Below are 68,276 nucleotides of genomic sequence, written 5' to 3' on the forward strand. Positions count from 1 at the left end.
AGGAGAAACTAGCTAGGGAAAGAAAGAGAAACTGTTCTCTGTGCTCAGGAGTCCCCATTTTCAGGACTCCTGCAAGCTTAATAAAAGGAAAAAACTGACCTCATCCGTGCATATCTTCTACTGTACCTTCTCCGACATAGACATGATACAAATTAGAGGCATTAAATACTTGTGGGGAGTTTTCTTAATTGATTTGGGTTTCCCCCCACAAAACAGCTAAAATAAGAAAAGACCACTACATTTTTTAATGTAATGATTTCCCTAATTTTTTTAAATTTTATTTTATTTTTTAAATTTTATTTTACTATGTTATGTTAGTCACCATATGGTACATCATTAGCTTTTGATGTAGTGTTCCATGATTCATTGTTTGCGTATAACACCCAGTGCTCCATGCAATACGTGCCCTCCTTAATACCTGTCACCGGGCTAGCCCATCCCNCCCCCCCCCCGAAAGCCTCAGTTTGTTTCCCAGAGTCAGTCGTCTCTCATGGTTTGGAAAAGACCACTACATTTAAAGGAACTCAGTAAGAGGCTGTGACAACTGAGGCAGGGTCTGCTCACTGGGAAACTGCTCAGATAAAGAGAACATCTCTTCCCTGTAAAGGAGCATGGCTTATCAAAGCCATCCCACATGACCAAGGCCACTTGCAGTTTGTCCAGAAGTGACTTCCGAATTATAGATGGGGGATGGTTGTAGGCATCTCTGTGGCTAGAGACCAGTTTGGATTTGCAACACATTTATTCGCAAGGAACAGCACCATCAATCATGAAAGAGCATGTTTTGAATAGTAAAGTTTCTAAACTTGTTTGTGCTGTCCTACACTGGCATTCCTATCTTGGAAATACCCTAACTGCAGTGTGTTGTGTGTCCTGTCTTCCCATCTAGGCTGAAAGTCGGATCACGCCATCCTCAGAAACACCAGGACCTAGCATATCATCTGGAAATGACTAGGCACTGGTTAAACAATTGAGGAATGAATGAATAAACATAGAAACTGCCTGCTTTCTAACGGGTTTAATAATTCAGAAAGACTAGTTGATCCTTCTTTCTAGTTTTACTCTAGTGGTTCCTCGGAGGAAAAAAAAAAAAAGTGTAGGCTTGCTCAAGACTATTTCTGATGAAGGCCATTGTAATTTATGGACTGGGAAAGGCAGGGAGGTGGGATAGGAAATGGACTACACGACCTCTCCGGGGGTTGGGGACTTTTTACAGATTGGTTTCTGCTGGGCACTTAAACCGAGACAGCTTTGGGGTGGGCTACTGAGTAAAGGTCTAGAAAGAAGCTCACGCCATTGTTCAACATGCAGGAGGTGAGGAATACACGGTGCAAAGTCACACCAACGGGAAAACACAAATGAAAACCGTGTTTCCTTGAATGCATCCTATAGCTCTTCATTTCTCTGGCATTTCTCTCTACACTTGTGGCAGTTTTCTCTCTGGACCAATACGTCATTTATTTTGGCTCTACTAAGTCACACACCACTGGAATGCGATTGGTATTCTTACCAACTGAGAACCATCTGCTCTCTTCTAGACAACAGCTATTCTGTTCTGTCTCTCTCCACCTCCTCTTCTTGCAGTTTTCTCATATATTTTCAATCGTATGCATTCTTTTTTCTATGAATAGGAGACAGTAAGCACCCAATGAATTATCTCTTTGGATACATTTTTTTTCTCAGGCATTGGAATTTTAAATTGTTGTTTGTTCCCTTTCAGAGCTTTGATCTTCAATATGTAAAACAAAATGTTTATCTGTAACATTGGCAAAGAGAAATGCAGTCTTCCAGAAAGCTTCTCTATGTTCCTTAGATAAACCGTGAGACTCTTTTTACCTGCTGACCAGTTCACGTCATAACATTTTCCTGTTTCTCAAAAAATCAGGTAAAAAAGGTACATAGAAAGTGACAGGTAACAGATGAAGAAAACAAAGCAACTTTGTTGTAAACTTACTCTGGCCTTTGTTCTGAGAGTGCCTGGAGACAGATTCCTCAGCCGTGTTCAAGGCATTTACAGTTAGAACTTCCAAGGAGGAAACACATTTCTGGGGTCCTGTTGTTCACCTGGAGTTTGTGGCTTTGACACCCACCTTCAAGTTTCATTTCTTATTTATTTGTCCACATGGTTTAGAGGACACTGTGCTCAACTTAACGTGTGGCGGTATGAGTTGAAATCCAACTTCATGGCAAGTTATAAACCTCTCTGAACTTGAGTTCCCTCATCTGTAAGATGCAGTTGACACTTACACTACAAAGGTGTCAGGAAAATGAACTAAGACAGCATATGGAAAACCTTGGGATCAGCTGCTGTTCAATAAACGTCGGTTGACTTTTAATCTGCAATTACTAAAGCAAAGTCCAGAAATGAGATCATAATCTGGAGAATTCATCCTTGCATCAATTATCTGGAGTCTTTGCATAAAGATAAGAGCTCAGGGATTCAATTATCTGCATAATAATTCAATTCTGCTCTGTATCTTCTAAACACGCTTAAAATTTCACAATCATATTCTTTCTGGAGGTAATTACTTGCAGAGAAGAAAGGGTTAAGGAATTGCCTTTCCTATTTTGTCCAAAGATTTTTTTTTAAATGGCACTGTTAAAAGAGAGAATCTAACACGTCAGCCCCATATTAAGCTAACCTGCTCTTATTATCCCAAATTCTCTGGGTTTATTAAGATATTATGAATTTAATTAGTAGGATTTCTACCACCCCTCACTCTATTTGTAGTGACCAAGGCATAAAAACCGTTGTTAAAGCCACCTATTAATCAATTTGCTCTGCTACTTTTCAGTAATTGACTTTCACGGATGAAACAGTATATCAAATTTAACCCTTTTCTATTCAATTAAAGCTTTCCTTTTACTAGCCAGGACCATTTCTGCCATTTTGTATTAAGACTGTTCATACTTATACTGTTAATCATTAAAATAATTAAAAGCATTTTGAATAGGCATCTTTTAGTTTCCAGACTCTGTAAGTCTTTATGGTCTAATAATTCTTGGAGTCATCTAAGGTCCTATGTAATCTTTTAATTGAACATTTTAATTTTGATGTATAGGTTTGCTATTAACTTATTAATGATAAAGGTGAATTATAAAAATATCCGCACCCTCCAGCATCCATCATCCATAATACATCACCAGTCTTTCCAGCCTTCAACCAAGTTCCCCTTTGGCCTAATTTCATTACTTCATCCATTTTAGGTATCATGGGCTATTGAAATTAAATCCATTTGGCTGAAATCAATAAAATACCATATAGTTGCTGTCAAAATTTTCTTTTAAAATGGCATCTTTCATATAAAAAAATTTAGGAGGTGTATTTTATATCTTTGCTTTCCCCCATGTTTATTATAAAAATATCTCTGGAGGTCCAATATTGCATTCTTTTGGAGAACCAGTAGGGGAAAAAGTACACTCAAACGAGGTAATTGAGAGAGTTTTTAATAAATTAACTACACAAAAAGGTGCAGGCGAAATTGAGGGAAACAAAAAGGTATGGGAATGCATTCCAGAGCTAGCCACAATGGGGAGCCATTGCCCATCTCAGACAGGAAGGAACAAGGAGAGGGAGCAATTACTGGAACCTGAAGAGAGTAACTCGGACTGTGGGAGAGGACTGACTAGAGCTATGTCTTTGTTGGGGACATACCTAATCCCAGGTAGCCTTTCAGGGAGGGAGATAAGGGAATAAATACTCGGAGTACGTTCTCCTCCTGCTCTTCCAACTCTTACTGGGAGTCCCCATTGACCAACCCCACCTAGAAGCTATAGGCAAGAGTGCCTTTTGATGCAGTTCATATAGGTCAGCCTTCTGTGCCCTGAAGTGGGACAGAAATGATAGGGCATGACTCTGAAGAGGCGAACGGCAAGTACCAGGTATAGATAACTCAGCAAAATGGGTCTCAAGATCTTTTCATTTGTCATCTTTTAAATTCTATTCATTTTAGCAGAATAAACATTGATGGAACATCTATTAGATGAGAGCCACTTTAATGGTTGTTGAGGATACAAAGATAAATAAACAGGGCTGGGCTAGGGTGAGGCAAGCAAGGCACCGAGGGCACACTTGCATGAACTTGAGAGTGAGTGCCTCTTTAAATTTCCCACCCGAGGTGCTTCGCTTGCATCATCCTAGCCTAAGCCCTGTAAATAAGATTCCATCCTCCCATTCAAGGATTCTTCAATCTAGGCAAACAAACATGAATAAAAAGAACTACATCATAAAACGTTCAATTAGAAGTGTCATGCTATAAGTATAAGTCGTATTATGAAAGCCCAGATGCCTGAACACTCAATCTCAATTCCAGGGGTCTGGTATGGCTCCTCTCAAGGCAATCCTCTAAGCTGGGTTTTGAAGCACAATATTTATTTAGTCAACATGTATTTATTGAGTTTCTACTCTGTGACAAGTGACTTTGGGGAGGGAAGGACCTCAAACTTTTAAACTCTATTGGATAGAGCCAACACATCCTCATCCTACAAAGTTCTGTGTGTTTGGGCAGGGCACACAGTGGGGGAGGGAAGCTAACATGACCTTGTGGATGGGGCCCTTTGGGCGGATTCAATGGACTGTTTTTGTTGCTTCTACATATGAATCTATCTGATAAGTTGATGTTATAATCTTGCACATCCCTGTCCAATAAATGTCAGAGGGGATTCTCCTGATCAGGAAGAGCCTCATATATAGAAGTGCTACTTGGACAAACTACCCTGATATTTGGTGAGTTGAGATTTCGCATGAATGCCCTTTCCCTCTGATGCCCAGAGTTTTCACTATACAGATGATATCCTATTGGTTGTCAAGTCAGAAGCCTAAGTCTCAATGGTCCTGACTGTGATATTATCACATGCCTGCCAGTAGGGGTGGCTGAATAAACCTGACAAAATTCAGGGTCCTGCTCATAGAGTAAGGTTTTTTTTGGCGGGTGGTGGGGCGGGGCGGGGGGTGGTGCATAGGAATGGAGTCACAGTGTTCAATCCTTTCATCAGTCAAAGAAAAATTGCTACACAAAAGTTTTCTTTAGCTACTCACCACCATAATGTAGATCCAGCACCTTATTGTCCTGTTGGGGTATTAGAGACAGTATGTGCCTCATGGGTATTTTAATTGGTCCTTTATGTGGGCTAGTGTACAAATAAGCACCCTTTAAGTGGAATTCAAAAACAACAACAGAAACAACAAAAAAGTCTATGATCCCTTTGAACTACATGTCTTTGTGACTGATTTTGATGCTTGGAACCTCTGGTGAAGAGAGGCAGCCTTCAGTAGATTTCACTTCCCTGACATGGCTACCAGGTACACTCCTTTTGAAAAGCAAATATTAATTTGATGTCTAACTCTCGTCAACACCGAATGCCTGATTCACGGGGATCTTTTGACTCTGACATTCCCATTGTGAGGTGGGTCAACTTAGACTCAAACACTAACAAGTCGGGAAGGGCCCACCAAGCCTTGCTTGTCACATGGAAACGGTATATTCAAGAATGCAGCCTCCTGGCCCTGGCAGCATCTTGGCTTTGCATGAAAAAGTAGTAGCTCTTCCTCTGGGGGAAATATTATCCCCCACTGTAGCACCTGAACAAAAGCCACTGGCTCAATGAGGCCCTTGATTTACTGAGATTCCCTTAGATAAGAGGTTTGCAAACTATAGCCTGCAGACTGGCCACCTATTTTTGTAAATAAAGTTCCACTGGAATATAATCACACCCAAGCATTTATGTACTGTCTACTTTTGCACTATGGGAGAGCTGAGTAGTTTCAACAGAGACCATTCAGCCCACAGGCCTAAAATATTTACTATCTGGTCCTTTAAGGAAAAGTTTGCCTGGACCTGGTTCACTGATGGTTTGGCTGGAACCTAATGATGTCCACTGGGCTGCTGTGGCTGTTCAACTGTGCAAAGGCAAAATGGATGTGATCAGTTGTCTCAGTGGGCAGAACTCTAGGCCTTCTCATAGCTCTGGCTATATTCCTCTTGATGACCTTTGTTACAGTTCTGCTGACTCCTGGGTGTGTCGTCAATGGCCTAGCTCTTTGGTTTGCCGCTTGGAAAACTAGAGATGGCAGGTTAAAGACACCCCTCTTTAAGGCCACCAACTGTGTTACCAGGGTGGCTCCCTCATGTAGATGTCCTTGATAAGGATCAGCTCTTTGATGAGATCAGCTGGAATTCAAACTGCTTATCAAGCTGCGCGACTGGAATTGCCACTGTTGCTGCAGAAATCCGTCATCATATGAGACACGGCAGCACATACACCACCACAGCTTGAGCACAAAGGACTCACTGTTTTCAGGCTGTAGCTGCATGCTAGACTTGTGATTCCTGCCCTAGTTGACCTGTTTGGCAGCGGGGAAGGCCACATTTCATGGGCTTAGCTTGCATGCACTCCTGACAGATGGACCACATGGGATCTCTGACCCTTCTCGGACCTATCAGGGGTGCCTCATTGTCATAGACATTTTTTCAGGTTACAGTGTTGCTGTTCAAGTCTGATCAGCTGATTCTAGCCACACCATTGCTGCTTTTAAAACTAATCTATATAAAGTGTTTGGCTTTCTAGACCATTTGCTGTCACAAAAACCACTCAACATGGACTAAGTCAAATTATTCAGTGCTCCTTTCCCATTCCACACTATTCGCAGGCATTTGATATTGTTGAGCATTGGAACATTCTCCTAAAAAACTGACTCAAGAAATTTCTGACTATACCTCTGTAGCAGGTTGAATGGTGCCTCCCCCCAAATATGTGCATATTCTAATACTCAGACCTTGTGAAAGTGACCATATTTAGAGAAAAGGGGCTTTTACAGATGTAAGTAAGATCTCTTGAGATGAGACCATCCTAATTACCCAGGTAGATTCTAAATTTAATGACAAGTCCCCTTATAACAAAGACAAGAAGAAACATACACAGTATAACCTGCTGAGTTTGCAATATATACCTGAGCCACACTGTTCACCTCTGGGACTTGGACAGCAAGAAGTATTGATATAAACATGAAGTTTATGGCACTTATTGTACTATATGTAATAAGGTCCTCTGTCTCTGACCCAGACATCTCCTGTCTTCTGCCAGAATCTATGAGACTGTGGTAGGCTAACTTAGCTTGCAAGGAGGGTAAAGTCTTAGACCCTTCATGGTTCTTGATACCAGAAAGAAGATTCAGTAAGAAAAAAAATGAGTTAATGAGGAAGAGGCAATCATTTGATAAGGAGGTCAGGGAAAGGTTTTCTGTGAGAGGTGACATTTGAATGCTGGTTAAAATAATAAGGAACCAGAGAGCAAGACAAAGGCAAAAATTAATGCAAAGTCCCAAGGCATGAATGAGCCTGTAATGTCCAAGGAAAAGCAGAAAGATCAGTGACCAGAGAACAGTGCTTAAGAGAGAAGGTGACAGGAAATGAGACTAGGGAGTAGGGTAGTGGTCAGGCCATGTGGAGTATTACAGGCTCTGATAAAGTAAGTTGTTCTTGCTAAGGTCTTTAATAACAGAACTGAGTCCAGTTCTTTAATAAATTAACCATAATGAACCTCATTTCATTGCTTTTGCTAGAATTGCAAATCAGACCCCTCCCTCTTCTGCTTAAAACCCTTCACTGGTTGCCCAGTGCATGTAGGACAACGGTCAAAGGACTCCACATGATACATAGGCCCTTCCTGATGAGGGCACACCCCCATCACTTGCATGAAACTTATGATGCACCCCAAAGCATTACTGTACAAAGCCATTTCTCATCTGTATGCTTTCAATATGCTTCTTTCTGTGTATGGGCATACTGCCTCGCCTGGACTTTTTGGGAAGCGCACGCTCATCCTTCAATGCCCGACTCAAGCACTTTCTTGGTGAAGCTTTTCCTAATGACCTCAAGCCCATGTGGTGGCTTCTTCCTTTGAATACCCACTGTACTATGTACTCACCTCCATTATAGCACCTGTTACCCTGCATGGACTTTACTGGTTTTTAAGCCCAAGTCCTCCATGAGACTGAGCTTGCTAACAGTAATCCTCAACACCTAGAACAATTTTTACCACATAACAGGTGTTTGGTGAATACATGTTTAATGAATAAATGAATCCATGATTTCACACTTACCTGCTTTTTGTCACTATGGAGTAGCTTTATCTATTCTGTAATTGTATAAATGGGATCATCATTATGTATTTTTATGTGTCTGTCTTCTTTCATGGAGTAGACTTTTTTGAGATTCATCTAGGGTGTTCAGTATAGTAGTTTGTCCTTTTTAATGCTGAGTAGAATTCCATTGTAGAAATAAACTACACTTTGATTATTCATTCACCTGTTGGACATTTGGATAGTGTCCAGATGTTTTGAGATTATGAATACAACGGATGTGGATATTCATATTTTTTTGGGAACACATGTTTTCATTTCTCTTGGGTAAATACTTAAGAATAATATTGCAGGGATGCATGTTAACTTCATTAGAAACTGCCAAATTATTCTTCAAAGTGGTTATACTACTTTACATTCCCATCGGCAATGAAAAGTGTTCCATGTTTTTCTACTTGCCAACACTTGGTTGCCTTTTTAACGAGGAGCCATTCTACTGCGTGTATACAGGAATCCCGTTGTGGTTTTAATTGTATTTCCCTGGTGACTAATGACATTGAGCATCCTTTTATGCAGTTATTGCCATTTATATATCTCCTTTTTAGTGTCTGTTAAATCTTTTGCCCATTTTTAAATTGGGTTGTTTGCCTTTTTATTGTTGAGTTCTAAGAGTTCTTTAGATAACCTGCTTACAAATATTTTGTCAGGTATATGTATTGTGAATATTTTCTCCCTGTCCAACACTACTTTTAAATTGTTTTCATTTCAAAGAACTTACCTTTAATATTACTATTGTTCTTTCAAGGTTATTGTCATGTTTTTTTGAATAGCTTGAAAGAGCAGTACATTTTATGCACGTTCATTTCTACTTAATGCCCTAGTGTTTACTAATGTCCATCCATCAAAATACTTTGATCGATCACGTACCTGTGGCTCTGAACGCTTCTTAAATATCCTGTGGTTTCAGATCTCTGGCTTCAGTGAAAAATATTCGATCACCACAATGAGGTGAAAGTCACATTAGCCGTGTATGGCAAGGACTGTCACAGCCTACTCCAACACCATGGCCCCTTTCCTCCTGATTTTATCAGCAAAGCCAATTCACTTATTTTATACCCTTCCCAGCCTCCCTGCAGGTGGGTGTGGTCATGTGACTAGTCTTGGAGCTGTGTTGTATCTCCTTGTAGGAGGAAACGAAGAGAAAGGAAAACTGATGCTTTTGTTGTTGTTGTTCTTGTCACCGTCTTTAGGCTTAAGACAAATGCCAATGGTCATCTTTCTTTGATTTATTGGATGTTATGCTATTGTTCTTCTTTCCTTTCACCTTTCTCTCTCCTCCTTTCCTTTTCCTTCCTACCTTTCTTCCTTTCCCCTCTCTTTTATCTCTTACTCTTTCTCAACATTCTTCCCCTTTTCTCCAGAATCAGAGCTTGATATTTTACGTATAAGTTTATAATTATAATAGGTGGTCAGCTGGTCTGAAGTGATTTTACGTTGGGAGGAGTGATGCAGCAGGGTACAGTTTCATTTTGATATAGGGTCTTCCTTAAACTTCCATTCTAGCTATTTTATACATCTTCTCTGGCACTTAACTTCATTTGCTTTTAATAATCTACTGTTCCATGGTTCTGACTTTCCATTGCCTCCTACACATCTGTTTGGATTGATATTCTGCTGTTCGTCATGCAAGCATGATTTCACTTTGAAAATGATTTCCTTTTGATGGATGCTCTGGTTGCTCAGGCAAGCATGGTCTTGCGTTCCTAACATTAGCTGTTAGCTGGTCTCAGCACTCCAACAGTCATCCCTCAGGGTCTCAGGCATTCACTCATGCTAGCTCCGGACTTCTTTGTAATTAAATGCCAAAAATGTTGTATTCCTTGGATTAATCTATAGCAGGGCTTCTTAAATTACAGCTGGTGGGCCAAATCTGGTCTTTGCTTGTTTTTGTATGGCTTGTGAGCGAAGACTGGTTTTTACACTTTTTAAAAAGATTTTATTTATTTATTTCAGAGAGAGAGCACGAGCAGGGAGAGGGGCAGAGGGAGAGCAAGAAGGAGACTCCTCATTGAGCAGGGAGCCTGATGTGGGCCTTGATCCCACGATGTTGGGATCATGACCTGAGCTGAAGGCAGATGCTTAACCAACTGAGCCATCAGGTGCCCCATGGTTTTTACATTTTTTAAAGTATTATAGAAACAAACAAAAACAGAGAAGAATATGTGATAGAGGTTGCATGTAGCCCCACAGAGCCTAAATATTTACTATTTGGCTCTTTATTGAAAAAGCTTATTAATAAAATTAAGTTTCTATGTGACACCCACCCCATCATGCAGAACAGCAAGCCATATGTCTTCCCAAGGCTCTTTATAGTATGATCTGACTTTCTAGGTAGACTATATAAAATATACTTTAGGGAGATCCCAGAGAAGGTATAAGGAGATAGGTAGTGATCTCCCAAGGCAGCTAAAATGGAGATTCAGTGAGAGGTTGTTTATGATTGAGTGAGACATACCAGACAAATAGTAGTTGCAAATATGAGCCCTAAATTGAAAATAACAAGGGCTGATGCTCCAAATTACATGAAGACTGAGCTGCTCTCATTTGGTCTTCTCTATTGAAAGCGGCATGGACAGTAGCAGCACCAAGGATTTATCTATCTGAAGGTGAGCAATGATTTGTCCGAGAAAACTCAGGGGAAGGTTAGCCAGTGTTAAATAATCCTTTCACTCATTCATATCATTCATTATTCATACTATTCATTATAGAGCAGAAAGAAACAAGCCTTGGTTACTTGCCTTATACATTATGACATATTGAACACAATACTATTTTCATGATGAAAAAACTAAGCATATTGTCTCTAATCTACCCCCATTCAACCTGTTTCCTCACTCTCCCCACTTCACAAACCCTGTTATGGCACATACCCCCTTCTGTGACTGCCCAGGTAGGTCTCCACCTGGAATACTCCTCCCCTAATTGTCTATTGAAATTCTGTTTATCCTCCAAGCTCTGACTTAAATACCACTAGAGGCCTTCCCAGATCTCCACAGTTGGAATTCCTTCCTCTAGGCCCTAGGGTGTCAATAGCTCTGGGACAATTTAAAGGCTTGTTTCTTGGCCTGGGGCTTCCCCACCATGCAAGTAGTATAAATTCAAATTCTACACCCAAGTGTCACAGAACTTGGGTTTTGAGTTTTGGTGACTGTTTTCTAACCCAAGGCCCCAGACTAACGGCAGCCTTCCTCAAGTTTTTTCCAAATTAGTGGGGAGTCTTTCTTGTCACTTTTCCCTAGAGCAGGCAGTGCTTCACAGCTCTGACCTTCACTCCCAGGGTTCAGTTCGGTTGGCAGCCTGATGGGGCCCAGGTTGAACTGCTTGTCCTTGAGTTACCTGTCCCTAGGGCCTCCCCTTCCAGTCCCTTTAGGCTACTTCTAGGGCACACTGCTCTGGCTTTGGCTTCTTGGTGTCTGCTTCCTACATTTTTGCCTTTCTTTTGTGCTAGGCTTGAATTGTGGTGTCCTCTTTTATCCAGCATGTCTATGTTTTGGGAGCTATACGTAAGGATGATGATACAGGGAGGAAGCCTGCTCACACCAGCCCATTCTTTTTTTTTTTTTTTTTAAGATTTTATTTATTTATTTGACAGAGAGAGAGACAGCCAGTGACAGAGGGAACACAAGCAGGGGGAGTGGGAGAGGGAGAAGCAGGCTCCCAGCAGGGAGCCCGATGCGGGACTCGATCCCAGTGATGAAGTCCTGGAATATAGGTGAGGTTCAGTGGGGTGGAGTCCGGAGCCGACAACCAAGAAAGAATTTTTGAGGCGTCTTTGGTGCAAAATCGGTGGTTTATTAAAGCACGGGGACAGGACCCGTGGGCAGAAAGAGCTGCTGCCCCTGGGGTTGTGAGAGGTGGCTGATTATATACCATGGGGTTGGGGGAGGTGAGGAAAAAGGGAGGCTGAGAAAGCACTTGCATATGTCAAAGAAGACTTGCAGGACGCTGGAGGCCCCACCACCGTCACGCCAAGGCTGTCCACACTATCACTGTGTCCTTATCAATGAGCTGCAGTAACTTTCATATGTCAAAGAAGACTCGCAGGATATTGGAGGCCCTGCTATTGTCAAGCCAAGGCTGTTTACACTATCACTGTGTCCCTATCAATAAGCTGCAGGTCCTTTCCTTAGTTTTAGGGCAGCCAGGAGTGCCGTGGAATGTTGCATACATGGGGGGGGGGGGGGGGGGGGGAGTTGCAGGGTGTCAGCTTCTGCTTTGTCTTCAGCCAGCCTTCTATTTCCTCATCACCAGGACTCTGGGATCACACCCTGAGCCGGAGGCAGACGCTGAACGACTGAGCCACCTAGGCGCCCCGACACACCAGCCCATTCTGCCATGTTTCCTGATGTCAAGAATAGTATAAAGCTGTTTAATTATGGAAGTCACAATAATTCTATTTAATTCGAGAGAGATCCTGAATGTGCTTCCTATTTATATCACTACTTCTCTAACATCTAGATATCTAGGGGTCCCACACAATATTGTTTCTGAATTTTTTCCAACTAGAGAAATAGATACTGGTGAGGAAAGGTTTAGTGGCGAGCAATGACTGGGAGAAAAGGAGGAGACCAAGAGAAATTTCTAACTAATGAAAATATAGTCAGTTTTCAATTACTTGGGCAGATGGCACTTTGCCATAATGAAGATAACCAGAACTCACTTAGTGGCACAACCTTATGCCAAATAATGTTTAAATTATAATTTAGCATTCTAAGCCCCACACTTAGAGTACTTTTCATATAACTAAAGTGACTGTTAAAACCAAACAAAGGATAATTTATATTGAAAATAGCTTGCATTTTAAAGGCCAAATATTATTTTACAAATCAATGGACTAACTTCACATAATTTCAATCAAGAGTACAATAGGGGAGTAACATAGGACTGATGGTTAGAAGCCATACATAACAGGGCATTATTTTATATTTCCAAGTTTGGATCTACAGAAAATTAAGGCATCTTGATCAGTTACTTGATAATGCTCACTTTTTAGTTGTCATGGATATATTTTTGAAGTTTGACATAACAAGTATCCTTGAAGCTTTAACTTCCGGAGTGAATCTTTGAATTTATTCCTATACTATGCATGACTGGGAAAACCCTGAATTAAATCTTTTTGACAGTTGTGTTTACCGCCAAGTCTCCATGAGAACAAATACTTAGTAGTACAAAGAATGTTAGCAAGGAATATAAAAATGGAGCAAAAAACCCCAAAGAATGATGAAGGGATCCCAAGCCATGGGGTTTTATAGTCAGAAGGGTATTCAGAGATTGTGAAGAATAGCTTCATCTTTTATACACACGTGAAACCAGGCTCGGGAAAGGTAAAATGACTTGCTCAGGGTCATATGGCTAGTAGCAGGCCTGCAGCTGGGACCCAGGCTTCTTCCTACTCAGCTCCTCAGAGGCACATTCATTATTGGGATAATTTGAGGAGCTTTGTGCAATAGTACTTGAAGATAATGGGCTCTTTTGGAATACATGTCTACATCTTGGCATAATAAGCACCGCCTGTGTATGTGCAGCTTAGTTACAGAAGGAAGTAGACACATAATTGGAGTATTTTTTTCCTTCTAGCTCTTGATTCTAAACCATCTGAATGTTTCTAAACATTCTGTAATATAAGGAATTGAAACTTGTTCCTCATATTTTGTGCAGGGTTTGTGTGGTATTTATGTGGACAAGCTGGGAATTGTGATGGGAAGCTAACAATGAATAGACAGTAGAACAAGAAAGATACTTAATTTTCTTAGGTGAACTGATAAAATGGTAAAAATTACAGTGTGCATTTTAAGGAACAGCTGGGATCTGGCCCCCTGATGCATACAGCAATGTACTTTTTTCCAGATCGGCAGATCCACAGCCTCTGCATTTAACGTTGTTGCTATTTAGCTGCTCACATAGTCCTTTACTTGGGAAGCATTCACAGGACACTTGTTGATGGACTAATTCTTCACATCATAGAAATGACCAGTCATGAGGAGTTGCTAAAATCTTTATTCCACAGTTGAACAAATGAACAAGAGTGAGGGTAAAGTTTTAGACTCCCAAGTTGCTTAGCATATCTAAGATACTTTTCTGCAGTTCTAATATTGATCTAGGAGTGTTTTTAAAAATTACTATGGCAACAATCCCTATTCAGTGGGGGAAAGCAATGCATTATGTATGCAAAGAAAAGTGAGAAGAGTATTTCAGATGCTGCCTTTTTACACCCTGCAGATGTGCCCTGGCCTCTCAGCATTATTTTTGCTGAGGACAGTGTCTGGAAAAAAAAATCCATGAGAGTTACTCACTGACTCTGGAAGATATTAGCAATTCAAGTGCTATGTCATAGAAAACAGCATCTTACTGATTTAAGATTTTCCACAAAATGAATACTTTCATTATACTTGAAGTCTATCAGGTTATCATTTGAGAACACCATGAAAAAAAAGATGTTTTTAGCCAGTAGCTGAAAATTGCTGCATAGGATACATACAAAGATATAGCTGTAGGTGTTCATGTGGCATTCACTGAACAAATGTTAATGGAGCAGAGTCTATGAGAAAGAAGAATGCTAGATGTCAACTCCATCAGCAAGAGTGATAAGAGTCTACTGATGCTTTTTGAACATTTACAACCAAATTTGCTTTTATCATTGAACAAGTCAAACCTCTGCCAAGAATGATCTGACTCAACCACATTTCATTTCTCTTCTCTCCACAGAATTTAGGGATAGTAGGTAACCCACTATTTATTATCTTTGCTTAAAAAATAAGAAAACTAAGGTAACTAAGTTGTCTAGATAGCATTAATTGCAGTGTAAACTGGGCAATTTCCAAAATTTGCTTGATGTTGACGGCCAAACCTACAGAACACTTAAAATATACGTGTATGCATGCATAGGTATACACATATACATAGATACATATATAAACATATATACATACATATATGTATGTATGTAAGTACATGACTTATCTGGATGAACTAGGTAAGTAAATGACTCAAATGCTTTATGATTTGTTACTCAAGAATGGTCCTTGGACCAGCAACATCACCTGGAACTTGTTAGAAAGGAAGACTCTCAGGCCCCTCCCTAAATCTACCAAACCAAAGCACCTTTTAACAAGATCCCCAGGTGATTCACATACAATTAAACTTTGAGAAGCACTGTTGTAACATATTTTAACCAGCAAAGTGAGTTGAGAGTTGAGACAGTTATCTATGGGGGAGAAAGCCTGTTTCAATTATCTGTAATTTTTAAAAAGTGGTGGGAGGGTAGATGAGGGGACGGGCAGGATGTTAAATGATCTGAAAAAGTACCTCAGTTTTCTGGGGGTTTTTTTTGCCAGTGTTGGTATTGCCATGATAACTGTTCAAAGGTGATCATTCAAGTATCTTTAATCGCTAATGGACTGGGAGAGTGCTATGCTAGATAGCACTACTAATCATTTAAAGATAAATTATTTATTATACAAGCAATGATAAAAATTTAAAAATTAAAAAGAAAACCTAAATCTTACCATGTGGCTTTTCAATTTCAAATACTTGTTGGTATTTGTATATTCACATATGATGTTTACATAGTTTTATTGTACACTGATTTGTTTATTCCAAGCTAAGGGGTGAGCGTGGACAAACGCGGAGGTTCAATGAAAAGAATGTGATATTTAAAGTTTTTGTATTTATACTTTTTCATATACTGCTATGTTGAGCTAATTGTAATCATGATTATTAACAATTCCAACTATAATCAAACTTCCTAATCATGATTTGTAATGGCTGTGTCATATTCCATTGTGTTGATGCACAAAGATTATTTAATCACTCTCCTATTATACGGATATTTGGATAGTTTCCATGTTTTGTTATAAATAATGTAGTAACAAACATCTTCATACAATAATTTAGTTCATTAAATTCATTTCCATAGCATAAATTACCAATATTGGAATTACTGGATTCAAGTATATACAATATTATAGGGTTTTAAAAACTTGTGGATTTTAGAAAAGGTCTAAAACATTTTGAAACCTACATTGTTCAAGCATTCCAGATTCACCATATCCTGCCAGCAAGAGAAATAATTGTTTCCAAATTTGCTAATTAATCAGTATGCAGCTAATTTTTCACAATGATAATTAAGACTATCATCAAAATTCACTTTTTCTCTCGTTTTCTTAGAGCAAAATTTCCCAACAGGTGTTCTGCAGCCTAAGCCATAAATGCACTGCAGGTGTGTTGACATATTGTGATCATAATTTTCTGAGTAAGGCTGGAGGTAGCTAAAGCCTCTTGGATAGTCACCCCCTACCATGAACGGGTTGAGAAAAGTTTGGGAAGTATAACCTATGCTCACCGTTTTCCCTACTTTGGCTCTCTTTCTCACTCTTCTTTTTAATAAAAAATTAATGTAATTATCTTTTGAGCACTTTTAGGTTTACAGAAAAATTGAGCAAAAAGTATAGAGAGTTCCCATATGGCAAGGGAAACTCCATCCTTCCGCTCACTCTCTACCTCCACTTTCACCTATTATTAACAGCTTGCATTAGTGTGGTACATTTGTTAAACTGAAGAGCCAATATTGATACATTAGTATTGACCAAAGTCCTTAGTTTACATTAGGGTTTACAGTGTTTGACAAATAATGCCACATATCCACGACTGCGATAGCATACAGAATGGTTTCCCTGACCTAAAAATCACCTGTGCTCCCCCTATTTATCTCTCCCTTCCTCTGAGCCTCTGGCATGATTAACCTTCTTATCTTCATAATGTTATATAGTTGGAATTATACAGTATGCAGCCTTTTCAAACTGGCTTCTTTCATTTAGCCATATGCATTTAAATTTCCTCCTTTTTTTTTTTTGGTGGCTTGATAGCTCATTTCTTTTAATTGTTGAATAATATTTCATTGTATGGATGTACCACAATTTATCTATTCACCTCTTGGTTGCTTCTAAGTTTTAGCAATTATGAATAAAGCTGCCATAAACACATTTTTGTGAAGGTTTTTGTGTGGATGTAGTTTTCAGCTCATTCTGAGAATATACCAAGGAGTTCAATTGCTGTATGATACGCTAAGAGTATGTTAGTTTTGTAAACACTGCCAAACTGTCTTCCAACGTGACCATACCATTTTGCATGTCCACCAGCGATGAATGAGAATTTCTGCCGCTCCACATTCTTGCCAGCATTTGGTGTTTCAGTGTTTTAGATTTTAGGTATGTAGTAATATATCATCGTCATTTTAATTCACAATTCCCTAACAACATGTAGTGTTGAGCATCTTTTCATAGGCTTATTTGCCAACTGTATATCTTCTATGATGAGATGTCTGTTCAGATATTTTGCCCATTTTTAAATCAAGTGGCTTGTTTTATTGTTGAGGTTTAAGAGTTCTTTGTATAATGTGGATCACCAGTCCTTTACCAGATATGTGCTTTGCAAGTATATTCTCTCAGTCTGTGGCTTGTCTTTTCATTCTCTGTTTAACAGTGTCTTTCACAGAACAGAAATTTTGAAATTTCAATTAAGTTCAACTAATTAATTTTATCTTTTATGGATCAAGTTTTTTGTGTTGTATCTAAGAAATTATTTTCAATATTTTCATCCAAGTTCCCCTAGATTTTCTCTTGTTATCTTCTAGTGGTTTTATACTTTGCATTTGACATTTAAGGCTAAGATCCATTTTGACTTAATTTTTTTGCATGTGGATAACCACTTGTTCTAGCACCATTTGTTTAAAAGGTGATCCTTTCTCTATTGGATTACCTTTGCTCCTTTGTCAAAGACCTGTTGACTGTATTTGTTTGGGTGTATTTCTGGGCTCTCTTCTGTTCCAGGAAGGGTGAAGCCAATCAGAGCCTAGTGGACTCCCTGATTTGAGGAGATGGAGTTAACATTACATAATCATTAACAGGTCAATCTACCACAAAGACACTGCAATTCTAAATGGGTACGCACCAAGCAAGAGTTGCAAAATGTGTAAAGCAAAAGCTAACAGAACTGAAAGGAGAAAGAGATGACCCAACATTATAGTTGAAGACTCCAACACCACTTTCTTAGCAATATATACAACAACTAGACAGAAAAATTAGCAAGGATATAGAAGAACTCAACAGCACCATCAACCAACAACATATGATTGACATTTATAGAACATTCCACCCTACAACTGAGTACAGATTCAAGTACCAGTACAACATATACCCAAACAGACCATATCCTGGGCCATAAAACAAAGCTCAAAAAGTTCAAAAAAACTGAAATCATACAGAATGCGTTCTCTAACCACAGGGTAATAAAACTGGGACTCAATAACAGAGAGGTAATAGGAAAATGTCCAAACACAAGGAAACTAAAGAATACATTGATAAATAATCCATGGGTCAAAGAGGAAGTCTCAAAGGAAATAAGAATCTAGAAAAGATAAATAAACCTAAAGCAAGCAGAAGAAAAGAAATACATAGGAGTAAAACTCAATGAAATTAAAAACAGAAAATAAAATTAATGAAACAAACAGCTCATTCTTTGAAACGATCAATAAAATTGACAAACCTCTAGCAAGACTGACAAAGAAAAAAAAGAGAAGGCACAAATTATTGATATCAGGAATAAAACAAGGGATGTCATTACAGACACTGCGGACATCAAAAAGATAATAAGGGAATTCTTCACCCATAAATTTGGCAGCTTAGAGAAAATGGGCCAGTTCCTCAAAAAGCACAAACTACTAAAACTTACCCAACAAAGAATAGATCATTTGAAAAGTCCTACAACTATTAAGAAAATGGATTTCAAAATTTAACAATCCTTCCCCCCAAAGAAATATCAAGGCACAAATGGTTTCATTGAAGAATTCTACCAAATGTTTAAAGAATTAACACCAGTTTTATAAATCTCTTCTAGAAAAAAAATACTTCTCAATTCATTCTGTGAGGACAGCTTTACCCAGATACACCAAAGACAAAGACGGTACAGAAAAAGAAAACTATAGGCCAATATCCCTCAAGGATTTCAATTTTTAAGTCCTTAAAATACTAGCAAGTAGAATTCAGCAACATATTAAAAAAGTATATACATTATGATCAAGTGAGGTTTATTCCAGGAATGCAAACCTAATTCAATTATCAAAAATTGATCAATGTAATCCATCATATTAACAGGCTAAAAAGAAGAAAAATCACATGATAATATCAGTTGATGCAAAAAAAAGCATCTGACAAAATTCAGCACTCATTCATGATAAAAATTCCCAGAGAAAGAGCACTAAGGGAAACTTCCTCAACTTGTTAAAGAACATCTACAAAAACCTATAGCTAACATTATATTTAATGGTGAAAGATTTCATGCTCTCCTCCCAAGTTCGGAACAAGGTAAAGATGTCTGTTCTCATCACTTTTATTCAACCTAGTACTGGAAGTTCTAACCAGTGTAGAAAGGCAAGAAAATAAAAGCGATACGAATTTGAAAGTCAGAAATAAAACTGTCCCTACTTGCATAATAATGTGATTATATAGAAAATTCCAAGAAATTCGCACAAAATTTCTAGAACTAATAAGTGAGTTGGCAAGTTCATAGAATGCAAGATAAATATACAAAAATCAATTGTATTTCTATACGTGAGCAATGGATACACAGAAACTTAAATTGAAAACATAGTACTATTTAAAATCATTTAAAAATAGGTATAAAGCTAACAAAATGTACATATCATTTATGGTAAAAACTACAAAATAAATAAATAGTAATTGGAGATAAATACCATGTTAATGATCAGAAAATCCACATAGTAAAGATGTCAAGCCTCCTCAAATTGATAGGCAGGTTTAACACAATTCCTATCAAAATTTCTTATAGATACAGATTAATCTAGTATTTATATGAAAAGGCAAAGGAACTAGTATAGCTAAAAATAAATTTTGAAAAAGGAAAATAAAGTGGGAGAAAACAATCTATTCTATTTAAAAATTTATTGTGTAGCCACAGTAATCAAGACTGTATTGTTGGCAGAGGGATAGACACATGGATCACTGGAATAAAACAGAGAACCCAGAAATAGACTCGCATAAATTTGGCCAACTGATCTTTGACAAAGGTGCAAACACAATCAATGGAGCAAGAACAGCCTTTTCAACAAACTGTACTGGAGTAATTGGATATCCAAAGGCAAAACAACAACAACAACAACAACAACAACAACAACCTCTAAGTCTCACACCTTACACAAAAATTAATTCAAAATAGATAACAAATGTAAACACAAAACATAAAGCTGTAAAACTTGTAGAAAAAAACATAGAAGAACATCTTCAGGATCTAGAGCTAGACAGTTCTTGATACCAATAGCATGATCCATCAAAAGAAAACTAATACATTGAACTTCATTAAGATTAAAACTTTTGCCCTGTGAAAGACTCTATTAGAGGTTGAGAGGTGCCTGGGTGGCTCAGCCAGTTGAGCATCTGCCTTCCTGAATGGCCAGTGTCAGGCTCCCTGTTCAGTTGGGAGCCTGCCCCTTCCTCTCCCTCTGCTGTCCCCCCTGTTTGTGCTCTCTCTGTCACTCTCCTGCTCTCTCGAATAAATAAATAAAATCTTTTAAAAAAAAAAGTTTAAAAGACAAGCTACAGACTGGGAAAAAATATTTGTAAGCCATATATCTGACAAAGGACTAGCATCTAAACTATATAATACACCAAAGTGTCTAAAATATTTTTTTTAAAGTGAGGTTTAAATGTTGGTGAGGATGCAGAGAAACTGGATCACTCATACATTGCTGGTGGGGAGGTAAAATGGTACAACCACTCTGGAAAATAGTTTGGCAGTTTTTTTAAAACTAAATATGCACTGAGGTGCCTGGGTGGTCCTGTCAGTTGAGCAGCGAACTCTTGATTTCAGCTTAGGGCATGATCTCAGGATCCGGAGATGGAGCCCCACATGAGGCTCTGTGCTCAGGGGGAGTCTGCTTGAGATTTTCTCTATCCCTTTCCCTCTGCTCCTCCCCCACTCACACACATGCTCTCTCTCTCTCTAAAATAAACATTTTTTAAAAATAAAAAAAAGTAAATGAAACATGCACTTCGCATACAACAGCAATTGTGCTCTTGTCATTTATTCCAGAAAAGTGAAAACTTATTTCCACACAAATATCTACACCCAAATATTTATACCAACTTTATTTGTAATAGCTAAAAACTAGAAATAATCCAGATGTCCTTCAATAGGTGAATGTTAAATTAAACTGTGTTATATTCATACCATGGAATACTACTCAACAATAAAAAGGAACATACTTTTGATATACACAGTATACTAAGTAAGAAAAAAGGTTACACACTATATGATTCCATTTATAGAGCATTCTTGAATTGACAAAATCATAGAAATGAACAACAGATAAGTGACTGCCAAGGGTTAAAGGAGCAGTTTGAATAGCGGAGAAGTGGGTGTGCTATAAAAAGGACAACATGAGGGCTTTCTCAGGTGAAGAAAATGTTCTATATTTTGACTGTATAAATACTAAATTATGATTGCTATTTTACTGTAGTTTTACAAGATGTTATCATTGGGGAAAACTGGGTAAAGAGCACATGGAACTTCTCTATATTACTTCTTACAACTACATGTGAATCTACAATTGTCTCAAAGTAAAAAGTTTAATTTAACAAATAGCAACTATGTGTTGCCTATCAAAAACACAACTTAAATATTAAGCCACAATTAGGTTAAAAATGAAAGGATAGATAAAGATATACCATTAGTCTAACGTTAGTCAAAGGAAGCTGGCTTAGCTATTTTAACATAAGAAAAAGTAGATTTCAGAGAAAAGAATACTACCAGGGATTAAAAAGGTTATTTAAGAAAGTAACTGGGACATTAATCATGAAAACATAAAGATCTTAAACATGTATGCTCCTAATACTGGAGCTTCAAAATACACAAAGCAAAAATTGATAGAGCTGAAAGGAACAAAGGGAGAATTCACAATCACAGTTAGAGATGTCAGTAACCCTCTCTCAATAATTGGTAAAACAAGTAAACATAAAATCAGCAAGGATATAGTTGATTTGAGAAACACTATCAACCAATTTGACCTAACATTTATAGGACACACCACCCATCAAGAGTAGAATACACATTCAAGTTCACATGGAAATTTACCAACTTAGACCATATTCTAGACCATAAAACTAATCTCAATAAACTTAACAGCATTCAAGTAACACAAAAAAATATTTTTTCTGACCATTAAACAGTTAAATTAGAAACCAATAATAGAAAAAATATCTGGAAAATTCCCAAATATTTAAAAACTAAATACCAAACTTCTAAGAACAACTCATGGGTCAAAGAAGAAATCAAAATAAAAATTAGAAAGTATTTTGAACTAAATGAAAATGAAACAACAGCATATCAGAAACAGTGAGCTAATGCTAAAGCAGTACTTGGGAAGAAATTTAGCACTGAACACCTATATTAAAAAATTAGGAAGGTCTCAAATCAATGACCTCATCTTTCGTCTTAAGGAACTAAAAAAAGAAGAGCAAATTAAATTCAAAATAGGAACAAGAAAGAAAATAAAGATTAAAGCAGAAACCAATGAAATAGAGTATAAAAATCATAAAGTCATTGTAATCAAAAGCCAATTCTTTGAGAGTATATTAATAAAACTGATAAACTTCCAGCCAGACTGAGAGAAAAGGCATAAATTACTAATATCTGAAATGAGAAAAATGACATCACTATTCTACAGATATTAAATGGATAATAATGAAATATTATGAACACTGTAAGGTCTGTGAAATTGACAACTAAGATGACATGGATTCCTTAGAAGATACAAACTGCCAAAGCTCACTCAAAAAGAAACAGATAACCTGAACGGACCTATATCTATTAAAGAGATGGAATTTGTAGTTAAAAATCTTCCCATGAAGAAATATCCAGGACAATAATTCACAGGTGATTGAACCAAATATTTGATTTGATTTGATTTAAGATTTTATTTATTCGTTTGAGAGAGAGAGAGAGAGGCAGAGAGAGCACAAGCAGAGGGAGAGGCAGAAGCAAACTCCCCGCTGAGCAGGAAGTCCGAATGCAGTGCTGGATCCCAGGACCTGGAGATCATGACCTGAGCTGAAGGCAGATTGCTTAACCGACTGAGCCACCCAGGTGACGCTGAACCAAATAAAAGACAATAATTAAAATTTACCAAATTTTCCAGAACAGTGAAGAGGAAAGAATATTCCCCAACTCACTCTATGAGCCCAGCATTGCACTAAAACTAAAACAAAGATATTACAACAAAAGAAAACTACAGACTAATATCCTTCATGAACATAGACATAAATATTCTAAACAAAATATTAGCCAACTGAATGCAGCAATACATAAAAATGATAATACATTATGATCAAGTAGGTTTCATTCCAGGAATGCAGGGTTGGGTTAACATTAGGTAATCAAACAATATAATTCATCATATTAACAAACTAAAAGCAAATCACCTCAATGACACAGGAAAAAACATTTGACAAAACCCAACATACAGTCCTGATTAAAAAAAAAAAAATTCAGCAAACTAGGAACAGAACCTGATAAAGAGCAACTGTAAAATATGTACAGCTAACATCATATCTAATGGTAAAAGACTGAATACTTTCCCTCTAAGATCAAGAAAAAGACAAGGAGGTCCACTTTCACTACTTCTACTTAACCTTAGAATGGGGGTTATGGCTATTTCAGTTAAGCAAGAAATATATCCAGATGGGAATGGAAAAAGTAAATGTGTCTATTCACAGATGGCATGATTGTCTATATAGAAAAGCCAAAGCCATGTACAAAAAAAATCTATTAGAACTACTAAGTAAGTTTAGGAAGATTGCATGATACGAGATCAATATACAACATTAGGTTTATTTTTATATACTAGCAATGAACAATCAGAAATGAACAAATCAGAAACAATCAAAAATAAAAAGGAATACCATTAACAAAACCATTATATATGAAATTCTTCGGGATAATTCTGACAAAAGATATAAAAGGTCTGTATGCTAAAACTATAAATCACTGCTAAGAAATATTAAAGAATATCTAAAGCAATTTACTATGTTCATGAGTTTGAAGACTCACTAATTGTAAAAGGTATATTATCCATAAATTAACGAATTCAATGCAAGCCCAATCAATATATTAGTAGACTTTTTGTTGGGACAGGTTGACTTTAAAATTCAGATGGAAATGCAAAGACCTAGAATAGTCAAAAAAATTTTGGAACAGGAGAACACAATTGGAGGACTAAAACTACCTGACTTCAAGATTTATTATAAAACCACAGTAATCACAACAGTGTGATATTGGAGTAAACATAGACATTATCAATGGAACAGAATAGAGTGCTGAAATGGACTCACACATATACGGATAACTGATTTATAACAATAGTACAAAGGCAATCCAGTGAAGATTTTTTCCCCCCAACAAATGGTGCTGGGATAACTGAATATCCAAATGTTAAAAAGTGAAATTCAAACCATACCTCTGCTCATAAAAAAACCTAACTCATGATTCCTGTACAAATATTCTTTAGATAGGATGCCCAACAACATCCATAAAAGAACAAACAGATAAAATGGGCTAAATAGAAATTTAAAATTTCTGCTCCTGAAAAGACACACTTAAAAGAATAAAAAGCCAAACTCCAGACCAGAAGAAAACTTGGCAAAACACATAATCTGACAAAAGACTTTTATCCCAGATATATAGAGAACTCTCAAAAGTCAATATTAAGAAATCAATTTAAAAAATGGGCAAGAGACTTGAACAGACACTTCACAAAAGGCCAATTAACACAAAAAAAGATGTCCAACATCATTAGGCATTAAAGCAATGCAAATTAAAACATTAAGATATTTCTTTATAACTATTATAACGGATAAAATTTAAAAGCCTGACCGTACCAAGTTTTGGCATGGATGTGGAGGGATTACAACTCTCCTACACTGCTGGGGGTCATGTAAAATCATACAACTACTTTGAAAAACAGTTTGGCAGTTGCTTACAAAGTTAAACATACATTTACCATACGATTCAACCATTCTACTCTTACTTACCCAAGAGAACAAAGCATATGTCCATGTAGATATATGTACCAGAATGTTCATAGTAAATTTATTTGTAATAGTTCTAAATGAGAAACATCTCCCCAGTGTCCACCAACAGGATTAACAAACGGTGTTAAATCCATACAATGGAATACTATCCAGCAAAGTAAAAGAATAAACTTAGTAACATACATGACAACACAGATGAATCTCAAAATAATATTGCTGAGTGAAGGAAGCCACACAAAAGAATACATACTCTAAGACTCCATTTATATAAAATTCTAAAATAATACAAACTATAGTGACAGAAAGCAAATCAGTGACTACCTGGGGACGAGGATAGGGATACAGGGAAGTGGAGGTGATTACACAGGGGATGAGGAACTTTTTGGAGTAATGACCATGTTCACTGTTTTGATTGTGGTGATAGTTCACAGGTATATACATATATCTCAAAATCTCTCAAAATGTACACTTTTGATATGTGCTGTATTATATGACATATCGCAATAATGCTAATTTTTTAAAATCTCATTTTGGGACAGATTCTTTACTAGCATCTCAAAGCCCTCAGTGTATTTTTAAGGTGAGTATATGTGAACTGCAAAACTTCAATTTTGGTAAGTGTAAAACTTATTTTTACCTGCTTTCTCAAGCTCTCTTCCCCAGAATACCCATCCTCTGTCATTAGCCATGTGAAAGTAAAGTGGAAACCCTAAGATAATATTTTAGGTGCTTAAGATATTTAGTGGTCCCAGGCAAAAATTTCCTACTAAAGACTCTAAAGATACCCAGTTTTATGTTCTTCTCAACTTACATGCAGAAGGGTATAATAGCTCTGGTATGACTGGGCCTGAGTATATCAAAGACTAGTATACGTATTGTTAACATATATCCTGAAACTATGGGATAAAACCATAGTTACAACACCCTGTGGGGTTTGTGCTATGGTAGTGGTAGGGAGTCAACTTAAAGGTAGAACCATAAAGAAAGGAAACTACCGTGGGGGGTAAGCTTTGAGTTCGGAAATTAGGACAGTTTAGACTTGTCACAAAGAAGTCTGTATTCAAAACGCAGGGTGAAAGGCACATCTATTTTGGAAGAATTCGATAAACAAAACAAGAAAGAAGTTGAGTTGGGTTTGGAGTGAGTGTGAGTAAAACAGTACTGAAATGGGATTGTGGGACAGACTTTGTTCCTGAGTAACAAAGGGAAATGAGAGTACTGGTTCTTACCATGGACTCAAAAGTAAAAGAAAGAGGCACTCTACTTACAAAAATTGCAGGGGAAACCCAAATCAGGGCAAATTCTAAAACTGGTTTATGTCTTAATTTGGGGCACATGTAGCTGAGTGGGGCTGTGCATCTACGAGTTGAATAATCACACACAGGGCACCTTTTTTTTAAAAATAATTTTTTATTATGTTAGTCACCAGGGCACCTTATTCAATAATGGAAAATGTGGTGACAAAGCCCTACAAATAGAGGAATTTGAGAGTACCATCTACCTTCTATCAAGACTTATTCACAATGCAACACTTACTTTCACAAAATGAGACTACATTTTTATAGAATATGATTTAATTTTCAATGGCCTTTTCAACCCTTGTTATTAAAATAGAGAAAGAACATCTTTTGGGTTCTCCTCTTTCCCTGACACCTTGTAAGTTCTTATTGCTTTAAGAAGGCCTTTAAAAAGAACGGCCTTTGTGGGCAGCTGCATTAGATGAGAAAATAAAGGGGGAGAGGCTGACGCTGGAATAAGAGCATGAAGCTACTAAAACGAACATGTGATAGTTTGAGACGATGTGACTTTTTGAAACTACTATTCCTACACACAAAAGTCCAGGGGGCTTCCTAGAGTTTCTACCACAAAATCCCTCCACTGTGTAACAATACAGGTCTAACTGATGGACAGAGAATGAGATCACAACAAGGCTAAGGGTGCTGAACAAAAAGGAGAGAAGTTCTGTTCTTAGGAACTTGCTTCAGGAAGAAAAAATTATTCTCTTTTAAAAATGGTAAATAGGATGAAAGTGGTTTGAGGGCCTTCTCTCTGGGGGATTATTATGCGGAATGCTTTTTACCAATTCAAGCATATTAACGCAAAAATAAATTTATCTCCCAGACACCTATTTTCATAAATACAGTAATGTTAGTAACTTTGTAAAGTAATGTAATGTTACAACAATACTTAGAACATTATATTAACTGGAGGTACATATGTATTTTTCATACCCATCTTTTCACTGGCAGTGGTTTTTATCTTCTGGTTGTGTGTGTATGTGTGTGTGTGTGGTTATTTCAAGTTGCCCACTGGACATTTCCACTTGACTTCCTTTTGTACCTCCAACTTAACTTTAACCTTAACCTTTAACCTAACTTAACCTGTCTAAATAAAACATCTACTGATTTTCCTAATTCCCTTTACTTGGCTCCTCTCCCTCATCTCTTTTAGGCAGGTAGTCACTCCATTTTGTGAATCCTTACTTTGTAATTTCATTCATTTCTTTTTTCATTTTTATGGTGATCCTTTATTTAGGGCTTTGTTATCTTGTGTTTATAGCACCACTCTTCAAACTGGTGTTTCTTTTCAGAGCAGAGGTCCTCTAGGGTAGATAAGACTGGAGATCAGATAAAAGAATTTTACTGCCTTGAGGGTATGCCAAGTTTACTCACACAAAGAAAGTTCAAGGCAAAGTCAAACCAATAGAGATGAGATACATTTGTTTGGGTGGAGTAGGGAAGAGGAGTCACAGAAGACTGGCGCAACCTCTGCTCCTTGGAACCTGGAGCTAGGGGTAAAGATGTTTAAAGCCAGGCAGGCTAAGAGGAGCTGAGTGAACTCAAGTGGGGCAGGTCAGAAGACTGAGGATGTAATTCCTGGTCCTTTGTATACAAAGGTTAGAATAGGGTCAACTCCTCTCGATAGTGTGTCCTCAATATTTACCTTTCATTTATTTGTGGCTTCAACGGGAGATGGTGTAAATTTATTGAGGACAGATATACTTTTTCCTGTAATTTAGATGAATAACACGATATTCACAATATTTTATAAGTGACTTGTATTGTTGCTAACAGATAATATTTTAACATTCTTTATTTCAGAGTCAAGTCTTTCAGCTCCTCTTTGAGACCTTTAATTTCCAGTTAGATTGTCTTTGAAACTGTTTATTTGGTCATTAATTTTTCCTTGAGTTAAATTACATACCTTTGAGTTTATGGGACTTCCTTTACCCAAAAAGAATATTTTCAGAAAAATGTGTCCTAAATTGACTTTCGAAGCACTCAACAATGTTGCCTGTGAAATACTATAGACCTTCTTCTCCTCCTCCCCTCCTCCTTCTTTTTTTTTTAACAGAGAGTGCACAGGGGGGAGGGGCAGAGGGAAAAGGAGAGAGAGAGAAAATCTTAAGCAGGCTCCACGCCCAGCGTGGGAGCCAGATGTGGGGCTCAATCATAGGACCCTGAGATCATGACCTGAGCCAAAATCAAGAGTCGGAGACTTAACCAACTGAACCACCGAGGCACCCCACTGTAGATCTTCTTTTTAAAGTTTGACTTGAAAACATTATTTTTCTCAGAATTTAAAAAGGAAAAATTTTGACTTATTAATTTGACCATGACACAAGGATCTTTGTCTCTCAAGATCATTTTTAAATTTCCCATTTTAATTTCCCTCCTAGTCTTGTCAGGCACTATAGTATTTTATGGTATTTTTAGTTAATATAAGATATTACCAGAGACTCCCTCCCAATACCAATTCAAATTTTAATACTGATCATTTTTAGCAGTTCTTGTCTTTTACTTATTTCAACTAGAAGGCTTTGTGAGAAAAATTCAAATAAAAATTCTTGCTTTTGTTTCAAGTAATCAACCCTCCTAACACCTTTCTCAGTTACTTGCTTATCTGTTAGTCTGCCTTGGCTGGCTATACACATGTTCCAAAAGCCAGAGTGTATGCCTTAAGTTCACTTAAGCTCATGTCCCATAGGAATTGATATTAAACCTCAAAGTATGGGATAATATCATCTAGAAACATAGCCAAATGAGCTCTGTTTCAAATTGCACACATAAACCTATTGAACCATCTATTCATCAATATTCTCTTACTACCACATTGTAGCTATTAGATCTAATCAAACTTGGAATAACAAGATAAAAAAATTTCAACCCTAATTTGTTTTTAGTGCTTGAACTCTTGACTCTCAATTACCCCACTGAATGCTTCTTCATTGTTAACTTTAAATTATATGAATCACTAAGCACTGAATGAGCATTCAGGAGATGTGGTTGTGAGAGCCTGCTTTACAAATAATTTGCCGGATGATCTTACCTGAGCCATTTACTGGAGAGTCAGTTCCTAATCTCCTCACTTAAAAATGAAGGGATTGGAGTATTACAGGATTTCTAAACCTCTGACTCAAAAAGTCTCTGTTTCTATTCCTAAAGAAGGCTGAATTATTTAAAAAAGACTTGTTGAAATTACCACTACCAATGGAAGGAACTTAATGGGATTTCACTTATTTCTATGATATATTTGGGCATATTGATACTGAATACCATTAAGAGGATGGGGGAGATTACACTTACCTCTAGGATTTTCTGATTCAAGTGGCAATGCCAAGGTATTCTTGCTTCTAGTCTGATTCAACCTTAGCAAAAGACAGGATTTCTTTTTGGTAAAATAATTGATTCTTGGGTTAAATCAATGTGTTGATTAATGGATTCTTGTCAGAGAGTGGCCTCTTAGCCCTATTCTTGGCCTGTTACCCTTTTTAACATTTGTGTTAGTGACCTGAAAGAGACATATTTTCCAAATCAAACTTGGGTGAAATACCTAATACGGGTAAGACAACAGAATGAGAGTCCAAAAAAATCTCAATGAGGCTAAAAAATAGGCACAAAGTAAGAAGACAGAAATTAACAGGACAAAGGTTACTGTTCTAGGTTTGGTTCCAAAAACATCAGCTATCCAAAAAAGGAATGGAGTACAAAAAGCTTGGGGATAGTTGTACCTTCCCCTCTTCCCTTCTCTCCCCATCCCCCACTCTAGCATAAAGAAGCCCCACATGGAATTGATGGCACAGCACAAAATCTTAAAACAGAAATACACACTCAGGTGTATTATTAACAAAAGATTCAGATCCAAGAAAGAAAGCGCGTTCTTCTATCCTCCGCAAATCAAGCCTCACCTGCAGCTATGGATCTAGTTTGGGGCACCATACTTAATAAGGCCATGACAAATCCTTCTTGATACATGCCGGGTTGGATAATCTGTGCGAGGAATTTGAAACCAACTCACACGAAGAGTGCTTCAGGGTCTAGGGATATGGTTTGGAGAGGAGTAAACGTAGGAAGGACGAAGATCTTTCAAAAGAGAGAAGGATGAGCAAGAAAGGCCAGAGGCTGTGGCTAGCGGGTTGCTTAGTAACGGAGGAAAGGCGCGCGGCCGGCGCCTCCGCTTGCGCACCTGCAACGCCGGAAAGCGAGCCGCGCGGCCCAAGCGCCGTCGGAAGTGCCGAGCGAGGTGCGACAGGCAGCCGCGCGCGCGTTCCAGCGGCTCCGGGAGCTCAGGTGGCCTTCTGCTCGCCGATGACGAGCCGTGACGCCTCAATGGTTGCCCGGGCGCGGCTCGGGGGTTCGGAGTCTGGCGGCTACTCTCTTCGACGCACCTCTTGTCAGGAGCGGGCGGCTGCGACTGCGCCTTGGTCGGCCGTCGGGGCCGAGAACCATGAGCCCCGGGGGCGCGGGCTGCTCCAACGGGCTGCTGCTGACGGTCGGCTGGCTGCTCCTGGCGGGCCTCCAGTCCGCGTGTGGGACGAACGTCACCGCCGCCCAGGATCCCGGCTTGGCCCATGAGGGCGAGGGCGAGGGCGAGAATGAGGGCGAGGAGGAGGCCGAGAGCGAGAGCGAGGCTGAGAACGAAGCCCAGTCTGTGCCTGAGGAGGATGGTGAGGGCGGGAGGCTCCTTGACGTGGGCCAGTTGAGGGTAAAGCCCTGCCCTCCGAGGACAATGAGAATTATTAACCCTGTTAACATCTGTAGAGCTCGCTTGCAAACAGCCTCGAATTTATACTTTTTTTCATATGCCTAATGGCTTTGAAGAGAATGTGCTAATTCTCCAAGGCCATAGCAAGAAAAACAAATAAGCACGTACATAGGAGTTGTTACCGAATTACTGTTAAATATTGCTCTGGACAAGAAAAGAGATGCCCTCCCCCCACTTTTTTTTTTTTTTTTTTTTTTTTTTTTTTTTTAGGGGTAGGAGTCCGGGAGTAACCTCTCACCAATGGGAATTATTTTGACTCCTTGCAGTTACATGTTTTTCTTTCCCATTGTAGGTTTGTTGTTTTGTTTTGTTTTGTTTTTAAGTTCCAAATTGCTTGAGGTCTTACTCCTTTCCACATTTGCTTTTTAGGTTGGAATTCAAAAGAATTAAGAATGCCCCTCACTGTGACACATCTTAGACCAAAATGCTGACAAAACTGCCCAGAAGCCCCATGTCCGCTTCATGCAGCTCTACCTTGAGCATCTCTGTAGCGTGGTGGTGTAATATTTGTACATTCAACTTCCATCCACAGAGGAATGGTGGAAAACACCTATCAAGGGATCCAACTAGTGGTTTTGTTGGATACCTGTTAACCAAGGGAGAATGAGTCTGTGCTTGGTCCATAAATTTGCCTTATTCTGCTGGCTCATTAAGCAATAAAACCTGACAAGCTATTATACATGTTATATTGGTTAGTAACTCACATGCTGGTAGGTAGAAGGCCAGTTGCTGGTTTGCAGCCATCTAAAGGAGAAATGATTCCCTTTCTCTATAAATGATCCAGCCAAGAGTCTTTTAATGTCCTTGGCAATCTCCTGTCTCCTGTACATGTAGAATAGATGCTGTATTTATCTGCCTTTCTTTTATTTCCTGATGACAGATAGTGACCTTAAGCGATGGAGAGAAATTAAGTATCTGAGGTTAATGGTGGGATGGAGGTTTGCATTGCCTTCATAACATTGCATTACAGGGAACTTGGAGAGGTCCCTGACTTTGGAAATGTGAAAGAGACTAGACAAAATATGTTCTAAAATTTAATAACTGTTGCTTCACAGTTTTAAAAGTAATTGAATTAATTTTAGTATTAAACTGTTCAAAGGATAGTTCTACCTGTAAAATGCTAAATAGAATTTAAGCTAAACCCAGGCAATCAAGTTATAATGCCTTAGATACAAATTAAAATGTGAGCAAGTTACTTATTCTCTCACGGTCTCAGTTTCCTCATCCTTGAACTTTAGGGAGTCTGTGTATTTTTTGGAATTTTATTTGTACGATTTCATGCATAGTTGCTTTTTCCTTGGCACAGTGAGAATTCAGAACTGTAAACAATTGGAGGTGTCTAAGATTGGAAAATTTCCAGAGCCATTATTAAAATTTGACAAAGCCCCTTACCCTCAGTGGACCAGTAAAAACATTCATCACTATTTGCTATCCAATGGCCTTTTTTTTTTAATTTAAAGCATTTTACAAGTAATTTACAAAAGTAAGAATAAGGGTTACTGAAAACAACTAATTTGAAATTTTAATAAGAGTGTAAATATGGAAAACTCCAAACTTTTATTCCATATTTCCTGGTTTTGAAGATGTATATATCCCAAATGGGAAAGATACTTCGAATGCAACTAAATGCTCACTAACCATTAGGCATGAGTCTGGATTGTATCCATCTTTTAAGTACTGATTCCAGATTTCAAGTACATCTCTAATAGATTCTAGTTTATTACTTTGTGCATTGTCAAAACACAATACTTTTGAAAACTGTGAAGCCACATATTTTGTTAATGAGAAGACTACCATGTTATTTGTTCCATAATTGCAAAATGCTTTCATTTTAGGTTTATAAACACCAATCAGAATGATTGGTCCAATTAATTTTATTCATTTCTACATCATCTATTTTCTTTTTAGTCACCTTTGAATACATACCTGCCATCATGATCTTTCCATTTACAAACCTGTTATCAAGTAAATTTTGGTGGATAAACAGCTTTAAAAAAGAAAGAATGTTGTCCACATCTTTTTAGCAAAGCAGTATGGTCCAGCTTCTTTTCACAAAACATTTCAGGATCAAGTCCTTCCTGTTGAAAGACTAACTGGATGAGAATACCATATATCCTTTTCATCCTTAGAAATGTAATATTAATTCATTGATTCTTGAGTTAGAGAAAATTCATCTAGGATATTCATCTAAGTTATCGTCATCTCTCACTCATTTTGCTTATGCAATCAGTTTCACCATCATCAGCATCTAAGGTGCTGCTGTCTATGTTCATCTTCTGATTCATCCAACAATTGTGGAATTTTTTCTCTGTCAATTTTCTTCTCTTTACCTTTAATGGACCAAAAAGAAAAGATAAAAAAAAAAAAGAAAAATTAAAAAATCTCAAACTGTGTCCAATGCAAGCTGAAAATAGACTACCAGAAAGGTGCCTCTAGAGTTCTTTTATATTTTCCTGAAAGATGATGCAATACTTGAGGGAAAGAAATAAGAAAACAAAGGATGATATAATAGCTATGATTTATTTTACAATTGATCATCCTTGTAGGCAGTTCCAAACTTTCTTCCATTTCATTATCTTAGTCTTTTTCTAAAAACACATAGCTGGGAATAATCAATAAGAAATAATAAAATCCATCATTGTAGATGATGAAATAACAAAATGTTTAAAAATATAGGAAAAATTACTAAAATATTATGTTAGATTTACTTATACTCCTCCATACCTTTTTTGCCATTTATATACTCATACCTTTTATAAATCTAAGGGTATACCTATACCTAGACCCTTAGATTTATAGTTATCCTATACCCATATCCTTCCTTAAATTTGTAAAAGGGACCAACAATAGATCTACATAATAATTGCAAAATAAAATGAGTTTCATTTCTTAAAATAAGTTTTATCCTATATAAATATAACTGTATTTTCTCTTTTTCTTTGGAACACCTCTAAGAAAGAATAAAAGTTATGAAATATCAACCTTATATGTCAACTCTTACAAAAGAAATTCAAAAATTAAAATTGGACTCTGATAGTATATACCAACAGTTAAAGTGTACTGTCCAGAATTGAAAAGAACATTCCAGGATCTGGCCAGAACAAAAAAGAGTAGGATCGTTATCTGCATCATTGTGGATGACAGTGGTTTTATCAGTAAAGTCTAAAACCAAGCAGATTTCTGGGATGGCCTCAGCACAGTCTTGACTGCTATTGAACTTACTATTGAAATCTTCACTCATTTTCACCTGTTCTATCAAATTAAGACAGCTTATCATATTTTGGGGACAGTTACTTTTCAGCTCTATGTGCAAGACTTACTTCTCTAAGGTTTCATTTTGTTAGTCTTATGTAATATTCCATCATGGCATTTTTAGAGCCAGATTTATCTTCAAACATATTTGCTATCCTTTCTAGTTTTTCAGAATCTCTGGATTCAGTCAGCATGATACCAATATTTTCCAGGTCATTAATGAAAATATTAAACAGGACAGAGTCCTGTGACATAATTTCTTACACATTGATACCAACCAATTAGTTAGCATCAGTGGATATTACTGTTTAATGAGTTACACATAAAAGTTTACTGACAATCAGACCATATTTTTCCTTTCTACTCAGGTAAATTTTGACAAATAACACACTGAAGTCCAGATACATGTAATTTCTCTGACCCATCATTATAGGATTCCCATAAAAAATGGAAGTCGTTGAATGACCTAATGGGCACTCAAAGCCAAAAAGGACTTTAGAGATCATCTTATTAACTCCAATCTTTTTCTGAAATTAGGAGAACTTAAGTAACTTTCTCAAAGTAGCATAGGTAGTGAATAGTAGGGCTGATTGATTAATTGATTAATAATATTTTAATGGTTTCTGGAAAGAGGTCATATTTAAAAGTTTAAAAGTATTAACTCATTCTCCTACCTGTGTTTTTTATGTTCAAGATTTGGCTTTTAATTTATATCTCATAATGTGCCAGCACAAAGTATCCAAGCATTTCAAGCAAAAACATCAATTCAAAATTGATCATGATAGTCCAAATAATTTAACAAAGTCAATATTGATTTACTTAACATATATACATCAAGAGCATACTCTGTATTCAGGGAACTGTATTTGGTGCTTGTAAGTGTGGAATAGCAATGTTTATGAAGGTATTCTCTTACAGTAATCAGAACACGAAAAAAATGTGATGTGCACTGAGTGTGAATGAAGTTATGATATCTTAAGCATGTTTATAGCACTAAATAAGTTACAGAAGGTTTTCACATATATTATTTAATTTTTAAAAATACTCTCATTTAATTCTTAATCAAATAAGATAGGTTCTCCCTTCCAAATTTTTGCAGAAGAGCTAACTAGGTCTGACAGTTTACGTAATTTGCTCAAACTCAGCTGATTAGTTGTAGAAGCAGCAATTTGGACTCCAGTTCCATTGTACTTTCCCATGTAATATTGTTAAGTTAGGATACAATGCTTAAAAAAATTCTAACACCTCATGTAATATTTTTTATATTGAGATATGAGTCCTCATCTGCTACGAAGAATTGGTTATATCCTATAGCTGGTGGAAACAATGCCAAACTTCAGAACAATTAGAAACAGAGAAACATGATTTAAAATCAACAATATTTAACTACTCAAATATATGTATATTCCTAAATCATCCTGCTAAATAAATTCTCGGGAATAATTTATCATCTTAACCTAAGAATGCATAGAACCATTCTACAACATAATTTTAATGAACATTTGGTATAAAGACTTATTTTTGGATGTAAATGATGCACTCAAATTTTTTTGAAAAATAGAGAATAGAAAAAAATTGAGCCCCGCAATTGGCAGACTTTTGTTTTGTTTTTCTGACCTATAAAACTTTAACTCACCATGTATTGAGCTGATGAAAAAAATTATTTTTAATTTATGTAAAAGTTTAAATATAGACCTTTGCAAGGTATTTCCTAATTTAATCCATTTCTTTAAAAGTTTAGGCTTCTTTTGATTTAAGCAATAGTAGAAGATGGACTAGGAATGACATTGCTTTTCTGATTTAATAAAACTTAAAAACTATCTGCTTCCCGTATGATAAGTGCTTGTATCCCTCATCCTCAAGTAAGAGTTTTTCCCTTTGAGAAGTTTTCATATGATTAAATAATGTATCTTTGCACTTTATGTTTAGTTTCAAATACGACAGTAGTCAAAGAAGTAGAATTTGGGATGTGCACCGTTACATGTGGTAAGTAGCATAGAGCAGATAAATCAACAATATTGTATTTGGGGGGAAGGAAAGGTAAAAACAGGCAATTTTTATTTGTAATTTGTGTACTTTCATTTATCTCTCAAACTATAATTTACACACAAAACTCAAAAGGTAAGATATTTTCAGTGCATAACCTCTTAAGTCTTATTTTAAGCCAGCTCCATATATATATATATATGTATATGTATATATATTTGGCATAAATTGCCTTCACCAAGTAAAACTTTATCTCACAGATGTTCAGAAGATGAAAGATGTGATGCATCTAACAGATGTCTTCCCACACACTGTGTGGCAAATCAACAAATTTGCCTATTTGTAATAGTCTATTCTAAATTCTACGTTTCTTCAATTCATATGTTATGTCTTGGAGAAAAGAGGTATTAGCTTTGGGGGGAAGATAATATTCAAAAACTATTACTTCCTTGTATCATTCCATGAACAGAAATTGGACACAAAATCCCTTACACGGGGGTGAGATTAAGGCTGCATATACTATAATAGACCAGTGTTTCTCAAACTTAAGTGTTCACCCTAAGCGCCTGCAGGGCTTGTTAAAACGCAGACTGCTGGACCTACCCCAGAGTTACTAACTCACTGGGCCTTTGGAGGAGCCTAAGAATTTGTATTTCTAAACAAGTTCACAAATAAAGCTGATGCTGCTGGTTAGAAGACCATCTTTTGACAACCACTATAGACTAGCATGCTGATAAGACAGTAGATAATTCACAATAAAATTAAGTTTATTCTAAATAGAACTGCCTGGAAAAAAAAAGGCTAGTGAAGGGAGGGAAAGAGAAAAACCAAATGGTAAGAAGACAGAAAATCCATGCAGACCTATAGCAGAATGATTTTTTTAAAAAATTACACTTGAATTATTTATAATTGAGTTAACGTATTTTTATTGTGGCAAAACAAACCTAACATAAAATTTACTACTTTAACCATTTTTAAATGTACAACTAGGTGACATTAAACATGTTCACATTGTTGTGCAGCCATTACCACCATCAATCTCCAGAACTTTTTCGTTAGCCTGAAGTGAAAACTCCGTACCCATTAAACACAACTCTCTGCTCTCCCCTCCCCACAGCCCCTGACAATCACTGTTCTACTTTCTGTCCCTTAAGATAATTTTAAGCCCATGTTTTACTTTAACTTCTTAGTGCGTCAGAGTCACAAATCAGAGGAATACATATAATAAACTTGTGAATATTCATTTGTAATTTACATCTTTCTTTTGCTGCCTTGAGAAATTTCACAGGTAGAGAATTATTTTTATGGCAATTCTAGTAATTTTTGTTGTATTATTCTATTATTTAAAGATGTGTTTCAGAAATTACATATTTATTCATTCATCACATGATTTTTTGAATTTTGCCTACTATGTGCCAGGCACTGTTATAAGTGCTAGAACAAAGCAGAAGAAACTCCTTGCCTTCAAGGGGTGTATATAGGGGCAAAGAAAAAAATAATATTAAAACTGGTCTCATAGAACAAGTTTGGAAGTTTTTCTATTTTTTGAAACAGCTTCAGTAGAATAGGTATTATTTATTCTTTAAACGTTTGGTAGAATTCCCTTGGGAAGCCATCTGGCCCTGGACTCTTATTTTTTGGGAGGTTTTTGATTACTACTTCAGTTTGCTTGCTGGTTATGGTCTGTTCAGATTGTCTGTTTCTTCCTGTTTCAGTCTTGGTAGTTTACAAGTTTCCAGGAATGCGTCCATTTCTTCGAGATTGCTTACTTTGTTGCATATAGTTGCTGGTAATAATTTCTAATAATTGTTTCTATTTCCTTGGTGTTAGTCATGATCTCTCCCCTTTCATTCATGATTTTATTAATTTGGGTCCTTCCCCTTTTCTTTTGGAAAAGTCTGGACAGAGGTTTATTGATCTTATTAATTCTTTCAAAGAACCAGATTCTAGTTTTGTTGATCTGTTCTACTGTTTTTCTGATTTCTATTTCTTTGATTTCTGCTCTAATCTTTATTATTTCTCTTCTCCTGCTTGGTTTAGGCCTTATTTGATGTTCTTTCTCCAGGTCCTTTAGATGTAAGTTTAGCTTGTGCATTTGGGATTTTTCTAATTTTTTGAGAGAGGCTTGGCTGGCTATGTATTTCCCTCTTAGGACCACCTTTGCAGTATCCCATAGGTTTTGGACTGACGTGTTTTCATTCACATTAGTTTCAATGAATTGTTTAAGTTGTTCTTTAATTTCCTGGTTGACCCAATCATTCTTTAGCAGTATGCTTTTTAACTCCCAAGTGTTTGCGTTCCTTCCAAAAAGGATTATTCACCATGAGCAGGTAGGATTTATTCCTGGCATGCAAGGGTGGTTCAACATTTGGAAATCAATCAACGTGATAGAGCACATTAAGAAAGGAAAGACAAGAACCATATGATCCTCTCAATTGATGCAGAAAAACCATTTAACAAAGTACAGCATCCTTTCCTGATTAAAACTCTTCAAAGTATAGGGATAGAGGGAACATACTTCAATACCATAAAAGCCATTTATGAAAAGCCCACAGTGAATATCATTCTCAATGGGGACAACTGAGAGCTTTTCCCTTAAGGTCAGGAACACAATAGGGATGCCCGCTCTTACCATTATTGTTCAGCATAGTACTAGAAGTCTTAGCCTCAGCAATCAGACAACAAAAAGAAATAAAAGGCATTCAAACTGGCAAAGAAGAAGTCTAACTCTCTCTTTGCAGATGACATGATACTTTATGTGGAAAACCCAAAAGACTCCACTCCCAAGTTACTAGAGCTCATACAGCAATTCAACAATGTGGCAAGATACAAAATCAATGCACAGAAATCAGTTGCATTTTATACACTAACAATGTAACTGAAGAAAGAGAAATAAACGAATTGATTCCATTTACAATAGCACCAAAAACCATAAGATACCTAGGAATAAACCTAACCTAAGAGGTAAGGGATCTATATTCTAGAAACTACAGAACACTTATGAAAGAAATGGAGGATGACACAAAGAGATGGAAAAACATTCCATGCTCATGGATTGGAAGAATAAACATTGTTAAAATGTCTGTGCTGCCCAGAGCAATCTACTTTTAATGCAATCCCTATCAAAATACCATTGACATTTTTTACAGAGCTGGAACAAATCTAAAATTTGTACAAAACTAGAAAAGACCCTGAATTACCAGGTTATTGTTAAAAAAGAAAACCAAAGCTGAGGGCATCACAATTCTGGACTTCACACTCTATTACAAAGCTATAATCATCAAGACAGCATGGTATTGGCACAAAAACAGTCACATAGATTGATGGAACAGAATAGAGAGCCCAGAAATGGACCCTCAACTCTATGGTCAACTAATCTTCAACAAAGCAGGAAAGAATGTCCAATGGAAAAAAAGAGTCTCTTCAATAAATGGTACTGGGAAAACTGGATAGCCACATGCAGAAGAATGTAACTGGACCATTCTCTTACACCATACACAAAGATAAAACTCAAAATGGATGAAAGACCTGAATGTGAGACAGGAATCCATCAAAATCCTAGAGGAGAGCATAGGCAGTAACCTCTTCAACATTGGCCACAGCAACTTCTTTGAAGACATGTCTCTAAAGACAAGGAAAACAAAGCAAAAATGAGCTTTTGGGACTTCACCAAGATAAAACCTTTTGCATAGCAAAGGAAACAGTCAATAAAACTAAGAGGCAACCCAGGAATGGGGAAGATATTTGCAAATGACATTTCAGATAAAGGACTGGTATCCAAGATCTATAAAGAACTTATCAAACGCAACACCCCAAAAACAAATAATCTAGTCAAGAAATGGGCAGAAGACATGAACAGACACTTCTCCAAAGAAGACATACAAATGGCTAATAGACACATGAAAAAATGTTCAACATCATTAGCCATCAGGGAAATACAAATAAAAACCACAATGAGATACCACCTTACATCAGTAAGAATGGCACAAATTAACAAGACAGGAAACAACAAATGTGGGCAAGGATGTGGAGAAAGGAGAACCCTTTTACACTGTTGGTGGGAATGCAAGCTGATGCAGCCACTCTGGAAAATGAGATGGAGATTCCTCAAGAAGTATAGAGCTATCCTATGACTTAGCAATTGCACTAGTGGGTATTTACACCAAAGATACAGATTAGTGAAAAGAAAGGGCACATGCACCCTGATGTTCATAGCAGCAAGGTCCACAATAGCTAAACTGTGGAAGGAGCTCAGATGTCTTTCAACAGATGAATGGATAAAGAAGATGTGGTTTGTATATACAATGGAATATTACTCAGCCATCGGGAAGGATGAATACCTACCATTTGCATTGACATGGAGAAAACTGGAAGGGATTGTGCTAAGTGAAATAAGTCAAGCAGAGAAAGACAATTATCATATGGTTTCACTCATATGTGGAACATAAGGAATAGCACAGAGGACCACAGGGGAAGGGAGGGAAAACTGAATGGGAAGAAATCAGAGAGGGAGACAAACCATGAGAGACACTTGACTCTGAGAAACAAACTGAGGGTTACAGAAGGGAGGTGGGTGGGGGGATGGAGTAAGCAGGTGATAGGTATTAGGGAGGGCATGTGTTGTGATGAGCACTGGGTGTTATACGCAACTGATAAATCATTGAACACTACCTCAAAAACTAATGATGTACTTGCTGTATGTTGGCTAACTGAACATAATAAAAACAAAAACATAATATTAAAACATGTAATATGTCAGGTGGTGATAAATTCTAAGGAGAAAGATACCTTAAAAGGCAACATTTTACATCTAAAATATTTTAAAATACTTACAAATATTTTCAGTTTATAACAACGATTTAGAGGAACAAAAGCACTTTGGTGAAAATTGTATTGAACTCTCAAAACGATATTTTAGCAGTCAAAAAGTTTTCATTTTCTGGAATACCCAGGCAGATTTTTAGTGTTACTTCGACTTACAGAAAATCTCACACCTATACACATCATCACAATGAACTGTATTTGGCCAAATAAATTCATAAATAAAGTTGCTTGGAAAATATTTATGCATTTCAGAAGAAGGCTGTGCATCTAGAGAGGTACCTTTTATAAATCCAACAGAGCTCTACTGCAGCCATTCTTAGGCATCTCTTTTAATCAAAAGAGATCTTTCTTCAAAAAGTACACTTACGATGAACACTGAGTAATATATAGAATTGCTGAATCAATATATCACACACCTGAAGCTAGTATAACACTGTATGTTAACTATGCTGGAATTAAAATTGAGAAATTAAAATGAAAAGAGATATTTCCTCTTCCAACCTTTCATCTCCTTATCGCATGTAGAGTCCTCTCCCTTGCTACTCAAAGTTTGGTCCACAGACCAGCTGCATCAGCATCGCCTGGGAGCTTGTTAGAAATGCAGAATCTCAGAACCTACTCCAGACCTACTGAATCAGAATTTACCTCTTAATAAGATTTCCAGGTGATTGTATGCACTCTAAAGTTTGAGAAGCACTGTTTTAAGTCATCTCTAGACTTCAACTCTCCCTTGCTGTTGAGAATGGCTTTATGATTAACATCTTCAGGGACTGAAAGAGGGAATCTGGTAGACAAGGAAATCAAGAGGGACTGTTCCTTAGCCTGTGGCTACACAGTCTTATCACAGGTCACTTACCATAGGACATGTTTCACATGATGGAACATTTTATCATGTTCCTCAATTCTGGTGATGAAAAGCAAACCTAATGGAGGTCTGAGATCTGTTAGTAAAGACTTGATTTCTTTTTGTAAAAAAGTGCGGTAAATCTCAAGAGAGTGTCTTGTTAGAAATTGAGATTTGGTCATTAATAGTTTGTCCTCCTATATTTAATACAGAGAATTTACTAATCTAAATATTAAAAAGCATCATTTATGTTTTAAAATGTGATTTTTGGAATGTCCTCCAGAGCTCCAAAACCACTTCTAAAACTTCCATGGCCAGACAAATTTGGGAGACCCTGTGTCCTACTATATTTCATCAAATCTAAGACTTTTGTCAGCTATGAGAAGCATATGTTATGCACCTCTATAAAGGAAAAATGCTGCCAATTTGGCACATGCTGTCAATTTTAAGATAAATTCTGATTTCAAAGATGTTAAAATGTAAAAATTTTACATCTTAGATCTATGAAACTTTACACACAATAGCTCATTAATTTACTATCATGTTAAAAAAAAAGTTCCAACAAAATTCTGTAATAAAGAGGAGACTTTTAATTTTATTTAATGTATAATTTTCAGATGTGTATAATTTTGGAATCCTTTTTTCTTATGTTAACAACTAGAGGAACTAGTGTTTATGTAACTCACTTTGGGAAATGCTATTTTATGAAATAATTCAAAATGAGGGGCATAAAAATATTCTAACCGTTATCACTCTGAATTTAGGAATTTAACTTCTGAAATTAGGAGAAAAGCCTCAAAAAAGACCTAGATGGAAAAGTAAAGAAAGTGGAATGAATTTTTCTTAACGTTTGCTGATTTCTTTTACCAAAGGTGTTGGTATTAGAGAAGTTATACTAACAAATGGATGCCCTGGAGGTGAATCCAAGTGTATTGTACGCGTGGAAGAATGTCGTGGACCAGTAGATTGTGGCTGTGAGTTGAACTCTGTATTGGAGGGAGATGGAGGGGAAGAGTTTACTCTGGGGAAATAGGCTTAACCTCAAGTTGCCATGGGTGGAAGGAATTGATCAATTGATATACTGAAAGGAAATTATAATAAAACTTAAAATTCCACTTCTCTAGACAGTTATAGCTCCGAGTACCTTTCTGCCTTTGCTTTACATTTGTCTAAAATTTAACATATATTCTCCATAATACACTGGAAACTTATTACACTCAGGGTCTGTGGTCAAGGCTGTCCTATAGTGAAACACTTTTGACACTTTGGTAATGACAATTTATCAGTAAATTGGCAAACTTTAAATTGGAAACTTTGAAAACTGTTCTATATCATATTACACTACTTTGAGATTTCATCATCTCTAGTGGGGGTTCTCTAACCAGTAAATTGAAAGTCACTAGCAGATCTCAAAGTTTAATCTAAAACATCACTAAATTGATTGCCCTTGCTATTTATTCTGCTGAAGGAACACACAGCTATGGTATTTCCCAGCTGCTTCTTTGGTGACTTTACATTGCATCCATTACTCCTCTCTGCTCTTCTACTCTCATACCCTCAATAATAATTTTGAGAACTTCCAACATATAATTGATTTTAAAACCGAAACTGGCTCTTAAAAGTAGCCTTTGTATAAAGCTATTTATAATGCCTAATGGTATCAATGTATTTAATTTTTCATATTTTTAGGGGGTAGACCAGTTTCAGAAAGTCTTGAAAGTGTTAGACTGGCATGTATTCATACATCTCCTGTAAATCGTTTCAAATATATTTGGAAACTTCTAAGGCCAGACCAAGTAAGTAATAAACATATGTAATGTGGTGCTTTCTATGAGTGATAAAATTTGTTTCCCAGGGCTTGGCGGCTATCAGAAAACTCTCTTTAGAAGCAGTTTGCATAAATGTGAAGTTAAAAATCTTACAACTTTGTCATTATTGAGATTTTAATTGAATTGAATTTTAATGCAATAATAATTACATTATTAAGTGGAGCTAAAACTTTACATATGTCTTGGGGTCAGCTATTATCAGAACTTAAAAACATCCCTTTTATATAAAGTAATCTATTTTGGAAGCAAAGCTTTCATTTGTATGTATGGGAATTGTATGATGGTAATAGTAGCTAACATTAATGGAGGACTTATTAAATATCAGACATACATCAAGCGCTACAGTTTCTTTCTCCCACATAACAATCTATAAGGTAATCCTTATCATTATACCCACTTTACAGATAAGCAACTGAGAAGCATAGAGTACCTTGTCCTGGGTCACACAGGCAAAAGTGGTAGGGTTAGAACTTGATGTCTGGATTGTCTGACTCTAAAATCCATGTGCATAATTTATTATTGTCCTAGACTGAGAGACAATGACTATTATTTTGTTATGGGAAATAAATTGTTTCCTGATCTTAAATTTACATGAAGAATGTTGGTACTTTTTGTTTTCCTTTTAAATAGCAACCCATTATCCTTGCAAATGATTCAGCAGTCCTGGAAGTACGCAGGGAAGTTCATCCCTTGGTTTTTGAGTGTATCACCTTGGATAATAATGAAATAATAGCATCTGTTAAATTCACAGTCTATACAACAAGTGGTAAGTGCCCAGTAATGTTTCGGTTTGCTTATATCAAACTTTAAAAAGCATCAAAATCATCTGGAGGGCTCATTGAAACAGATTGAAAGCCCCACTCCCAGAGTTTCTAATTCAGTAGATCTAGGGTGGGGCCGACATAATAGTTTGCATTTCTTTTTTTTTCCCTATTTAAACTTTATTTCTTGTCTTTTTTTATACATAAAGATTTATTTTTTTTATTATGGTATGTTAGTCATCATACAGTACAATATTAGTTTTCGATGTAGTGTTCCATGATTCATTGTTTGCCTATAACACCCAGTGCACCATGCAATATATGCCCTCCTTAATACCCATCACCACGCCAACCCTAAGATTGTTTCCCAGAGTCCATAGTCTCTTGTGGTTAATAGTTTGCATTTCTAACAAGTTCCCAGGTGTTGCTGGTTCGGAGACAACCTTTAGAAAACCACTGGTTTGTATCATTTAGACTTCCTACAAGGTAGTGCTAATTTCTTTTTCACAAAATAGAGTCAGATGTGTTTCACTTTGGGAAACGGTGCATTCCTGAAGCATCGCCAAAGAACAGTCCTCTAACTCGAATTACATGCTCTTACTTCTATCACAAAAGTGAAAATGGATACCGGAATCCTCATGTGTGCTTATAAATTTTTTGATACGATAAAATAATAAAATTAAGAAACAGTATGTCAAAGCATGTTTCTTCAAAAATTATTCATTTGAAGAAAATATTTTTTGATGAAATAATACTGCAGTCCTTAATATATGTCACAAAAGACAAATCTTGTCCTGAATGTAATTTTACATGTTAGAAACTGTGCTCTGGGAAACAAACCGAGGGCTTCAGAGGGGAGGGGGGTGGGGGATTGGGATAGGCCGGTGATGGATATTAAGGAGGGCATGTATTGCATGGTACACTGGGTGTTATACGCAAATAATGAATTATGGAACATTGCATCAAAAACTAGGGATATACTGTATGGTGACTAATATAACAAAATAAAAATTATAAAAAAAAAGAAACTGTGCTTCCCTTGCAAAATAGATCCATGTGCATGTCCTTTCAGTTTAGACTATGATGTCTAATATATCCAATTATTTTTTTGTTCATTTTGCTCTTAACCATTTTATTATGGTTGTCATTATTGTTGAGGATATGAGGGGGTTTGGTCACAAGTTCTTTTGAGAAACCAATCAAGGCTCTGGAGGCTTTTCCCAGAAAAATACCCGCATAAACAAATATGCCAAAAGCTACCTGATATTTTAAGAGAATTCATGGATTCTTTCTCTCAATCCCAAGTAAAGTAAAGAACTTATGCTATAGTTTAGAGATACCATACAGCATAACACTGTTTATTAAAATGGAAATAAGCTAAAGTGTTTCAGGGATGACTTTTAAAAATAAACTATAAGTTTCTTTAATGTCTTTACTGTCTTTAAAAAAAAACATTTATGGTGAAAGCTAATAATCTGACTCTAATGCTGAGATATCAAGTGTTATTAAAAGGATAATTTCAATAAACTGCTAAAAAAGGCAAGAAAGGAACAAACCTCATGAAACTAAAAAATAGCTCATTGAGTACTAGTTCAGGGTATTAAAAGTTTTGGGGGACCATTCTCAGGTTTCGTCCCCACAGCCTAGTCCTTGTTAGGACCATAGCTCTTCCTGTGATTAGAAATCTTTTTTAAAATTTTTATTTTATTTTATTTAAATTCAGTTAATTAATATATAGTGTATTATTAGTCTCAGAGGTAGTGTTGAGTGATGCATCAGTTGTATATAACACCCGGTGCTCATTACATCACATGGCTCCTTAATGCCCATCACCCAGTTACTCCCTTCCTGCCACCCCCGCCCCTCCAGCAACCCTTAGTTTGTTTCAGAAGTCAATATGCACTTGATAGTGTGTAAGCTAAGGGCTAGAACACAGATCCTGAAATGTTAGCCCTTAAGTGAGACAAAGTTGATGTCTCTCTTGTAGCAGTCCAAGGCTGGCGGGTTAGCTCTGCCTTCTCAGTACATGATCTGGTTAAATGACAAAATGTTTTTAGAACACTTTGGTATCAATTAGTTTCTTTTAAAAATAACAATTGGGAATACTACTGTGACAAACCCTTTTGGCTGTTTGGATATCAAACAAATATTTTGTCTATAAATGTCAACACAATATGGCACCAGCTTGAACAATACACAAGTGAAATATCTTTAGGGTAAATATGGTTTAGTTAATGAAAATTTCCCATCCATCCCCTATACATCAGATTTTTCACTTCCACAATAGTTGTCTTTATAGTTAGGCATTGTTATGGATTGAATTGTGTCTCCCTTCTCAAGTTCTAACTCCCAGAACCTCAGAATGTGACTGTGTTTGGAAACAGGATCACTGCAGATGTAATTTGTTCAGTTAAGATAAGGTCATACATACTAGAATAGAGTGGGCCTTTAATTCACTATGACTGGTGTCCTTATAAGAGGGAAATTTGGACACAAATACAGAATGAGAGAGAAGAGAAAGTCATGTGAAGACACAAAGACACACAGGGAGCAGATAGCCATGTGAAAACAGAGGCAGAGATTGGAGTTACATTGCCATAAGCCAGGGAACATCTGGGGCCACCAGAAATAGGAAGAAGAAAGGAAGGACCGCCCCCAGAGGCTTTGGAGCGAGCATGGCCTTACCAATACCTTGCATTCAGACTTTCAGCCTCTAGAACCATGAGACAATAAATTTGTTGTTTTTAAGTTATCCAGTTTGTGGTACTCTGTTATCATGGCCCTAGAAAACGAATGCAAACATAAGCTTAGTTTTTCTAAGAAGTGAGAACATCAAAATTTAGTGTATTTTTCATTAAGAAATTTCAATAGGAAATGCAGCCTATTTTTTTAGATATAAAAGTAATCTAGATATAAAAATAATCCTTGCAAGAAGACTACCCTTGAAATAAAGTAAAATCTTTATACCTCTCACTCTTTATCCTCTCTTGGCTAGTATTGCAGGGTAGTGCATAAATGGAAAGGAATTTGGCATTTCTTCTTCTCAGGTTTTAATCCTAAAAGGTGTCTTTCATTTGAGCTTTAAAAATCTCACTGCTTCTGTAAATCTAAAATTATCAAAAACAAAAAGATTTTTAAAAATCCAACAGTGTTGGAATATAATTAAGATGTGATTTCTCCGTCACACTTGGAACTATTTAGAGTTTACGTCACTGGAATTACTAAGGAAAATGAAAAATTGTACTCCATGGTGTTTAAAGAGTAGGACGAAAATCCAGACAGATAAGCAGTTGAGATTGCCCATACAGGAAAGTACTTCTGATAGAGTGGTACTTACAAAAATTAAAATACTACAATATACAAAATATAGTTGCACAAATCATTAAACGGCCCTGAACATTGGTTTACTTATCTGTGTAATTCAGTAGTTGCACGTGGTGATCTCTCTGTCCTTTTCCACACAAATTCTTTATGATCTTATGATTTGGGGGACTGGGAAGAACCACAAAAAGCTATATAATTGGTAAAGTAAGTAATATTTGATGTAAATTGGCTTTTCACCAATTTACAATGTAGCAATGTTATAATACATACAGTAGACTGGCTTTGTCTCTTTGATCGTCTTGTTTGCAGGAAGAGCAGAAAGGTATGAGAGAGAATGTCTAATTTAAAAGTGTGGTGCGGATATTTGCATAAAAAATAAACTTCAAACCGTACCTCACAACATATGTAAAAATGAGAGAGATGTCATAATCCTAAATGTAAAAACTAAAAAGAGCTTTAAAATGGAAACATAGGAGAAAATCTGAATGATTACTGGAGTAGGCAAGGGTATCTTAGTTATGACTCAGAAAACAATCACCATAAAAGGGAACATTGATAAATCAGCCTTCATCAAAATTAAAAACTTTAGCTCATTAAAATAAATCATTAGAAAAATGAATAGGCAAGCCAAAACCTGAGAGAAAATAATTCACAAAACATGTATAACCAGTAAAATCAGTTTGGGCAAAGATCTTTTTTTTTTTTAATCTGTGTAGCTGTATCTAGTATGAATGCATAATTTGTTGACATTTTTTAAATATTAAATACAATTTTTGGATATCACCACACCTGACTTCCCATTCTTTTTTTAAAATTTTTATTATGTTATGTTAGTCATCATACAGTACATCATTTATTTTTGATGTAGTGTTCCATGATTCATTGTTTGCATATAACACCCAGGGCTTCATGCAATTTGTGCCCTCCTTAATACCCATCACTGGCCTATCCCAATCCCCCCTTCCCCTCCCCTCTGAAGCCCTCAGTTTGTTTCCCAGAGTCCATAGTCTCTCGTGGTTCATTCCCCCTTCTTCCCCCCCCCCTTCATTCTTCCCTTCCTTCTACTGATCTCCCTGCTATTTCTTATGTTCCATAAATGAGAGAAATCATATGATAATTGTCTTTCTCTGCTTGACTTATTTCACTTAGCATAATCTCCTCCAGTCCCATCCATGTTGCTGCAAATGTTGGGTAATCATTCTTTCTGATGGCTATTATTCCATTGTATAATATGGACCACATCTTCTTTATCCATTCGTCTGTTGAAGGGCATCTGGGCTCCTTCCACAGTTTAGCTATTGTGGACAATGCTGCTATGAACATTGGAGTGCATATGGCCCTTCTCTTCACTACGTCTGTATCTTTGGGGTAAATACCTAGTAATGCAATTGCTGGGTCATAGGGTAGCTCTGTTTTTAACTTTTTGAGGGACATCCACACTGTTTTCCAGAGTGGCTGTACCAACTTGCATTCCCACCGACAGTGTAAGAGGGTTCAGTTGGGGCAAAGATCTTAACAGTTTCTTGGAAAATTAAGTGTACCTCTACCTTATGACCTAGCAGTTCCACTCTTAGGTATTTATCCAAGAGAAGTGAAAATGTATGTTTGCAGATGACCTGCATAAAAATATTCATAACAGTTTATTTATAATAGCTTAAAGCTGCAGCAGCCTAGATGTCCCATCAGTAGAAGAATGAATAAACAAATTGGAATACTAGTCATTAACAAAAAGGAAAAACTATTGTTACATGCAACAGTATGGGTGAATTTTTTAAAACAGGCTGAGTAAAAAAGCCTCACATGAAGGAATACATAGTGTATGTTTCCATTCCTATAAAGTTCTAAAGTAGGCAGAACTAATCTGTGGTGGAAAAGAAAATCAGTAGAGTAGCTGCCTCTGGAGGATGGGTCAGGAATTAGCTGTGAGGGGCTCAAGGGAGTTGATGGGTTATAGCAATATTCTGTGTCTTCATAGGGTTTGAATTATATATGTGTGTTTGCATTTGTCAAAACTAAATAAATGTACATTTAATATCTTTGTGCAATTCATTGTAAATTTTACCTCAAAATAAAAAATATAAACAAGTATTGAACTTGTTTGATATGCCTGTTGAAGATTTTTATGGGAAGTGTGCAAACATTAGCAATTTATGTTGAAATGCATTGAAAAAATAAGATGGATCAATGAATTTGTAGAAGGATGGAGAAATGGATAGTAAAATGTTGATGGTAGTATCTAGCTGGTGGGAATACAGGATGTTCATTGTTAAATTCTTCTGACTTTTCTGCATGTTTGAAAAGGACATTTCAAAGGTCACAAGCAAGTTTACTAATAACTTTCTTTCCACTAATTCTTTGTGTTTTTTTAGAGTTGTTTTTTAGATATAGTTTCATGTAGATATATCTCTTTTTTTTCCAGTAGTAATAATCATCAGGTGTGTGTTTTTTCTCTAGAATTGCAAATGAAAAGATCAAGCCGACCAGACACTGATGCAGTCTTAGTTTTTGTGCTGACCATAGGAGTTATTATCTGTATATTCGTGATCTTTATACTGATCTTCATAATTATAAACTGGTAGGTGAAGGGCTGAGCTGAGTCATCACCCTTGCTTGATGTCCTCCTTCTCGTCCCCCCTTCTTGTTTGATGAACCCAAAGCCCTGCCCGTGATGCCTCCCATATGCGTCTTGAAACAGTCTAATACCTTGTATACCTCCTGCAACTATTCTACTTCAGGTTACCTGAGCTCACAACTTGCTTCCCGTCACAAGAGAGATTTAAAGCAATTTTTATAATTTTACATAGTAATTGCTTTAAAAAGAGTGTTTTGAATGAATATGTGTATTGTTCAGTTGTAGTTCTCACAACTCTAAAACTTGGTTAGTGTAACCTACTCTAATTCGTTTTTTAAAAGAATATTTCTAATACTTACATGAGTTTACACCCCTGGAACAGTCTGCAGACTCATCTACTATCATAAATGTAGCAGATACACCACAAACTAAAAATAGATTGTGACTAAGGAGGCACTTCTAATTATAGAAAATTAGTTTTGGTTTTCAGTTCTTGACGGGTTTTTGTTTTGTTTTTGCTTCTTCAGGGGGGCAGTCAAGTCTTTCTGGGGAGAAAAAGCCTCAACAACTGAGATACAGTCTGAGCTCAGTTCAACGAGATACAAAGATTCAACTTCTCTTGATCAATCACCAACAGAAATACCTGGAAATGAAGATGATGCTTTAAGTGAATGGAATGAATGACATATGGATGATATATAAGAAACCAAAGGAGAGGAGAGCATATCAGATTCATTACTATAAAAATAAAATATACGGTGAAATACTTTAATAAGATTGCAAGTGATTTCCCACAGTCTGAAGGTAATGTAATATGAGAAGGGGCTGTTTTAATCAGTGTATCTTTGTGATGGTATTATCGAAAATTATCTTAATTTGTTTCAACATTTGCCATTTCAGATAATTACTTGGTAACATTTATGAGAGGTACACACACACACACACACACACACACTATTCTAAACACATTTTTGATCAGTTCAGTCACTTCTAAGGTGATTTGCCTGTTTTGTCCCAAATAAGAAAAATGTAAAATAGAAGATGCCTTGCATATTAGACCTTCTCTATTCTGGGAGGACTGGGTTGAACAACTAAAACAAATCATACTTTAAGAATTCCTGCAGGGCATGTGACATACAAGGATTCACTTGTAAGACATGAAATAATAATAATAATAATAACAGCAACAACAACCACCAACACTTAGTAACTACTCCATGCCAAGAATCACACAAAGCATTTTACATTATTTTAGGTAATGTAACTATGATTGTATAAAAGAAATCTGTAAGGAGGAACTGGGGTGGAACTTGGAGATGGCTGAGTAAATGATATAAATTTAACATGCCCTGTATTTCTCACAGAAAAAAGTAAATTAAGGACTTTTGAATGTCCACTGTTAAGAACCTTCATTGTGTTTGGTATACAGATAATGACATCTCAAAGCCATTATTTCTTATTTCTGAACGTCATCACTGTCATTTTGTGCTGTGTCATTATGTGATACAGTTATGGCCAACTATCATGCCAGATACCAAGGCACTAGACAGTTTGATTTGGTGGACTTATCAGAAATTAATTTTCAGAGCTTATGATAGTAGCACAAAATAAACTTAATTTTTTATAGATGAATTCAATGACAACTTTATTGCTCTTATTACAAGATTTACCTGATGACAGCATTAACTCTGCCTATCTGTGAAGAAGACACTGTAAATGGGCATTATTGTATACATCCCTCTAGTAGCCTAGAAATAGGCTGTTTTGTGGAATTATCCAAGCTTTCTATTTTATATTTGTATTTGAGAGAAGTAATGGAGAATTGGCTGGAAAATGATTGTTACCTGTTGTGGGAATTCCACGAGAGACTTCAAAGGGAAAAGAAATTGTTTTAATAAAATCTTCCAAAATAATTGTGTTTTTTTGGTGACACCCCTCTTCCTCCTAGATAAATGTGGGGAAAAAAAAGTCAGCCTTCCTTATTTCTTATTCCAGATTAAGTATGGCATAGGTGTTGAACATTCTTGAATGGTTATTATTATCCTTATTTTTAGAACCATGAATAGCTGTGGTTTCTAATTGTATTTCAATGACCATGAATGTTCAGTCAGGTTAACAGGTTTAGTTGTCAGTGCTGTTCACTGAGTATTTCTGACCGTCTATTCTCCAGCCATATGGTCGGGTAGGGGCCATGTAACTAGTTCTGACCAATGAGTTGTGAGACAAAATTCCAAGTGTCACTTTTAGACTAGAATATTTCACTGTGAAAATATCCAGTGCTTATCTCCTCTCTGCTAGACCAACCAGCAATGCTTACGTGGTGACTTCTCACACCTTGGATCCGAGTGAGGCTCACATGGCACAGGATCTGCAGTCAACCAACAATAGATATGTAACATGAGATAGAAGAAAACCTTGGTATTTTAAGCCACTGAAGGTTAGAGATTGTTTGATACAGCAGCTTTACTAAGACTATCCTTATTGAGACATAAATGTCTTCCGAAAAAAAGTTTTCATGGTCATATGAGTTGAAGACTTCTTTAGCACAGCACTTCCCATCAATATGCTATGCACATTGTGACTCTCCAAGAAAGGGATGAAGGTGTAATATTTTTCAAATTCACTGGCGGTCTGTGGAACAAAAGTGAAAGCATACATGAATGTTAATACTATACCAACTCAGAAATGCAGTTTTGGGGAGCAGAGCTGTCCGATAAGTCTATTTACAAGGAGTTAAGACTCAGTGAACTAGTCTTTCATAATGTGTAACACACTGCATATCAGCAATATATCTTGATCAGAGTAGCACTTTCTCTCTTAGATCTATCTAGGTGTTACTCAGAACTTCCACTCGTAAAGACTTACTTTGATGGCCTTTCCTGAAGTCGTCCTATTCCCAAGAGCAGGGGCTCCTCTCTTAAGTACTATGACCACACTGCACTAGTTATAATAATCAACAAACTTTATATTGAAGTAGATTAAAATATGCTTGAGGTGTCAATGAAATCACTCCAGGTCTCTCGAAGACCTTCTGTCCTCTGCCACTTGGTCATAGTCCCTGTGTTGGGGGTGTTCTAGTTCTGCCATGGTGCCCGAGGTCTCCATTGCACACCACTAAAGATTTATGGAGCCAGTCACTTCCCTCTCCAGGTCGACTAAGCCAGAGGCATCTTCTAGTTCTTATCTACTCCCAAATTCTGGGCATTTGTTACTTTCCTTGGTCATCAAAGTATCCACAGGGAAAGCCTTGAGGTTTGCATTTGGGTCCAGGAGGTAAACGAAGCAAAACAATAATACATCCAAAAGAAGCCTTCCTTTTGTACTGCAAGGCATCTCTGCATACATAGCAGCAGGATTCTTTGAAGTGTTCAGATAGCACCCTACTCACCAAAAGAATCTTCCATTTGTCCTTTCATTCAACTAACCTTCATTGAGCCATTCCTATGAGCCAGGTACTGTACTAGGCATTAGGAGTACAGTTTGTGGAAAAAAAAAAAGATAGGTTCCCTCTTCTTTTGGAGTTTGTCATTTACCCAAGACACAGACATTACAATTAATCACAACTGGGATTAACATATTGAAGAAAAGCTGCAAGCTTCTGTGAAGTTGTATTAGGGGAAATAACATTTAAAGGAGACTTGAAGCCTGAATAGGCATTACCCTGGTTAACAGGGAGGAGGGCCCAGGCAGAGGGAGGAGCAGGTGTAAAGGCTCTGAGTCAGGAAAGAGCATGACACATTCTGAGAGAAGGTTAGCTAAGCTGAAATGCAGAAATGGGTGAAAAATCGGTGGCAGATGAGGCTGGGAATGTATGCAGGAGCAGATGATGTGTGTGTGTGTACATATACATAAAAAATAATATAGCCAAATGACCTGAAAATACATAACGGATTCAGTATTGAAATTGGTACTCCCGATTTTTTTGCAAAGCTATATATGCCCATGCCTTTCTGAACATTTATTATTGGCTTTTTGATAGATGATGACTGTTGATCATTACCTAGATAAGGTGGTCTATATTTTAATCTGGGTTCATTTGAGTCCTACTGAAATGCAAGATCTCCTTAATTAGACCTGATGTTTTCCATAATAATTCCTAATTCACTCTCATATTATTCAGCTAAGATCTAGAAACAGGAGATTAAGAGCTCCCAACAATGACTAGGGCTGTTGGGCATACCTCTGGGCCAGCAGCAAGTGAGAAGGTGGTTGATAGACATAGTAGGCTACAGTTTCCTACAATTTTGGACATGACATATAATGAAGAAGATAATGTAATTCATCTTGTTGAAATACATTCCAACTACCTTCTGTTAACATATGCATAATACTTCAACTCAAAATGATTTTCTTCCCAGAGTAGTTCTAATACAAGCTGTATGTTCTCTGTTTCTGTCTTCTTGATCTCTTGAAAATTGATGTGATTTTTCTATTTTGGTTCCACTTTAACTATATTTTAAATCTACTTCTCCAGTTATTTTTTGTTATATCCTGGAGGACAATCTTTTTGGAATTCATAACCCATCTCTGCTGTGATCCACCATCTGTCTCAAAGAACAGAGAACCCGTTTACATGGTTATTTAGGCTTTGAGGTTACAGCAATTTTATTATCTGTGATCAAGTCATTTGTATGATGGAAAACAGTTTGTCTTTGACAGTTTTCTAATTCTTGTTGAAAATAAAACTTGGATGTTGAATACAGGAGGTGGTTTTTTTTCACCATTTAAATTAAATAACATGCAAAAAAGGGACACATCTTTCTTTGATATTCAATTTTTACATTTTGTAAAAATATCGAGTGCATTTAAATTAATGACAGGTATTCAAGTCTTTTTTCTTGAAAAGAATTTTAGGCTTAAGCAACAATCATTTAAATTATGCTCTTAGAGACATGTATACTAGTTTATTATTTTTTGTACTTATGTATTTATAAATGTAGATCTTTATTTGAAATTAATTCTCTAGGCTCTATAGTGAGTATTTCCATCAAAAATTAAGTTCATTAGTATCTCTGCTAAGTGAAACTTGCATGAGCAAAGGTTCAAAGATGGCAATTAAATTGTTGCATTTATATGATGACAGTGCAATATGTCCTTGAGAAATGTTTCCACAGCTGTAGAGGATTTTATGCTGAGCTATCTGTAAGGCCCACTGAATTTCTTTTTCACTCAGATACATTTTTTTTGCTGTACATTATTTGTTGAGGACAATGGAAACATCACAGCTTCCTTTCTGTACATTAATCTTCTCCTTTTTCTTGACCGATATGGTTTTCTTCCAGGCATTGCTGAGATAAAACTCAAGGTGCTTTTGGACACACTGGTTGGGTTTAAGCCCTCTCATCAAAGAGGCATTGTGAGATTTGTATTATTTACACAGTACCCCAAGGTAACACCAATAAGTGCTTTACAAGGAATAGAAATCATCTGACAGTAATGAAATCATGTTCTTCCAGAACAAACAATATAAGGCCCTAGAGGTAATAGGGACAGGAAAGAGTACAGTACAAGCAATACTCTTTTGTATACTCTGGGGGAAAGCACACAGCATACAGTTATTAGAGCTAGCAAGCTTCATAAAGGAAGTGGATATGCTGGGTTTCTTCACAGCAGGAGTAGAAGCTGTGTCGATGCACACGAGTTGGGAGGTCTGTGGGGGAGGATGACGTAGGGTGCTGGCCTGAAGTTATGAGTGCTGGAGTCTGATGGTTGAAGATGCCAGAGTTGGTGACAGGGCCAGAGGAAGGAGTGGGGGTGGGGTGTGGACTGCGGGCTTATAGGAAGGATGAGGAAGAATTGTAAGCAGGTGGAGTCGTGGAAAGGCTGGAAGGTGAAGAGAAGCCAAAGCGGAGTGGGAGAAACACAGTCTGAACAGCAGGAAAGGAAAATGGACTTGGCAGTAACATTTGGCAGAGATTGGAGTAGGGAACTGATGAGAAAGAGGCCAATGAGAAGGAGTTTGTGTAAATCAAGGCAGGATGTGATGAGTGTCTTGGCAGCAGAGAGAATAAAAAAGAACAGATTTTAGAGAAAAAATTTTTAAGTAAAGCTAGATGTGAGGATATACAGATAAAGAGAATATGAACCCAGGAGCCAAGTTCAGTCTATTTCTGTAGTTACCTTCCCTCTCACCTACTCTCATGTCAATTTATCCCTATTTTATAAAATATCTTCCCCTGACCTTCAATAACACTGTTCTTGTTGTTGTTGTTTTTTCATCTCTCTGTCATTCTTTTTTTTTTTTTATGGCTTTAATCTCTCTTTTGGATGCCTCTAATTATGTATCTCCAGCTTGAACAGATCCCCAGAGCTTTAATTTTGCATTTCTGCTGTTGGATATTTCCTCATGGATTTACTGCTATCATCTTAGAGTCTGTAAAACCAAAGTTTCCTTTATATGTATATTTTTAAAGTACCTCCTCTGTGGTATTACTATCCTCCACTCACTACGCTCAAAATCTCACCTCTACATACCTAAGTCGTCACCAAGGCCAGCAAATATCTCCCCAGAATCTGTTCTTTCTTCCCATCCTGGTTCAGATTCCCCTTCCCTTAGCCTTCCTAGGGCATCTCTGCTAGCTGCCCCTGGCCATTCAGCACCCTTCTATTAAAACATTGGTCCGTTTCCTATGTGAAGAGTTTTACTTTATTACTTAAGTGTTTCTACAGTTTGGCCCAAACCCAACATGAACTTTGTCTTTTACCCCTCCTGTATGTATATCTTTACCTTCAACAAAATTGATCCGTCAACTCCTCCTCGAGCATTCCTTGTGCTGCATCCACATCTTTGCTCTCATTTTTAAATTCAGAACTCTTATTTTCTTACTCCCACCACCCCTCTTTCTTTCACTTTCACCCCTTACTTTCACTTCCCTTTTCATTTAATCCTAGCCACACTTCAAGACCTTTCATCAAGACACTTCCTTTTTACCACTGTACATGTTAAGCTACTATAATAAAGAGACCACAGTATTTAATAACTCAAATAAGATAGAGATTTACTTCCCTATGCAATAGTCTAGGTAGGCAGGCAGCCTGGAATGGCGAGGCCACTCTTGCATATGAGATAAATTAGAGATTTTTCTATCTTATTCTACTCTTCCAAATGGTAAGAGCTTTAGTAAGGGCAAAGGGTACAGGTCCACGTACCAGCCTACAGTAAAAGCAAAAGAGAAAATGGGGGATAAAGTGGATTTTATTGAAAGGTGTGACTTGGAAGTTGCTCAGGCCATTTATCATTCACATCTTACTAAGCAGTACTTAGTCACATGATCACAGCTGCAAGGGAGGCTGGGAGATGTGGCCTGCATCTGGGAGTCTGATCCCAGGTAAATTCAGGGCCTTACTACTAAAAGGAAGATGGGGAAATGCTGGAGGGCGGGAGGTGCAGAGAGTGTTGGGGGCAGCGGAGGAGGTATTAGCATCCTGTGCTACAACCACAAACCTTGTGAGGATCTCTACTACCTCTAATCTTCTGAACTTGTCTGCTTATATTGAACTTATGCTTCTTTCTTATTCTTTTTCATTTTTCTTACCTCTCCACCTAAATTATAAGCTTCTTGAGGACTCTAACAGCATGATATAGTCCTTGTGTCTTACATGTCTAGCATAGTACTTGGTACATAGTGAGTGTGTAAAAATGGTCATTCTCACAAATTATGGTGATGATTATGCCTTTCAGATCTGAAAATGATTAGAATTTATGAGCTGAGAAAGAATAATCTATTCTGAACAATACATTAAAACTTTTTGGTGGGCAGAGTGTCCCAAGCTCTGAGAGGCCTGCAGAGTGAGTGTGTGGCTGCTCTCTAGAGGTGCATACTCTCATAAAATGGGGCTGAAAATTGGAAATGGTGGGACCCAGAATTCTCTATGTTTCTTGATTTCTCTGTGCTCATTAAGAAGGTTTTCCTACATACTTAAAAAGTACAAATATAATGCACTCTTCTGGCTACCATGTCCAATCCAAGGGTTGTCTTGGGTGGTCTATGGAATGCCTGACTTACAAACTAGAGGTAGTTCCTTCTCCCTTCTGTACCCAACCAGTGACCGCACCAAGGGGAAGACTAGGAGTTAAGTGAGGGCAGTGGGGCTTTTAGATTCTCATAATTTCACCAGCTTCAATTCTTTGATATGAAAAATACAAGATTCCCCAGTGCTATGCAAATGTAGCACTCCTTTTCCTTGTACTATACTAGAATGCTGCACCTAATTCCTGCTTTTACAGAAACTCTAGAGCTAATACGCCCAGATAAGCAAGGCATTAGTGCCTTCCCAGATGCAATGGTTGGAAAGATAACAGAAGAAAATGATCTAATTATGTGGCATATACTTTGTACACATATTAAAATTTTTACCTAAAACTGCTTCAACATCATTTGGCTAATCTTCCCGATGCTGTGTGAGATGTTCTTGAGTAGACTTGTGATCTAATTGAATCCCTGTCACATCTGTGTGAGGTAAGCATTAGCCTGCTTTTAAAGATGAGGAAACCTAAAACTTAGCGGAGGTTGAAGAACTTACCCAATATATGTAAGTGTTAAATGGTAGATTTTAGCTCTGGCTTTCTGACCTCAAGTCCAGCTTCCTTCCCACACATCACTAATTTATGAGTATGCTACATTTAAGATGGCGATAAGATAAACAGAAATTCTGAAATAAATAGGATTGATTTTTTAAAAAGGAAAGCAGAATTTAATAGGCAAAGGCATGGAACCCAATGAAATCATGCAATCAACTGTACTCAGGTTAGAAATTGGGTGAGACCTAACAGAAGCCATGTTGTAACATTTTAATGCAAATAGAGTTCAGACTCCCTATTACTTCAGAAGGCTAGTCATGGTTCTAGATACTAAACTGCCATAGGCAAATTTCAGACCAATATATTGACTCTGTCAGCTATCTAGAAAGCTAAAATGAGCAATGGAAGATGGCTGTGAGAGCAGAGTGAGGGCTGAAGGGTTTCAGAAAAAAAAGAAAGAAGGGATTACATATGAATAGTTGGGGCTATCATCCTGTTGGTTAGGGATGAGGTCAGGATGCAAAACCCTATAGAGAAAGGCCAGGGTGTGTATGAGAGAAGTCCTATAAATACAAGGAAATTACCATCTCAGCACTGAAAATAGAATCTAGGTGCATGAGAAAATAACTGACTACAGATGGCCAAAAAGCCATTTACATCGTTCAGTAATAAAGGTGGCTATGTTCAATGAAATTGGCAAAACTTAGCACCAAGATCATTTCATAAAGAACTAGAAGAAATGTAACATACTGAGATAATCACTTAATAATTTAAAGGCTTCTAGCAAAATGGAGGGCTCAGATGAGGCTGGGTGACAAAAGAAATTTCTGAGGTGGCAATTTTAAACAAGGGACCATGACCATGGGTAGTGTTAATTTCACTAAGGAGACCCAACTTGATCCCATCTCCTCTGCTGTGTTGGTAGAAGCCCATAGAACCTTTTATTACATGATTAAGAATGGTTCAAAGTATGCTTTCATGGGACTTCTGGATGACTCAGTTGCTTAAACCTCCTACTCTTGATTTCGATTCAGGTCATGATCTCAGGGTAGTGAGATCGAGCCCCACATGGGGCTCTGAGCTGGATGTGGAGGCTGCTTAAGACTCTCTCCCTCTCCCTCTCCCTCTGCCCCTCCCCTCTGCTCATTCTCACATGTACTCTCTAAAAAAACCAAAAAACAAAATATGCTTTCACTAGGAAAAAAAATAAGAGACTTTATGTTATTAAATTGTTTATTAGTACATTGATACAATTCCATAATATATAAGAAATCTGACATTATTCTGGTCCAAAGTATGCTCCACAGAGATTTGCTCTCCAGAAAGAAGGATATTGGGAGAAATATATCCATCAATATATATATTTTCTTTTTTTAGAAAATCTGATATGATCAACTGCTTTTTGTTTTGTTTTAACAGTGGAATTGATAACATTTATGGTAACATCATCAGCAATATATTGCCTATGCCTCATTTTTCAGGGTGCTGTACCTGAGACTGGACCCTCCATTTTTTTGACAGGGTGGGGGATAAGTCTGAAACTTCTATTAGAGGTGAGGATATGAGTTTAACTTTTAAGAGAAAAGTGCCTCTTTTTTGTATTGGGAAAACATCTATTTTAACTTTATGGTTAAGCAAAGATGAAGCAAAAAAAATTTTTTTTTTGTTTTAAGTAGTAAAAGTAGGAGAGACAAGTTCCATCGTGCAGTCACAAGTTTGTCCTCTTTGTGAAAGGAGTTATATCTCAGCAGAAGCTTCTCTGGGAGTGAGAGGAAGCCTCTGAGGGGTCAAGGGCTTAGACTGGGTGAGAAAGAATGCTCAGGTTGGCACTGTTGTCTGGAAAGAAGGTCATGAGGCTCCAGAAGTGAGGTACCCATAAGGGGACCCTAAAGGTGCACAGTCTAGGGGCCTTGGGCATATTTTAGTTTTATACCAATTGTCAAACTTTTTGTAATTTCTTTAATTACCTTTTGTGATTCCTAAGCCAGCAGTAAGATTTGGCTAAATGTGATGATCTTAGCGGAGCTTTGGAGAAGTGAGGGATAGATCAGTACCTACACTTGGAAGAAGTAGTAGAAGGAAGGGAGCAGCAGTGTGAGGGGACACGGGCTGGTCAGGGGTCAGGAGGTGATAGGGTACAGACAGGTGTGTGCACTTTGCAACATTTCTTATAGAATCAGTGAGGGAAGCCTTGTAAAGGGCTTGATTCTTGTGGTCAAGTGGATTGGGAGCTTGAGCTGTCGCTATCCAGGCCTTAGAAAGAAGCACCATCTTTGAAATGTGGAGGGATATGAGACAGCTGGATTCAAACTTTGACACAAAAGTGCCAAAAAGTTTTCCTCTCTGTAAAAATTTTACACATAAATATCAGTTCCAATTGCCAACTAAATAAATATCAAAAATTCTTTGTTCCTGTTGATTGGTTCATGCAATATCTTGATACAGTTCTTCTCCCATCGATCTTTCTTATTCTGTTCTATCCAAACCAAGGGGCTCATCTAGGTATTGACTGGAGTCAAACTATCCTCTCTCTCTGTGCGGCCTGGAGCATCTTCCTCTGCAACTGGTGGGTTTCCCTTAGGTCAAACGGGATACCTTCACTGCTGAGATCTCTAAAGCCAGGTTCCCCCTTCACCAGGACCCCTAAACCAATATAACCCTCATCTCTCCTCTGCCATTTCTTCAACATTCTAGAGAGCAATCAAAACTGGTAACCCAGATGAGGCAGTATGGGAAACTGTTGCAGCTTCAAGGACTCAACCCTCATTTAGTAGGCTTTTGGGGAGCCTGGGGTAAACTTTATAAAAGATAAAGCGTTCTTGGTGAGCTAATTCCTGGGAAGTTTTATTGCCCAGATGGCATCTTCCATGCAATGTTTTAGTTCAAGGGAAGCTCAAAAAGGGAAATCTTCTAAAAGAATTGTCAGCCAAAAATGTCACTGTATTTTGTCTTGGTCTCTCAGCTCATCAGTACATTAGCAAAAGGGACCAGCAGAGGAGGGCTGTCAGATGCTACCTAGGTCAGGAGCTTTGGTCTCTGTGATCATCTGTGATTTATACCACCACAGACGGGTTCCTCACTGTGCTTTGGAGAAACTTACTACCTAAATTCTACCCCAGTGGAGCTAGAAATCTGGAGGAAAAGAAAGTCATTCTAAACCAATTAGTTGAGATAAGCTAAAAGAAAAAAAATGATGATAACAAAGTCATTATGCAAATATCAGGTAACCCAATAAATTTCAGATTAAAAAAAAAAACCCTATATGGGGAAAGGAGGCAGTCTCAAGGGGTTTTGTGTGTGTGTGTGTGTGTGTGTGTGTGTGTGTGTGTTTTTAACAAAAATGTAGTTTCTATGCAATCTTTGCTGCTGCTACTGCTATTTTTAGTATTTCCTGTTCTGTTAATAGAAAATAATAGGTTTCTGAAAAATTATTAACATTTCTCAACTTAAATGATATGGGATTTGAGTTAGAGAGACATGGAAACATATTGTGTCTCTGCCATGTATATTGTGTGCGAGCTTGGGGAAATTATGTACACTCTCTTTCATTATCTGTAATTATATCTACCTTCCCGGGTTCTGAGAAAGGTAAAAGACGCAGGGATAGAGCACCTATATGTTGTGTGGTGCATCTTAGACACAATACACGGCAACTGTTATTACTATCACGACTATAGTTTTTGTAACTACTGCAGCACAAAGCCCACATTCAAAAATTGTAACAGCAGATGCATAACGTAATGAAATCTTGGAACCACATTTGCTCATTATAGCAACTTATAAGTATCAATTTTATTTGCACGATTCCAGTTCCTAAGGAATACCAGAAGTCCCAAAACACAATACACAGACATTCATATTCACAATATAACTTTCCACTACAGACAATTGAGGACGAGGACAGCAGTCCCTGACACCAGGCCGTGGTGTTCTGCCAAAAACAAATAATTTCATCGAAAACCATCTTCAGACAAAAACATGAACATGGTCCAAACCACAAAAATCATCAAATATCCCCCTAAATTGTCTAGTCTGAGTGATGGCTGATTCTTTATCAATCACCAATTTAGCCTTGCTAAATTCTTCTCACCTTTCAGATAAGAATTATTAGGGTGCTCAATCACAAAAATACTGGTGCTTCCTGACAGCATTTAATCTAAAGAAAAGCCCCACTTCCTTTAGAATTTCCCTTAGAAGTTTGTAGAGACTGATCTGTGATTTACAGCATTAATTGTTACCGAAGTCTCTGGGATCCACTTGGTTATTTCTCCCTCCTTCGGAAACTTATTTTTCTACTTGTGGGTAAACTCAAAATTCCCATTTTGTGTTCTTGAAGATCAGTAATCTTATCAGGATATAGCTTGGTATTGATTATTCTGTATCATTTTTTTCTGGGTCAAGGTTTTTCTTTCAACCTATAAATTCAGTTCTATCGATTATTCCAGAAGAGTTTTCTTCCATTGTATTGTTGGATATTTTTCTCTGTTTCGTATGTTCTGTTTTATTCTTCAGAAATTCCATTCATGTGTCTGTCACATCTTTTCTGTTCGGCAGTTTGGCTCTCATGTTTATCCCCTCTGTCAAATCATATTACTTGCTTCTACTGTAACCACTCCCAGCTGCCTGATATATAACCAAATCTTGCTCTTCTAATTACAACATCCTCGGGTGGGGCTTTTTGGACAGTGACACTTATTTTAGCTTATCAGTATTTTGCCAGAGGTCTGAGGAAGTACATGTTGTCTCTCAATACTGTTATTTATTTTGACCCCAATTTTATAATATTTGGCAGATATTTATAGTGTGTGATTTGAGGTTGTGCCCGCACCTTGTAGTATCCCTTTTGCTATTTTGGGTAAGTTTCAAAAGAGAGAAGTTTCATTTTTAGCTGAAAGTATCAGAATTGTTTTTAATAGTTGTTCTGTAGTCCTGGAACACTGATGGTCTGGTTGGAAATGACAGTTTTCTCCTCGATGCCCATTTCATGCCCTCACTTTGTACAGACGTCCTGTGATTGGGAGGGTGACTTCAGGTTCAGGGCGTGGCATATTCCTGATTGGGCGTGTGGCAATGAGATACGACACGAAGTTTGCAACACAGCTGGGATATACTTTTTCCATCTTAAGCAAGAACACAGCAAAGAGTAGCTACCCCCCCCACCCCGTTATTACCCTGCATGGTTGTGAGGCCCAGAAGTGATGCAGCCACCCTGACTTCATCTTACGGATGAGGCGAACATAGAATATATTTAGAGACATAAACACCAAAGGGCAAAAAATTTGGATCCACTAAATTAGCTAATCCTCAAGCTATCCGACCTTTGGACTTTTGTATTCTTGCCAATGCCAACATATTTCCTTATTGTTTAAATGTGTTGAGTTTTCTGGTACTTCCATATTAAAACCATCCTGACTAAAAAGTACAGCAATGTGGTTCTTGTTCTACCTCACCTGGGCATGCATTGTGTGACTGGTGTTTTGCCCCTGTAGTCAGTTCATCTAGAAATAGGCCAAAGCAGTTCAGGTCACTACACTGGCAACAAGTGCAAGCTTACCTTGGATGCCTTAACCATGGTATGTGCATTGAAATGTCTGAGTGACATTGTTCCATTTCTTTCCATTGTAAAAGTTACAAACAAAGTAATCATAGACCGAAGACTCTTCGGCTCTTTGTGATTTTTCATAACAGCTGTGATTTATTGCCTAGGAAAAGTAATACTTTCAGAGTATTATATTGAAGTATAATGCAACCTACTGAACATGCTTCTCGATCACCTTCCGGAAATGTTCAGTGGAAGTGATGCACGATAGAGATATTTGGGAAGTGTAAAATGATTCAAGGGGGGTAGAAAGGACCACATATGGATGGAATAGGGTCTTTATACCAATCTACTTCTTTGCATTACAGTAACCATATACTGAGGATAATTTTTTTAAAATAAAATAATTTGGGGTGCCTGGGTGGCACAGTTGTTGAGCATCCAAATTTTGGTTTCAGCTCAGTCGTGATCTTGGGACTGTGGGATCAAGCCCCACATTGGGCTCCATGCTCATTGCGGAGTCTGAAGATTCTCTCTCCCTCTCCTCCTGCCCCTCCCCACAGCACACTCTCTCTCTGTCTCTCTCTCTCTCTCAAAGAAAATAAATAAATCTTCAGAAATAATAAAATAAAATAATTTAAAATAAAGTTGACTTGTTTATGATAAAAATGGTATGTATGTATGATATTTTACTTCCACTCCTGAATTTTTGAATCAACTAGCTATATTTTAATATTTAATTATTAATTCTTTCGTTCAATAACCATTTATTGAAAACTATTTGCTTGCCATATTGCCAGACATAAGGGGGTCAAGGGGAAATAAAGACAAGAGGATATAGAGATGGCTAAGGAGATTCTCAGTCTTTGAGGAGTTCCTCGTCTCTGAAGACATGGACACAAAGAAACAACCCTTTAGAAGGTAGTAAGAAAAATAACATAATTAAGAACCCAAAGGTGAAAATGGTAACTAATCTACAGCCAACTAATTTATGCTAATGTGTTAATGCTTTACTGTGTCTATTCTCCTAAGGATATCTTTTTTTGTAAGAAGAACTTTGTGGATACATGTTTTAGTTCCTAGCAATGGTGGATAGTGACGAAGAATTTTGAAGAAAACAATCCTCAAGTAATATGATGCACAGAGGTACTTCCTCTGTCCAGGTAGACTACAGGTTAGACAAAAACATTTGCATTAATTTTTTAGCAAGTGGAAATAACAGTAAGTTTGAGTTACTATTTATAATGACAGACATTTTGAACTAAACTGAGTTTTCCTATCGCAAAACTTTTCTCAACCCTTAGATAAATCTGGAGGTTACATTTATTTCTTAAGGTTATGTAAGTACTGGTCATTAAATTAAGGCTACAGTGTCATATTCATTTTTTTTTAAGATTTTATTTATTTATTTGGCAGAGAGTGACAGCCAGTGAGAGAGAGAACACAAGCAGGGGGAGTGGGAGAGGAAGAAGCAGGCTCCCAGCGGAGGAGCCACTTACGAAATTGTAGAGGAACAAAGGAAATCCTGATGTGGGGCTCGATCCCAGAACGCTGGGATCAAGCCCTGAGCCGAAGGCAGACGCTTAACGACTGCGCCACCCAGGCGCCCCTACAGTGTTGTATTCAAACACCAGAGATCCAAAGGTGTTAATTCTGCTTCAGAAGGTACCTCTTATATTCAGGGAATAACTCAGAATATCTAGTTCATATTTATGCATGTGATTTGGAACTCTTTTTGACAGGTTAGAATATATCTTCAAACTCTATTATCATGAACACAAGTGACTGTTAGAATGGAATTTACAGGGCAAAGATTATTATATGTCTAGCTTTTGGATTATTTTTGTCTTAGAAACTAGCACAGCTTTTCCTCCCACGATTAGCAATGGACATAAAGCAATAGCGTTCTGGAGAGGAATTAGCATATCTCTTGGTAACATCTTGTAATGGTAACTGGCATTCAGGGCAATTGATTCATCAATAAGCAATTTGCGGGAATTTTACCCTGGAGAAGTAGTTAGAGCCATCACTCACAAGTTACAATACCAAGCCCTTTTATTTTGATGATCCTAGGCTGCTATAGAACTTTCAGTCCTAGCCCCAGATTTTTCTATTGAAAATGAAAACTCACAAAAGGAGTGTAGAATTAAAGCTGGGGATAGCCCAAGAATGTTTCCATGGAGGCTTTCTTTGTGGCTAAGCTCACGGGCTTGCATCATTCCCCACTCCCATGAAATTAGGTACAAGAAGAGAGGAGGCTCTTGTTTGGGAGTTTAATGCCCCTATCTGCTGCCATATTTTCCATTCTCTTTTACTGATACAATTTTTCAAATGTTTCATTTCTGGGCATACTCAGAGCCAACTACAATCACAAAACCACACAAGAGATCTATTAAATACAGGCTTTTTCCCACCTAAGATGATTTGACACAGAGCTGTCTTCTTGTTAGTAAGTCTCAGGAGGTCATTAATGAAAGTGGTTACCTGTCTAGGAGCCACATGGAACACATTTGTGTAACTTTCAAACCAAGTGTTCCCCAATTCCTAGCCCTAGCCCAAAAACTCTTGAAAAGCATATTACGCTGAGACTATTTATTTCCGCTTTAACACCTCACCTCAGGCTGTCTCTGGGGATCGCTGTGTTCTGCTGAGGAATGACCCCTTTTGACTACCTGTTAATTTTACTAACAGATGGTTAGAAAACCATCTTTTCCCCATTCCTCATCAGCCTTTGTCATATAGACCAAAGAAAACCTGGAGTTTGTCTGAAAGACTGTAGAATACAAACAGAGCCTTTCCATCCCTATAGCTAGATCGAGCCTTTATGCAGAAAGACAACCAAAACTGCTTTACGTGGAAAGCATTATAGGTCTGACTTGGTTTGGGCAAAGGCTCAGGAATAGTAAAGGAATTCTCTGCTTAGCTCGGAGATCCACAAATACCACTGATTCATGGCTCATGCAAGCTTGTAGAATATCCAAAGGCAAGGGGCCCAAGATGTGCGTATTGGTCCTACACTGCCTATCTTCTTATGTCCCTTACGTCTTCATCCTACAGGATTGGGCTTTTGATGCTTCACTGAACATGAAACTAACTTTTGGAACTTTATGAACTCTATGTCTCTGCTTCTAGAAAATCCCTGTTTTCTTGTTTCTATCTGCTAAAATTATACTCAGCACTAACATTGCATTTTCTTTGGTAAAGGCTCCTCTGCTCCACCCCCTGGTAAACTCAAATGCTCTTTCCCTTGTGTCTCCTGTAGTATTTTTGCCAAAGGTTACTGCACAGATGTTTTTATGAAAACTCCTTCTTTATTATCTTTATTAGCTGAAAACATTATCCATTGAACCATTCCCTGCTTCTTAGACAATGCCTGTATAAACAATATCTCTGAGTTAGAAAGGACGATAAATTTTATCTCTTATAAAAAATTGGTATGCTTTCTCCTTTCAAGTATTGTATTTTCCTTTTTGCCCTTACTGCCAGGAAACTTAAAACTAGTCTTTCTAAGAGAGAGAGAGAGAGAAAAAAAAAAAAAAA

General features: G+C 37.2%; 1 protein-coding gene across 1 annotated transcript; it reads left to right on the forward strand.

Moving 5' to 3' along the window:
- The first annotated feature begins 30,966 nt into the window (after nucleotides 1-30,966).
- SPACA1 (sperm acrosome associated 1) lies at nucleotides 30,967-51,360 on the forward strand. The gene is made up of 7 exons (XM_008687761.2): nucleotides 30,967-31,186; nucleotides 36,466-36,522; nucleotides 43,063-43,164; nucleotides 43,880-43,986; nucleotides 44,650-44,785; nucleotides 50,559-50,679; nucleotides 51,204-51,360. The coding sequence occupies exons 1-7, from the start codon at nucleotides 30,967-30,969 to the stop codon at nucleotides 51,358-51,360; spliced, it is 900 nt and encodes a 299-aa protein (XP_008685983.2).
- Nucleotides 51,361-68,276: the final 16,916 nt, after the last annotated feature.

Source organism: Ursus maritimus, unplaced genomic scaffold (genome assembly GCF_017311325.1).
Source record: "Ursus maritimus isolate PB19 unplaced genomic scaffold, ASM1731132v1 scaffold_13, whole genome shotgun sequence".
Lineage (NCBI taxonomy): Eukaryota > Metazoa > Chordata > Mammalia > Carnivora > Ursidae > Ursus > Ursus maritimus.

Excerpts from the sequence above, each read along its gene's own strand:
- SPACA1 (XM_008687761.2), top strand. The coding sequence starts at position 30,967 with ATGAGCCCCGGGGGCGCGGGCTGCTCCAACGGGCTGCTGCTGACGGTC. Across the intron at positions 31,187-36,465 it reads GTCTGTGCCTGAGGAGGATG|TTTCAAATACGACAGTAGTC; the intron begins GTGAGGGCGGGA and ends CTTTATGTTTAG. Across the intron at positions 43,165-43,879 it reads TGGACCAGTAGATTGTGGCT|GGGGTAGACCAGTTTCAGAA; the intron begins GTGAGTTGAACT and ends TCATATTTTTAG.